The following is a 53,552-nucleotide window of genomic DNA, read 5'->3' as shown; positions in this document are numbered from 1 at the left end:
AATCAGAGATAACGTATCCAAAGTGTTCAGCACTGTACTTAGCATACAGTAGCAGAGTTTAAAACTCACCAAATGGTAGCTATGATTTTGAAAGCTAAACAAACATATGCAATATCACTTTTTTTTTTCCTTAGAGTTATTATTTTCTCCAAGGCTATTTACCAGACACTGAAGTCACAGTCCAATGAGCTAATTTAAGAAAGAAACTCAGAGCACAGAATGCTCAGTTCCACAGAATTCCAACACACAAGTCTAACTTATTACTGTATCACAGCTAGCTCTACCATGACCTGTAAATGGCATGAAGTAAAAAAAAAAAAAAAAAAAGCATGTGAAACAACCTTAATTATAAAAATAAAATGTATTTAAATTATATACACAGAGTACACAATATATTTACTATTACATACAAAATCTGCTTCTCAACTGGAAAGTTTTTTGTACAGTAGAAACAGTGTAAGTCCCCATTTTATTTTTTTGATCCTAAGCCTCTACTTGTTTCCCTCCCACAATTGGGCTGGGTCTTACAACCCATATGCACATTAATTACAGCATTTATTTTTCCCTAAAAAGCTGTTATTAAGCTAACAGTGTATCTAAAAAGTATTATTAACTTAAATTCAAAAACACTTAATAGTTGAGATGAGTAAAAGGTTTTAATGTCTTTTTTTACTTTATCAGCATTATGTCCTTTATTCCATATGTACTACATGCCCAGTCTTTCTTATATTCCTTGTGATCTTGAAATGGAAACCATGTCCTGTTAATGAACATGCTCCTCTCTGCTTTTTCATCAGAAATCCACAAATTAGATAAAGCATTTTGTTATTTTCCTTGGAGCAATATGTTTCAAATTAAGCCCAGCCTCCCAGGTTTCATAGTTTAGGTAGCTAAGATACATGCAGATGAAAAGTAAAAAAACTAAATCAATTATTTGTTTTTCTACCTACCACGTAACTATTTTAAATAATTTTCTTAGGTACTTAGTTATGGTCATGACATCATAAAGAGTCCTAATTTGTCTTTAATAAGCAACCCCTATTTACATGTATTTGAAAAACTGCCTCATGATACTGACAGAGCTATAGTATTAAATACAAAGATGAATAAATGGTGTGAGTGCAAAACAGTGTATTCAACTCCAATCTGACTCAAAGGCTTATACATCCATTTCAGCACTGGAAACAATTTCACTATAGAATACAAAAGGAAAATGAGAGAACAATATACAAATTTTTGTGGGATGATAATTTTGCGTAGATATCACAAGATCATTATCACCTATTAAAAATAAATACACTGTTTGTTTGTTAGGTAATTCTGAAATTGTTTCCATTTTGGAGTTGGCAGAAGATACTGGTCCTCACATAGCAGCTGCCAGTGCTCTGTTCTCATGTGCTTTATATAGTACAGTAAGTATACAAAAGCCTCTGAGCCATTCCAGTATTCCCACTGCTCTGGTAAATGAGAGACAAGTTGTAGGCAATATCTCTTCGCAAGTCTAACTGGTCAACTTCTATACCCTAGGGAGAAAAAGATACATTTATGTTTAATATTTCCAGCTATTGACCAGGACAATTTTAAGGCAAATTAATAGTTTTATAAGGGTAAGTTTTCAAAAGCTATGAAAGCTCATATACTAAATAAATTTATAAAACTATGCATATTCCTTGGATGTATCATCAAGTATTTTAACTGTCTAACTAGTAATTTAAAGTCTCACCCACAAGCTACAGCAGAATAAACTCCAGATGAATTTAGGATTTAAGAGTAAAAAACAATGAAACCATAAAAGAAAAAAAAATGGGGTAATATAATCTTGGTTAGGAAAGGCCCTTTTTATGATAGCAAATGACCAGATGGGAAAACAATACCTACATTATATATGGAAAGGTATATAAAACATAGGTTTAGGAGGGATACACCAAATTTTCTATAAAGATTACTTCAGGGGTATTATAGTTTTTCCCACATAAATAACAAATCAATGAATTCAATGGAATAGATGAGACCTATGTTTCCAATCTTTCTCAATACAAAAACTTTGGGTCAACTGAAAGAAAATCTGCAACAATTAAACATGATACCTATAAAGCTCAAGTATAAGCTGTAACAATAGTTATGAAATAACACTATATAAATATAAACAACTTTTAATAAACCTGTTACGTGTATTTGAAAAACTGCTTCAAGTAATATTGACAGGGCTATAGTATTAAATGCAAAGATGAGTAAGTGGTGTGAGTAAAAAATAGTGTTTTTATACATATAAAAATATAAATATATGTGAATATGCATATACACATATTTATACATATATAAATATATGTATGTATAAATATGTGTATGAAATACATATATATGTGTGGGTCAAGATGGCCAGGGGGAGACCTATGTTAATTTGATCTAAATAATTATAGCTTGCTTGGCTCTGAGTACACTGAAGTTTATACACTGAACTATATTATTGGTACAGTTAATTAGAAATCAAGTGGCAACAGGAGGCCTAAGGTAAAGACCATCCGAGAGCTCAGTAACACCAGGGAACACCTCGGGGTGGTTGCAGAGCTGGCAATACTGCTCTGGTCCCACGAATGCCTTTAACATGGAGACTGCATGAGGGCCTCATAAAGAGGGCTTATGCAAAGATCTCTGAGAAGGGAGGTGACCTCTGCTTACAAGATCTGGGAGAATCTTTGCAGATGGGAACTGGCAAGGAGGAAAAAGCCTTACAGGGGGCAGAGATCACGAAACACTTCAGGCTCTGCCTGGGTTCTCGGAATATGGAGTGATTTTAATTGTTCTATGTCCTCAATGCTCAGGAGATAAAAGCCCCTTGATGCACTGAGTGTGGTCTGACCCCTCATCCACTATACTTCTGATGTAGCCGCACCCTGATACCAACGGGTGATAAACTCAGAGTACTAGTTTTTAGCATGTCTTAGAAGGATCTCAAATGCTCTCCCTGCCCAGCTATCTTACCTACCCCTTCACCCTCCCCTTCCATGCCCTTGAGATCAATGAGATTATACACATAATAAAAGTGTTTGGAGCCCAGAGCTTGGGGCCAATGCGTTTCCCACGTTGTGTTGGTCCCCTGGACCCATGCTGTACATTCTACTCTTATGTCTCTGTCTTTATTTCCTTTTCTCAATCCTTCGTCACCTTCGGGACTGAGGGCACCCACAAATGGGTAAATACATACTATTTATATATGTATTTCATACGTATATGTTGGGGCTGGTTCCTGACATATATGTATAAAATACATATATAAATAGTATATATTTTATACATTTATATAAAACAGCATCACTATAAAAATATATATTCATTTGTTTAAACTGAGTAATGGTAATAGAAAACAAATGTGAGAGAATACAGGGATTAAGAGTTTAAAATTTTTTTCTAATACAGTGCCATGTTAAAATACATTTAAAGATTAACATATTTCTGGTCAAGTCATAAGGCTCAGATATCAAAGACCTACCTATTACTGAAAAGAATTATGTAAATATACTAAATAGGAGAAAATATATTTTAATACAAGCTATTTATAATACAAGCTATAATTTACTGTCTGGACTTAGCTAACTGCACTTATCTTCAGACAGATGAAATGAAGTGTCTCAGTTTTAAAAATGTACAATACCTCTACCACAAGTGGAGGGAGCTCCAGGGCCTTCTGATAATAGTGGATTGCAAGATGAATCAGCCCCAACTGATGAAGACCACGGCCCAAATTGTAGAATGATTCCTGGCAGGGCCCACGTAAACTGAGGTATCGATTAAGAAAGGAAAAGCCCTAAACAAAAAGAAGAAGATAAACAATTCAATATTTCACTGATTTGACAACTATGTATTAGACCACTGTATAACCAAGTGGTGAAAATACAAACATTTTTTAAAAAACATATCTGCTTAGTATCCTATTACTGTGTAGTAGTACAGTGTAGTTAGGTGTCAATATTATAGCTCTTCTCAAGATGTAAGAATTTTTTTTAGCTAGGGATAAATATTCACAGAAAACAGCCAAATGTTACAACTAGCTACCAGAAATTCATAAACGACAAGTACACAATACTTTTAAAAAATAATTTCAAGTTGGCTTGTGCCATTGTAGGCCAATAAACTTTCTGATGTGAGATTCATGCCTAAAAGCTTGAGCAAGATACAGAATAATGATAATTTACAAAGGTTTCCTCTCAGGAGCAAATGTACTTGAGTATACTTAACCTTTTAGGGTAAATTTTACCTTTTATATTACCTCTTAACCCAAAAAACTGGATTTTTTTCCTCCCGAAAGCTTCTGACTCAAAGACTTTATGGAGAAACTATTTCAGAGCACAGCTACAATGATGCTGGCTCCCTGTGGGTCACAGAGTCCAAAAAGCAACTTGTTTTTTCACTTCTTCCCTATTCACTGTCCCTTTTAATAGAGCTTCAGCTTTTATCATCCACTGAAATTACAAATTGCAAAGGTCCAAGAGTCCTAATTAAGTAATCAAATATATTACTAGATAATAAATCAACTATTTATGATATATAAAATTAATTATTCTCTAGATGATCTGCTATATAATAAGTGATCACAAATTTTCCTTTATAAATAGGTAAATAATAACAAAAAGTAATGAATTATTTTGAATGAATGCATTTTAGGGGTAGCAGTACTCATGTTCAGTATACAAATCATACTTTCTGCATAATAAAAGAACCTATTTGTGTGACTATTATAACCTCTATTCCACTGAAACACAGTACCAGCAGATTATTCGACTATTAATCACAGAGAAATATCAAGTCTTCATATTTTAAAATGACAAATGTAAAGATAAAATATGACAAAAAAGGAATAGTAATCTCAGATGAATTGTTGTAATGCAATGAACTTGTAGGTCTTCTAACACAATAATGGAATTACTTGCCTTTAAGAAATTTTTAACAAATTTAAGAAGATAATCTCCTTGACAGTTGAAATAATATTTAGTGATTTTAAAAACTAGACGGTGTGGGCAGCCACTTTATTTATAGGTACGATGAATTACCAAGTTAAAAAGTTGCAAAAATAATGACAAAAGCACATCTTTTTTTTTTTTTTTTTTTTGAGATGGAGTCTCGCTCTGTTGCCCAGGAGTGCAGTGGCGTAATCTTGGCTCACTGCAACCTCCACTTCCTGGGTTCAAGCAATTCTCCTGCCTCAGCCTCCTAAGCTTGGATTACAGGCCCATGCCACCATGCCTGGCTCATTTTTGTGTTTTTAGTGGAGATGGGGTTTCACCATTTTGGCCAGGCTGGTCTCATACTCCTGACCTCACGTGATCCACCCGCCTTGGCCACCCAAAGTGCTGGGATTACAGGCGAAAACCACCACGACTGCCCCAAAATTATGTTACCTTTCAAACATTTAAATCATCATTAAAGGGCCCAATGTACTCACTGTCTATCTAATATTAAATAAAGGTAGACATAAGGAAATGAATGATTTTACTTTTAATACAACATAAAGGTAAGAAAGATAATAAACCATAAAAAAAATTTTTTTTAGGTAGTATAATACAAAACTAACTATAGTCCCATAGCAGGAAGAAAGAAAAGAGAAATTAAAACAATTTCAGGAATGATGTTATTTACAATAAAATCTGCTTCTCAGAAACTTTATGGAAAATGTTTAACATACACAAGAGATTAGTCCAATGAACTTCCATATACTCATTACCTCTTGTTTCATCTCTACCTCCAACCATTTGAAGGCTGCTATTTAACTATAAAAGTAATCTGAAATTTAGCTTCCATATTATATGAATGTTTGTCCTACCAGGCCAAAAAAACTGCATATTTTACATATTTAATGAGTTAATCTATAAAATGTTCTCATCAATTTTTACCAGAATTTTATGAGGACAAGAAATTCTGCCTGCGTACTCACTCACTGCTGTGTCCCAGTTCCTAGCACATAATGAGTGCTCAATATGTTTAATTTATACGCAATCCTACATTACTTAGTATAGCAAACAGTATCCATTAAGGAAGAAAAAGAAGCTTTCAGGAAAAGGTAGAATATAAAAAAAAGGAAAAATTTACAAATTTTTGTTTTTCAGGATTTTTAAATTTTCAAATATACAACAGTATAGAGACCATCTCAGTGAACCGCATACCTAGTTTCAACTATTAATATTATTACCATTTTAATGTAGGCTTTATTTTAATCATTTTACTTTAAAAGAAACAAAAAGCCCCTTACTAGACCCTGCTACTCCATTCAAGTCAACGTTTCCTTTCCTTTCTCACCTACGATTTAATAAAAGACATATCTATACAACAGCATATTTTAGAAACATCAAACACATAAAAATGAAATCACGAAACAAAAGTGCTGAAGGCAGAGTAGTGAACAAGACAGACAATATATCTGACCTCTTGGACTTTATTTTCATTAGAGGAGACAAGCTATTAAAAAAGTAAACAAGGGGACTTCCAGCAAGATGGCCAAATAGGAACAGCCCCAGTCTACAACTCCCAGAGAGATCGACGCAAAAGGTGGGTGATATCTGCATTTCCAACTGTGGTACCTGGTTCATCTCATTGGGACTGGTTGGGCAGTGGGTGCAACCCACAGAGGGTAAGCTGAAGCAGGGTGGGATATTGCCTCACCTGAGAAGTGCAAGGGGTCAGGGAATTTCCTCTCATAGCCAAGGGAAGCCATTAGGAACTGTACCATGCACTCCGGCCCAGATACTATGCTTTTCCCACGGTTGTTGCAACCCACAGACCAGGAGATTCCCTCTGCTGCCTACACCACCAGGGCCCTGGGTTTTAAGCACAAAACTGGGAAGCCATTTGGGCAGACACCGAGCTAGCTACAGGAGTTTTTTCTTTCATACCCCAGTGGCACCTAGAATGCCAACAAGACAGAACACTTCACTCTCCTGGAAAGGGGGCTGAAGCCAGGGAGCCAAATTGTCTGGCTTGGCAGGTCCCACCCCCACAGAGCCCTGCAAGCTAAGATCCACTGGCTTGAAATTCTCACTGCCAGCAAAGCAGTCTGAGCTCCACCTGGGATGCTCGAGCTTCATGAGGGGAGGGGCGTCTGCCATTGCTAAAACTGGAGTAGGCAGTTTTCCCCTTATAGTGTAAACAAAGCTGCAGGGAAGTTCAAACTGGGTGGAGCCCAACACAGCTCAGCAAGGCCACTTCAGCCAGACTGCCTCTCCTCTCTGGGCACAGCATCTCTGAAAAAAAGGCAGCAGCCCCAGTCAGGGACTTATAGATAAAACCCCCATCTCCCTGGGACAGAGCACCTGTGGGAAGGGGCAGTTGCAGGCGCAGCTTCAGCAGACTTAAACATCCCTGCCTCATAGCGCTGCAAAGAGCAGCGGATCTCACGGCACAGCATTTGAGCTCTGCTAAGGGACAGACTGCCTCAAGTGGGTTCCTGACCCCCGTGTACCCTAACTAGGAGACACCTCCCAGTAGAAGCCAACAGACACCTCAAATAGGAGAGCTCTGGCTAGCATCTGGTGGGTGCCCCTCTAGAACGAAGCTTCCAGAGGAAGGAACAGGCAGCAACCTGCTGTTCTGCAGCCTCCACTGGTGTTACCCAGGCAAACAGGGTCTGCAGTGGACTTCCAGAAAACTCCAGCAGACCTGCAACAGAGGGGCCTGTTAGAAGGAAAACTAACAAACAGAAAGGAATAGTAGCAACATCAACAAAAACGACGTTCACTCGGAGACCTCATCCAAAGGTCACCAACTTCAAAGACCAAAGGTAGATAAATCCGCGAAGATGGGGAGAAACCAGCGCAAAAAGGCTGAAAATTCCAAAAACCAGAACACCTCTTCTCCTCCAAAGGATTACAACTCCTTGCCAGCAAGGGAACAAAATTGAACGGAGAATGAGTTTGACAATTGAAAGAAGTAGGCTTCAGAAGGTGGGTAATAACAAACTCCTCTGAGCTAAAGGAGCATGTTCTAACCCAATGCAAGTAAACTAAGAACGTTGAAAAAAGGTTAGACAAATTGCTAACTAGAATAACCAGTTTAGAGAAGAACATAAGTGACCTGATGGAGCTGAAAAATACAGCATGAGAACTTCGTGAAGCATACACAAGTATCAATAGCTGAATTGATCAAGCGGAAGAAAGGATATCAGAGACTGAAGGTCAACTCAGTGAAATAAAGTGAGAAGACAAGATTAGAGAAAAAAGAGTGAAAAGAAATGAACAAATCCTCCAAGAAATATGGGACTATGTGAAAGAACCAAATCTACGTTTGATTGGTGTACCTGAAAGTGACTGGGAGAATGGAACCAAGTTGGAAAACACTCTTCAGGATATTATCCAGGAAAACTTCCCCAACGTAGCAAAGCAGGCCAATATTTAAATTCAGGAAATACAGAGAACACCACAAAGATACTCCTCAAGAAGAGCAACCCCAAGACACATAATCGTCAGATTCACACTAACGTTAAAATGAAGGAAAAAATGTTAAGGGCAGCAAGACAAAAAGGTCAGGTTATTCACAAAGGGACACCCATCAGACTCACAGCGGACCTCCTGGCAGAAACCCTACAAGCCAGAAGAGAGTAGGGGCCAATATTTAACATTCTTAAAGAAAAGAATTTTCAACCCAGAATTTCATATCCAGCCAAACTAAGCTTCATAAGTGGAGGAGAAATAAAACCCTTTACAGACAAACAAATGCTGAGAGATTTTGTCACCACCAGGCCTGAATTACAAGACCTCCTGAAAGAAGCACTAAATATGGAAAGAAACAACCGGTATGAGCCACTGCAAAAACATACCAAATTGTAAAGACCATTGACGCTATGAAGAAACTGCATCAACTAATTGGCAAAATAACCAGCTAACCTCATAATGACAGGATCAAATTCACACATAACAATATTAACCTTAAATATAAATGGGCTACATGCCCCAATTAAAAGACACAGACTGGCCAAGTGGATAAAGAATCAAGACCCATCAGTGTGCTGTATTCAGGAGACCCATCTCACATGCAAAGACACACATAGGCTCAAAATAAAGGGATGGAGGAATATGTGCCAAGCAAATGGAAAGCAAAAAAAGCAGGGGTTGCAATCTTAGTCTCTGATAAAACAGACTTTAAACCAACAAAGATCAAAAGAGACAAAGAAGGGCACTATGTAACAGTAAAGGCATCAATGCAACGAGAAGAGCTAATAATCCTAAGTATATATACACCCAATACTGGAGCACCCAGATTCATAAAGCAAGTTCTTAGAGACCTACAAAGAGACGTTGACTCCCACACAATAACAGTGGGAGGCTTAACACCCCACGGTCAATATTAGATCAGCAAGACAGAAAATTAACAAAGATATCCAGGACTTGAATTCAGCCCTGGCCCAAGTGGACCTAATAGACATCTACAGAATTCTCCACATAATATCAGCAAAATACACATTTTTCTCAGCACCACATCACACTTATTCTAAAATTGACCACATAATTGGAAGTAAAACACTCCTCAGCAAATGCAAAAGAACAAAAATAAGTCTCTCAGACCACAGTGCAATCAAATTAGAACTCAGAATTAAGAAACTCACTTAAAACCGCACAACTACATGGAAACTGAACAACCTGCTCCTGAATGACTACTGGGTAAATAATGAAATTAAGGCACAAATAAAGATGTTCTTTGAAACCAATAAGAACAAAGACACAACATACCAGAATCTCTGGGACACATTTAAAGCAGTATGTGGAGGGAAATTTATAGCACTAAAAGCCCACAAGAGAAAGCAGAAAAGATCTAAAATCAACCCCTAAACATCACAATTATAAAAGAACTAGAGAAGCAAGAGCAAATAAATTCAAAAGCTAGCAGAAGACAAGAAATAACTAAGATCAGAGCAGAACTAAAAGGGACAGAGACACGAAAAACCTTTCTAAAAAATCAACAAATCCAGGAGCTGGTTATTTGAAAAGATCAACAAAATAGACCACTAGCCAGACAAAGAAGAAAAGAGAGAAGAATAAAATAGATGCAATAAAAAATGATAAAGGGGATATCACCACCAATCTCACAGAAATACAAACTGCCATCAGAAAATACTATGAACACCTCTATGCAAATAAACTAGAAACTCTAGAAGAAATCGATAAATTCCTGGACACATACACCCTCCCAAGACTAAACAAGGCAGAAAAGGAGTCAAATCTCTGAACAGACCAATAACAAGGTCTGAAATTGAGGCAGTAATTAATAGCCTACTAACCAAAAAAAGTCCAGGACTAGACAGATTCACAGCCGAGTTCTATCAAAGGTACAGAGAAGCTGATACCATTCCTTCTGAAACGACTCCAGACAACAGAAAAAGAAGGAATCCTCCCTAACTCACTTTCTGAGAACAGCATCATCCTGATACCAAAACCTGACACAACAAAAAAAAATTTCAGGCCAATATCCCTGATGAGCATCGATGTGAAAATCCTCAGTAAAATACTGGCAAACCGAATCCAGCCACACATCAAAAAGCTTATCCACCATGATCAAGTTGGTTTCATCCCTGGGATGCAAGGCTGGTTCAACATATGCAAATCAATAAACGTAATTCATCACATACATGATTATCTCAATAGATGCAGAAAAAGCCTTCAACAAAATTCAGCAGCCCTTCAGGATAGAAACTGTCAATAAACTAGGTATTGATGGAATGTATTTCAAAATAATAAAAGAGCTATTTATGACAAACTCACAGCCAATATCATACTGAATAGGCAAAAAGTGGAAGCATTCCCTTTAAAAACCAGGACAAGAAAGGATGCCTTCTCTCACCACTTCTATTCAACATAGTATTGGAAATTCTGGCCAGTGCAATCAGGCAAGTGAAAGAAATAAAAGGTATTCAGTTAGGAAAAGAGGAAGTAAAATTGTCTGTTTGCAGATGACATGATTGTATATTTAGAAAACCTCATCGTCTCAGTTCAAAATCTCCTTAAGATGATAAGCAACTTCAGCAAAGTCTCAGGATACAAAATCAATGTGCAAATATCACAAGCATTCCTATACACCAATAACAGACTTAAAGAGAGCCAAATCATGAGTGAACTCTCATTCACAATTGCTACAAAGAGAATAATTTACCTAGGAATACAATTAACAAGGGATGTGAAGGACCACTTCAAGGAGAACTACAAACTACTGCTCAAGGAAATAAGAGAGGACACAAACAAATGGAAAAACATTCCATGCACATGGATAGGAAGAATCGATATCCATTTGGGTGTATTTGGCTATACACCCAAAGTAATTTACAGATTCAGTGTTATCCCTATCAAGCTACCATTGACTTTCTTCACAGAATTGGAAAAAACTACTTTAAATTTCATATGGAGCCAAAAGCCCTCATAGCCAAGACAATCCTAAGCAAAAAGAACAAAGCTGGCGGCATCACACTACCTGACTTCAAACTATACTACAAGCCTACAGTAACAAAAACAGCATGGTACCGGTACCAAAACAGATATATAGACCAATGGTACAGAACAGAATAGGCCTCAGAAATACCACCACACATCTGTAACCATCTGATCTTTGACATTCCTGCCAAAAATAAGCAATGGGGAAAGGATTCCCTATTCAATAAATGGTGTTGGGAAAACTGGCTAGCCATATGCAGAAAGCTGAAACTGGATCCCTTCTTTACATCTTAGACAAAAATTAAGATGGCTTAAAGACTTAAAAGTAAAACCTAAAACCATAAAAATCCTAGTAGAAAACCTAGGCAATACCATTCAGGGTACAGGCATGGGCAAAGACTTCATGATTAAAACACCAAAAGCAATGGCAACAAAAGCCAAAATTGAAAAATGGGATCTAACTGAAATAAAGAGCTTCTGCACAGCAAAAGAAGCCATCATCAGAGTGAACAGGCAGCCTACAGAATGGGAGAAAATTTTTGCAATCTATCCATCTGACAAAAAGCCATTCTCCAGAATCTACAAAGAACTGAAACAAATTTACAAGAAAAAAAACCCCATCAAAAAGTGGGCAAATGATATGAACAGGCACTTCTCAAGACATTTATGCAGCCAACAAACATATGAAAAAAAGCTCATCATCACTGGTTATTAGAGAAATGCAAATCAAAACCATAATGAGATGCCATCTCATGCCAATCAGAATGGCAATCATAAAGTCAGGAAACAACAGATGCTGGGGAGGATTTGGAGAAATAGGAATGCTTTTACACTGTTGGTGGGATTGTAAATTAGTCCAACCATTGTGGAAGACTGTGGCGATTCCTCAAGGATCTAGAAATAGAAATACCATTTAACCCAGCAATCCCATTACTAATACCCAAAGGATCATAGATCATTCTATTACAAAGACACATGCACGCATATTTTTATTGTGGCACTGTTCATAAAGCAAGACTTGGAACCAAACAAAATGCCCATCAGTGACAGACTGGATAAAGAAAATGTGGCACATACACACCATGGAATACTATGCAGTCATACAAAAGGATGAGTTCAGCTGGACACAGTGGCTCATGCCTATAATCCCAGCACTTTAGGAGGCCGAGGCAGGTGGATCACAAGGTCAAAAGATCAAGACCATCCTGGCCAACATGGTGAAACCCAGTCTCTACTAAAAATATAAAAATTAGCCAGGCGTGGTGGCACGCACCGCTACCTGGGAGGCTGAGGTGGAAGAATCGCTTGGACCTGGGAGGCAGAGGTTGCACTGAGTTGAAATTGCACCACTGCGCTCCAGCCTGGTGACAGAGTAAGACTCTGTCTCAAAAAAAAAAAAAAAAAAAAAAAGATGAGTTCGTGTCCTTTGCAGGGACATGGATGAAGCTGGAAACCTTCATTTTCAGCAAACTGACACAAGAACAGAAATCCAAATACTGCATGTTCTCACTCATAAGTGGGAGTTGAACAATGAGAACACATGGACACAGGGAGGGGAACATCACACACTGGGGCCTGTTGGGAGGTTGGGAGCTAGGGGAGGGATAGCATTAAGAGAAATACCCAATGTAGATGACAGGTTGATGGGTGCATGAAACCATGATGGCACATGTATACCTATGTAACAAACCTCCATATTCTGCAAGTGTACCCCGGAATTTAAAGTATAATTTTAAAAAAAGTAAACAAGAACATGAAGTAATTTTTCAAATTATTATAAAAACCACAAAGAAAATTTGAAAAGAATAATTTGTTGGTGATGCTGTAAGGAAACAGTCACAGTCATATTACTGGTTGTATTATTATATATTTTTTAAAACTAAATTAAATGAATCTTCAGTATCTAAGATGGCTAGAGACCTTGGGGCACCAGACTATAAGGACGCTTTCCAGTGCATTCCTCCAGATTCTACCTGTGTCTTTGTCCCTGAGGATCTGGCTGTGTACCTTTCCTATATTGCTGTAATAAGTCTTAACCACATGTATAACTATATGCTGAGTGCTGAACATAAAGTGTTGAGGACTCCCGTCATGTGTACTGAGCATTGTGTATTACTTTTGAAGCAGGATTTTTAAAGAAGTATTAAGTATATTAATTTTTAAGAAACAGTCAAATAATGAGAAATTCAAATAATTACCTGTACAATAAGAGCATGTCTCCGTAACACATACTTCTGAGATGCCATATGAATAAAGGTTAGGCCTATACAGAGGCTATAGAGAGGTTCATCAGGGTGAGTGCGAAAGGCTTGCACATATTGTCCTGGAAAACGAGCAGTGGTGTCAGACCGTGTGACAAGAACAGAGTTCTTATTTCTTCACCACTTTTAAGGCTAAATAAACATACTGATTTTAACATATACAAGGTGTACATTCTATCTTAAATATCAACCAGACACCTATTAATTTGAATTTTAAAACAATGTATAAAATATAAGTTCCCCATGAATGTATCCTGACCATGAAGATTAATATGAATAACTAAATTAACTTTTTCTAGGCACAGTTACACGTTTCCATGTAAAGTAATACTTCCAAAATAAACAATTTATCATAATAAATAATCGTCTATTTTATGACCTTAAATCTATTTGGAAAGGAATGGAGGGTATGTGTTTTGGTGAACATTTTTATATATTCAGTTGATCTGTTTTATAAATTCAAATGTGGTAGATCATGGAGGTGAGAAGAGGAAAGTTTTGTTTTGTTTTTTAGACTATGGTGTTGTTTTCCCAAATGTAGCAACTATTTTGTATCCAGTAACAGAATAAGAATTTGGGGTTTTATGAATTACATGTATTCCATATATAGAATCATCTCATGTCAAAAGCCTAATCATATGCAGTAGGGGAATTTAAGCAAGTTTTTCTCATAAAGGAATAAGATATAATATATCACATATAGATTAAAACTGTATTCCTTCTGGCTTCTATTCTGGAAGGAACGGCACCACAGAATCTCTTAGGCAGCAAAGATGGTAGACTGCCATTTGTCTATCATTTTAACCTTTTGTAAAAGTTTCTAATATAGGAAAATAAATATTTATATTTTCTTAATCTGAAACAATTCCACAAAGCACACACAACATCTGATGTTTGAGGTTACTGGATGAACAATTATAAAAAACACCAGCCATATACAAATAATCATGAAAGTATTAAATAGCCAAAAACCATAGTTTACTCATAAGAACTAAATCTAGCAACACCAACTTTTAGGCAGTAGGACATACATGCCTAATTTTAAGTTTAAAGATTTGGTTAGGTATTTTTCCACTTGTTTGCTTCTTAATTTTTTTTTAAAGGAGAGTCTGCATGTAATACTTATTTACTTCTGATTCCTTATTACAGAAATTCTTTATTATAAATGATTAATGAAGTTTCCTTAAGTTTAATTAGAAGTAGTAAGCATCGCATAAATAAATCTTAATATAGCCTTATCTCCTAAAGGAATGAATTTTCAGCAAATCTTGAATATGTTTTGCATTATAGCAAATTAAAATCAGGTGGCAAAAGCATCCATAATTAATGAAAGTCATTTTAAAAATAAATAGGCCTAAACAGGGAGAACTGACCTTTAAAATGAATTATAAGACCTATATAAGCCTTTTACAACCAAAGCTTAATAAGAATAAATATTAGTATTAGTAATTACCATTTTTGCTATTATATCCACTTACTATATGTGCCAGGCACTGTTTTAAGTTCTCTATATTGACTCAGTTAATTTTCACAATACTCTACAAAGTAGGTCCAATTATTATCTCCATTTTAGAGATAAACAAACTGAGGCAGGAGGAGGTAGAATAATTTGTCACAGTGAGGCTGCTAATTAACCCAGACAGTTCCACTGCAGAGGCTAGGCTCTTCACCACACTAGTTATGCTTGACAAAGTCACATGCCAGGACACTTACCAAGCGCATGCTTAAAACTACCAGATACAAATGCATTGTGTCCGTTTAAGACACATAGGGCATGATTTTCTGGGTTTTTCAGCATCAAACGGAGACAGAAGCGATGATGTCGTACATCTTGGGAGTGCATGGTAACTTGATTGAAAATGTTCCAGAGCTGGGGTTTATTGACATTTTCCATTACCATTATCCTAAAATTGCAGGAAGAGGGTGAAGGGTAAAATAATGTAAAAATCTTCCTGATTTCTAAAAATAAAACCCTTCAGTGCTGTCCTACCAGCACTGAAATGTACCATCCTCCAACAAGGAAAAGCAGACAGTTTCAATCTATTTAAAGCAAAACTCTCCTACGCAATGAAAGATTTTTCCCAGGAAACGCTGCTTAAGTTAGTATATCTACATCTTATTTCTACTTTCAACAGAACTTTTAAACTAAAACAGAAGCAAGTGGCTTAGGTTTCACTTTTTCTCTCCCTGCCCACTATAGCTGCAGTACTGAATAATAACTCATAGTATTTGCCAGGCATTGTTAAAAGGCGTTATTTATATATAACTCCTTTAACTTTCATTTAACCCTAAGAGATCATAGTATTATGATGTCCTTTTATAAGTGGAGACTGTAGCACTTGAGATTACCTAAGTAGCCTAAGGTCACGCAGCCAATAAGTGTCAGGGCTGGGATTTGAACCCAGAAAGTCTGGCCCTAGAGTGAATGCTCTCATATACTGCCTCTGAGAATCACCAACGAACTGAATTAAACACTTTATTGTTTAATAGTAGAGCCAAAAATAAAGTAGCTTCTAAATCAAAGTAAATATACTTACTCTATTAAAGAATCTAATTGAAATAAATAACTGGGAACTCACCTGATATAGTTGTATGCCTTTCTGAAATTTTTGTCCAGAATTGCAGCAGACAGACCAAAGTATTCTAGTTCTTTGCGTTTCTGCCTGTCATCGTAAAATGAGTAATATTCCAATGAAGAATCTACAAGCAACTCGGCCTCTTGAAATCGGGATAGGTCACATAAGGAGTATATGGCCTTCAACAGAAGGTTCCACCAGTCATCCTTTGTCAAGACGCTTGTAAGCACAGCAAATATTGCTAAAATGAGACCAATGAAAACCAGTTAGGACACTGTATTTCCAGAAACAGCAGTATTAGAAAAATTCACATCATCAATTTTAAGAGAAGCTTAATAACCATGAGCCTAAATTGTTGCCAGTGCTCTCCTGACAAAGATGAGAAGGGGTAGTTGGTTGCTTACACTCCTTCAATACTACCCCTTTCTACTCTTCCAGTTTAACAATCTGCAATGCCAGGCATCTGAATCAGACTTGTTCTCTACAAGTTCCAGCTAATCCCATCTGCATTTCTCCATGCTGGCTAGGATATATCTCCTCCAGGGCAGAATATGTTTACTTTCTATGACTGCAGTCCCATAAAGAAGCGGTCACCAACCTTTTTGGCACCAAGGACCAGTTTCATGCAAGGCAATTTTTCCATGGACCAGGGGTGAAAAGGATGGTTTCAGGATAATTCAAGCACATTGTATTTATTGTGCACTTTATTTCAATTATTATTATGTTGTAACATATAATGAAATAATTGTACAACTCACCAAAATGTAGAATCAGTGGGAGCCCTGAGCTTATTTTCCTACTACTAGACAGTCCCATCTGGGGGTGATGAGAGAGAGTGACAGACCATCAGACATTAGATTCTCATAAAAAGCGTGCAACCTAGATCCCTTGCATGGGCAGTTTACAATAGGGTTTGCGCTCCTATGAGAATCTAATGCTGCCACTGACCTGACAGGACAGGGAGCTCAGGTGGTGATGTTTGCTTGCCTACCCACTGCTCACCTCCTTCTGTGCGGCCCAGTCCCTTGTAGGCCACAGACTGGTATCAGGGTTGGGGACCCCAGTGATAGAGGGTTACAGACACACAGGCATTCAAATGTTTGCTCAGCAAATGATTTCAAATTCATACTTTGAGAATCAAGTTGTTTTTGATCTTTTTCTGATCTCAATTTTCTCTGCCTTAAAATGTCCCTTTAACAACCTCTTTCTCTTCCTTAGTTCTCTGTAAAAAGCCTCCCTTTTATAGCCCTTAAGAAGTATCAAAAGTCATAAAAAATTTTACTGTCTTTGATTCAATAATTTTCCTTCTGAGAATCTATCCTAAACAATCAAAATATGAACAAATCTGTATGTATGAAAATGCTACTACATTATTGGTTATAAAAGAAAATTATCAAAAGTGATCATAGGCCAAAAAATAAGAAAATGATTAAATAAATTATGGAATGTAATAACCTTAAATATAATAATTATGAAGAGAACAAAGCAAGATGATAAAATATCTATGAGAAAACATAAAGTGAAAATATTAGGGTACAAAGTTTCATGTAACATAAATAGGCTTAGTTTATCCTATCCTGGTACACCAGTGTAATGTGATCCTTATCATGATAAAATTTAAAACAACAAAATTTAAGAGCCTAAGAAAAACTAACCATGAACCCCCAATGAGGAATCACTGAATGAAAACAGGCAGATCACATAGAAAGAAAAATATAAGGAAACATGGTTCAAAACACAAGCTGCATAGGTAGAAGCTGTTATCTTTTAAAGTTGTATTACTTGAGACTGGGTCACAGCAACTTATTTTCAGAGTTTCTATGACTATTGCTACAGTTGTTAAAAGTTATGTAATAGAGAATGGAATATATTTAAGTGAAGTCTCTGGACAAATAATCTATACTGTCATCTAATCTTCACAAATTTCTTAAAATATATTTTCTTTTTAAAAAGTAAAATGAAAAGTTTTGTTTTACTTCTTTCACAGATCCAAGCAGATGCTTTCCTTTTTAAGTATTTGCATTTAGCCTTTCCTTTTTAACACCAAATGTGTTTATTACCCTTGAGAGATTTAGATTAGGAAATTTCATTTTATTTGAAAAGGATATTACTGTCCAATGTTACTTCATGAGTCTTTTTCAATTAAGCCACATTTTATATAATATAATGCAAATGAAGTAATTACCTTTTGCATCACAATTTGCTGACTCTTGGTCATTGCTGTCTGATATTTTGTCTCTCGATACTTTAATAAGATAGAGATGCCTCTCTCCAGATTTGGAACTGGATATCAAACAGACTTGGGCTCGATTCATTGCTACCTGAATTCAAGATGAAAATTTCAGATTTTTTAAATGATAATTTTTTTGTTTAGAGATAAAGTCTTGCTATGTTGGCTTAGGCTAGATTTGAACTCCTAGGCTTAAGCAATCCTCTCACCTCAGCCTCCCAAGTAGCTGGGACCACAGGCATATGCCACCATACCCAGCTGTAAACAATAATTTTCTAAAGAAAACCTATTGGTCACAGGTGTCACAAGTGTGACTGAAAGCTCCCTTAGTAAGAAAAAAAGAAACCAAATTACTACATTAAAAAACTAAATTAGAATGAACTTTTTTTTTTCTTACCGAAGGAATTTTGGGTCACATTCCTCACCTCAGAAAGAAAAAAAGCAATTCACATTAACATTATAACATGTATACATACACACCCCAGAGATACACCCACAGAGCTACCTCCCTGCAAATAAGCCAGAATCAGAAAGAATATTAGATCTGGAAAATACTTTTGCAAAGTGAGTAATTTTGGCTCATAGTACTGTCTACTGGGCACATATCTGATAGCACTATGGTGCTCAGTTTTCTAAATATGTACTAGGGAAGATTTTCACTTAAGCTATTGTCAAGAACTTTTAGTCACATGCCAGTAAACTCTAGCTTTTTTGTTTTTATCCGATTTCACTTTTAAAGTCTGAGTTTAATGTAGTAAAACAATTATAAAGTAGTATAATCTATGTTTAAATAAAACAGTAAACATTTAAAAAGTCATCAAGACTAACATAAAGAAAGATCATTACCCACCTTTAAAAGCATGGCTAACATAGTAAGTAAGGTATCCACATAACCATACATTTTTCCTTGTGAAAACAATAGAGTAGAACGATGAAGCAATAACTTCAGTTCCTAAACAAATAAGCACAAGATAATGAGCCTAACAAGATTCCTTTTCCATAAATTGTTTTATTTGCATAGAAACATTTTTCAAAATGAAACTTTAAGAACATTTGCATTTTTCAGAATAATTAAGCGCCAGTATTTTAAAAACTACAATTTATAATAAGTGGCTGCAACCTAACACTTTAAATTATTTTTCAAAAACACTGAATTTAATACACTAAAATAAAATTTTGGATGTAAGCTATAGAGACTCCTTAACTGAGGAGAAAGTTCTAAAATATAATGTACCAAGAAAAACTTCCCTCTATGTGACATGACCCACCTGTTGTGCAGCATTTGCATCCTGTGCTAAAGTATCTGGATCATACATTGGTTCCAGAGCTTCCAGAGCTTTCTCAGGCCGGCCCAGCTGCTGCTGAAGGGTAGAAAGTGAAATCCTTGCATCCAAATGGAGTGGGGCCAGATCAACCACCTTGCCGTAGCTTTCGGCAGCTCGTTCCATATAGCCTAAGGCTTTTAAACATTCTAAGACGATTTTAAAAAAAAGTGTTAAGTGTGAACTACAGATTTGTAAACTGGTCAAAGTGACCTTTCCATTTGAAAAGAAATATAGCAATATAAAAATTATAACAAGAAATTACTATGTATTTCTAGTACTCTGAAACATCTATCCCTAATCTCTATCTATTAATCAGTCAATCTCTCTAATAAATTTAAATTGCTATAAGTAATAATCAGGTATACATATAATTTTGGGTTCTGCTTTATTCACTGAGCATTAAACACTGACTTCATTGGCATTTTGAATGGTTACATAAAAATCAAATTTTTACTCTAATAAATAATACTGCAGTAAACATCTTCACATATATAAACCAGAGCACACAATTGGCAGACTGGTAACCCACAGGTATGTTTTATTAGGCCACAATGCTTTTAAAAACTATTAACATCCTATATTTCTTAAAATTAGGATTTTAATAAAATCCAGGGTACCAGAGTCTTTTGAAAATTCTGTATTTGGCACCAGTGGGTGCCCCATTCCCACATGGCACATCAGTCCAAGCAGAGAAACTGTCCTTTACAAAGGGCTCATCAGTTCCCACCTCTCCCTAGCATTCTCTCTCCCACTTCACTCATTTGTGTTACATGCCAGGCTCCCAAGTTTTGTGATCCTCAATATAAACTACTTCCTTTCATCTCACTCAATTACTTCCTGGTACGTTCTCACAAGTGAGGTTACTGGGCCCTATTTCTCAAACTTTATCCCCAATCAATCAATACATTCAACCATTTAAACCTGAAAATAAGTCTCTGTAAGCATTTCTTCTTTCCATCCTTTTCACTGCATTGTATCTCCTAAATATTTTTGCCTCCAGTTGCTATCTCAAATCTCTCCTGACCATCAGGTTTAGGTTAAATTTTGATAATAATGGAAGAGCATTAATATGAATGGACCATCACAATGACATCACAATTTCTTACATTTACTTATTTTTCACTTTTAAAAACATTTTGTTATTTTGTTATTATGCTACAAGCACTGAATTCCTCTAATTATCTTTATATTTATACTGATCCCAAATTTCTTTATGATTTTTAGATGACTCTCAGATTTTACCTTCCATTCATCTCAAGCCACATGGGCTCAAAATGGAAATAGCATTTAACAGAATCATGATTAAATAGGATTTTTAAAGTGTACACCATTAGTAACAAAGGAGCAGTTTCAGTATCACAGCCCTAATCAGAAAGGCAATAAAAACTCAAGTAACCTGCTCATGTCTTTAAAATTCAAATCTTACAAATAATGCAACTTTTTATGATGGTATTACATTTGTATTCTTATTCATTCATCTAAACAGAAAATTGTTATCTTAATCATTAAGTGCTCTCTTTCCTAGTTCATATCTGTGATGTGAGTGCACTATTACCCCAAAATGCCAATCAATGCTTCTCTAGTTATAGCGAACTTTCTGTCATCATGTAATACTTAAGAGCCATTAGAGCTTTCTGCCATCACGCAGAATTTGAAACTAAGACTATTTGATTTTTAATGTGTCTTTCATGTTGACTCAATAATACTTTTTGCTTTCATGTATTTCTTCAAAAGATGTAATCATGTTTCTTAAGCTATCTTTTCTAATCTAAATCATTCACTTCAGATTACTGTGGACTTAAGCACAGTGTAATAAATGGCTGATAAAACCCAATTTTGAGCGTGTGTGGCTCAAAGAGCATTGAAAAATACATTAATTTTTCCCAAAATAACATATTAAATATAAGTCTGTAAAACCTCTTCAAAAGTAGATTTTGCCCCCAAGTCTGACAATCCTGTGCTAGAAACCAGAGCCTATGGTTAAGACAAGTTCAAGACAGGCATTTAAGGGACATGTGAGTCCTACTTCACTCTGTTATCATTAAGTAAATCATTCCTCCAAAGCATTAGTGATGGAGAAATCACTTAGTAGCCTAGCAAGAAAATTTAAAATACTGACTTTCAAAAACTGCCCTGAAACCAGAAATACTTGCACTTAAAAGTGTTACCTGCATGACGAAGCCAAACTACTGCAAGGTTGTATCTTTCAGAGCAAACAAGAGCACTGAGGAGGGGAAGTGCAGAGTTATATTCACCAACATCCAGAAAAGCTTCAGCAACATCTAGGTATAGGTCTCCCATATCTTCAGGATTCTGTTCTACTAGTGTTGTCAAGAGAGGCTAGACCACAAATAAAAGCCTGAAGTTAAACATTTATTACAAACCTGCACATCTATCTGTAGCTTTTCTCCCCCGTCTTGCTCTGTCACCCAAGCTGGAGTGCAGTGGCGCAATCTTGCTTACTGCAACTTCAACCCACTGGGTTCAAATGATTCTCGTGCCTCAGCTTCCCAAGCAGCTAGGATTACAGATGCGCACCACCAGGACGGGCTAATTTTTGTATGTTTAGTTGAGACGGGCCAGGCTAGTCTTAAACTGGCCTCAAGTGATCTACCCGCCTCAGCCCCCTAGGTTCAAGTGATTTTCATGCCTCACCTTCCCGAGTAGCTGGGATTATAGATGCACACCACCAAGCAGGGGTAATTTTTGTATGTTTAGTTGAGATGGGGCCAGTCTCAAACTCCTGGCCTCAAGTGATATACCTGCCTCAACCTCCCAAAGTCTACATTTTTCTTTTTAACCTACATATCAGTTATATGAGGCAAGCTGAAAAGAAGCAAGGCTTAACAAAACCAGGTTTAGTCATTTTTCTGTCCACTTCTGCATCTTTATTTTTAAAAACTCATACCCATTAAACACATTTTGTGGATCTGTTTAGAGGCAGGCATTGCAAGAACTAAGACACAGCTGATCTGTTTTGCTCTTCCTCTAACCAACACCCCGTGCCTCAGGGCTTCTGTGTTTTTGGAAAGCTGTTTCCTTAGATATCCCCATGGTTTACTTCCTCACTTCCTTCAGGTCATTATTCAAATGTCACTTTTTTTTTTTTTGAGACAGGGTCTGCAGTCTCTACCTCCTGGGTTCAAGCAATCCTCCCACCTCAACCTCCCAAGTAGCTGGCACTACAGGTGTGCACCACCACACCCAGCTAAATTTTTTGTATTTTCTGTAGACATAGGGTTTCACCATGTTGCCCAGGCTGGACCTGAATGCCTGAGTTCAAGAGATCTGCCTGCCTAAACCTCCCAAATGCTGGGATTATAAGTGTATGCTGTGGCACGCAGCCAAATGTCACCTGATCCCCTACTGAAAACTGCAACTTTCCCCTGCTCCCAATATTCCTTATTTTCTTCCTTGTTTGATTTTTTTCCCAGAACACTTAATCACCAGACAATGTCCTGTATGTTATGTATTTATTTTATTCATTATCTAATCCCATTAAAACAAAAAAGGCATCCTGACTCATGAGGGTACAGATTTGTACATTTTACTCAATGTCTTATTCTAAGGTCCACAAAGTATACTTGGTCCAAAGTCAGCAAATAAGAATAACTGTCAGAATTATTACTAATGATCTAACTGTCTAAGGACAATCTCAAATTCTGATCTTTAGATTGTTATTTTAAAAGAAAAATAAATTACTATAAGCCCAATTCCAAAACAATTTTAGTTTTTATAAGATATTCCTACAAAATTATTTAATGCTTATTGTTACCTCCCTAATTATTAAGAAATGTGAAATTCTAGGGTCAAGTTATATAATTTCTTGACATCTAAAGAAAACAGATGGTGCATGTGATCTGAAGTATCTCAAGTGCAGATCTTGTTACATACATTAAGTGGTTCAAGGATGTTGAGATGTACAAGGCAGACCATCAGCTTCACTGTGATATCTATTGGCACGCCATCAGGTATAGTGCAGGTAACATTCTCAGGAGCTGGGGAATAGACAGACAAGAAGCAGTTCCTATATGCAAACTTAAGATGTGTATCTTCTATGTAAGATCTCATTTATTTCATTCAAAGCAAATGATTCCACAGTCAATTCTTAGTGTGGCCAATTCCATTAATAAGTTCTTCTATCTCTTTCAGTCTGTCCTTTGGCAGCAAGTATGCTTCCTATTCTATTTCTAATACCTTACATACTTAACCAAAACATACTCTCGCATCTTCTACTAAACTACAGAGAACTAAAATGACAAAAACAATGAGGATGTATGAACCTTCTCTTTTTTTTTCTTGAATTGAAAGGTCTCTTTTTTTTTTGAAATGGAGTCTTGCTCTGTCACCCAGGCTGGAGTGCAGTGTTGTGATCTCAGCTCACTGTAACCTCCACCTCCCAGGTTCAAGCAGTTCTCTGCCTCAGCCTCCCAAGTAGCTAAGATCACAGGCACCCACCACCATGCCCAGCTAATTTTTGTATTTTTAGTAGAAACAGGGTTTCACCGTCTTGGCCAAGCTGGTCTTGAACTGCTGACCTCGTGATCCACTCACCTCAGCCTCCCAAAGTGCTGGGATTACAGGCATGAGCCACTGCGCCCAACCGAAAAGTCACTTTTTAGTGTTCACTAGAAACAGGCTAAGAAAAGGATAAAATAATACTGTGTTGTTTTCTAAAACCTCATTACAGCAAAATAATTTTTAAAGCCCTGGGAAATTAAAGGAATTTTTATCCACATTTAAAATATTTTGCAAAGTCTAATAAGTTTACATATTATATGCAAATAATACACTATTTTATATAAGGGATTTAAGTATCCAAGGATTTTGGTATAAGGGGTTTCCTGGAGCCAATCTCTCATGAACACTGAGGGGAAACTATATTGCCTAAAATTACCAAGTTATAGAAGGATTTGGACAAGTTTAAGAGACTTTTTATCACTGAGCTCTGAGACAATAACTGATATGAGAAATCCAGCTGAGATATTCAGTCTGCTCAACAAGAGAGCAGAATTTACCTAACATGTAAATTTACTCACACTAAGCCCTAAGCTCCATGAGGGCAAGAACCATGTCTAACTCAAGGCTATATCCACAGCATATTTCTTCTGTAGACAGTAGCTAAGGTCTGAGTGAGGACTAAACACAATGCAGTAATTTTAATGAGCCTTTGACTTTATTAAAATGGGATTCTATCTTTATCATGTAGGGGTTCTATATTCCAACTCCATCACTTTGATTTTCTTTCTGAAATGCCGTTTGCTAACAGTCTGAATGTTGGTGTCTCACCAAAATTCCTGTATCGAAACCTAACCCCCATGGTGAAGTTATTAAGAGGTGGGTTTTTGGGAGGTGATTAGGTGGATGGGATTTGTGCCCTTGTAAAAGAGGTCTCTTGTTTGTTACTTTTGCCACATGAGGACACAGCAAGAAGGCACCATCTATGAGAAAAGGGCCCTCACCAGACACCAAATCTGCTGGTGCCTTGGACTTCCTAATCTCTCAAACTGTGAGCAATAAATTTCTGTTGTTTATAAATTACCCAGTCTCAGGTATTTTGTTATAGAAGTCCAAACAGACTAAGTCCAATAAAATATATCTATGTGTTTTACCTTTCAGCAAGAAAGGTAAGTTACAGTATATGAAATACTTTAAATCTCAGCATAGGTCTTAAAGATACAGTATGTACAGATGTGTAAGTCAGAAACCTTGCTTTCATATCAAATCACAAAGTAAAACACAACCTTTGTTGAATACAAGATTATGCCTAAAATCAAGTGATTCAGGAAAGCTGAAATTTTGTTGCAGGCAGATGCAAACAAACAAACAAACAAAAAATAGTCACAATCTCAGTATGAGACAAGGCAAAATTCAGACCAACTACATTTAAAAAGGTAAGAAGGTCACTTTCCTAATGCTACAGGGCAGTGCTACTCAGACTATAGTCTGGGACCTGTGCAGGTCCACAAACTGTTACCAGTTCAATCAGGTAAGTATGGAGATTGAGAGTATTTAGATACTTTAATGGCAATTTGATAATGCCAAGGAAGGTAATATATATATTTATAGCCCCTACAGCTTACATATTATTAACTAACATTTAACAACACTATCTTTTAAAAAGCTTGTCTTTGTGTCACTGATACTATATTCTCCTGAATTCTCATCAGGTCTTTCACATTTAGAAGAATTTAAAAATGTGACCGTCAATAGGCAATACATAATCTACCAATAAATGGTCTCATTTTTAAAAATGCATACTAGAAACTACCCTTGCTCACTTTGGATTTGTTTTAATCTCCCAGTCTTTTGGACATATCTTTTTCTTTAAAGTTATTTCATCAATTCTAAGCTGCCAGATTTCAGATCTAAGATGCACCATTATTTTGCATACTAAAAAATAAAAAGCCACTACTTAAACTCTAACCTGTTGTTGATTTATGTTAATATGTTCTAGGGAGAGAGGGAGGGAGGAAGGGAGGATAAAATCTATTAAACAACAAAATGATTATATATACAATTAAAACTTGAACAGAACTTGGTATTTTTCAAAACAAAGGACGGCAATAATTTTAACACAATTAAGAAGAAAAATCTTAATCAGAAATTCACACCGCCCTGATCACTCAACAGTGCTCATTCAAGCAGTGCTCCCACACCCTGTGACTCAGTCTGGATCACACTCCCCATGCTGTCTGCTTAAACTGGGCCTCTATAAACATCTTCTGATCCTTCTATACTGCCCTTTTCTATTTTCCCATAACATCAACTGTGCTACAGAAATTATCACACAAGTCTTAAACTGGATACACTTCATTTGAACGCCTCTTCCACCTCCACTTCCTTGAGAGTAGCAAATGTTATACTCATCTGTGTATTCTCCACACACCCAGCAGTCCCTTACAAGAAACTTATTGAACTGAGTTTCCCTTCCTCAACAACTTTCCACTTCAACATTTATCTGTCCCATATCTCACCTTGGGCTTACTCTCTATGAATTAGCACATGCTGGCTTGTATAAGTGAATTACTACTCATCATTAGGATGGATCATATTTTAAATAACAGTTTTTGTTTCCGAATAATTATGCCTTAGCCCAAAGGATTACATAATGACAGAATTTTTAGGCATCATGACAGGCCATGGAGGGAGTTCTGAAGCACGCAGGACTCAGTACCAACTCACTTGCCCCTTCCACAGAGTCGATCAAAATCCTCAGAGGGTAGAGGCTGAAGGTACCATACAGGAATTCTCTTACAAGAGCATGGTTATATACTCTGCTCATAAAGATCAATTTTGCTACAATTTTATATAGGGTCTTGAATGTTAGTATTTTTACAGAATAGGTTAATGAGTATGGTACAAAGAGACTCTGCAAGCCACACTTAGGTATGACTTTCTAACCAGATCACTAATTATACATCTGAGTTTTCAAACAATGTAGGGTAATCACGTTAGTTTCTACTTTTTATGTGAATGCTTAAGCTTAAGGTAGAATTTTTTAAATGAGAGCATTTTAGGTCCTATTTGAAAAGTAAATTGCTTTAGTGCTCAAGGTTTTTGATAAACTTCAGTAATTTTTTTCCCTATAAAAATGAAAAAGATTGTCAATGAAAAATGCCATATTCAAATAGACATACTAAAAAATAAAAGGGACTCAAAACAAATTTTTTTAAAGATTACTTATAAGTCAATACTCACAAGATATGAAATCTCTGAGAAAAAAATGCTTCTTGGGAAAACTTATGAGAACATTAACTATCAACTCACCACGGTATGAAATAAATTTTCACTGTAAAACACCACCTTATGACCAAGAGAGGATTATATACACTTTCCTAAGCAGAGGAAACTACAACCTTTATTCTCTTCTGAGGTGCCTTCTTCTGAAGTGCCTTCTTCTGAAGTTTTTTTTTCCAGCACAATTCCAGAAAAATCTGTAATTACCTAAAGCAATGGGAAAGAAGAAAGAAAATAATAAGTTATGTATGAAAAACCTTTTCATAATGCAAAGATTTGTACAGTCAATTCAAATAATCCCTAATATAAAGATAGGCTATAAAAAGAAAAAGTAAGTCTTTTAAAAATGAGAAACCCTTGATCTTGGGCTTCCGAGATAATAAAAAAAGAAAAAAAAAAAAGAGAGAAACCCTGTGACCCATTAACATTTTAATATCCTATTAACTAATGCAAACTAAATATATATAACTCTTCTTTAACAAACCAACCTACTTTGCCCCCAACCAGTTTAAGAACTAAATCACAGCAATTCATCTGACTGTTGAGTCCTGCTACCCTGAAGTACACACATACTTGGCACCTGTGATAATGGCAGTATTTTTTTATTATGTAACTGCACTTCTTATTTCATACTGAATTGCTACAGAATCTAGAAATTACTTGTTTCATATAGACTTTAAATACATACATAATATATAACTAAAATGAAGAACTTCCAATTTTTAAGAATTTCTAGAACACAGAAACACATTCAAAACCTAACAGAGAAACACATAAGCATTCCTACCTCCAAAGCTTTGTCATACTGTTTGTTTGAAATATATAGTTCAGCTGCTATGTTAACATCTTCCATGGAGACTAGGCCCTGGTGTTTTGCGAAAGCTTCATCAATTATGTTAATAGCAGAAGTAACATCATTGGCTTCATAGTAACTCCTAAAAAAAAAGTAAGTGGCAAAATGGATGAATGTTTACTTAATTCCAATTATAAAACTCATTTCTTGCTTAGGCTATATAACAATGAACGGTGATTTTCATTTTCTTAGAATTTGAGAGGAATATATATTTTCTTAAAATCATAATCAGAACTGATCCAGAAAAAATGTGCAACGTCACTAAAACAGTGTCATAATTTCAAGCATCTCACTCTCCAAAAACTACCTCCTATCATTCCAGCTCATTACCTCTGTAATCCAATACCAAACTCTTCTACCTCAACAGATCTACAAAGCATAGATCCTACCACTTTTTCACCATCACCTGTACTTACTTTCTTCCTTCTCCATGTGGCCCAACATTATAATTACTCCTTTGCACATATCCTCAGTTCTCTTACCCTGCTGCTCTTCCTTGATTAAAATCACTCAATAAAATCCCAAGCCTGGTTAAAATCCAACTATATCCACTCTTCACTACCACCTGCCCAGCTGATCATGCCAACTGGTCTCACTGTAAATTAATGACCAGTACCCTCAAGCAGGTCTGTGGTACTGATGAGCAGTATTACTAGTTACCTATTTCAGCACTTCTCAAACTTAAATGTGCATATGGATCAACTGACTACCTTGTAAAAACAAGTATTCAGATCTAGTAGAGCTGGGGCAGGCCTGAGATCCTGCATTTCTGACAAGCTTCCAGGTGATGCAAATACTCCCAGTCTGTGGGGCAGTAATGTCCTAGACAACTATTTGACATCTTCTATCTTCAAACCTCCAGCAGTCTCCCAGTCCTCACTCTCAGTTGATGACCTTGCTTGATATTTTTACCAAGAAAAGAGAATCAAATCAGAACATCCCACATATATCCAGCACATCTATCTATCTTCTTACCAGTATACTTTGGCCATATCATCTGCCTTCCCCTTTATCAAAGATAAATGATTGTATACATGAAAATAACCCCGAGTTCGATCCCATTCCCTATAATCTACTTAGGGATATTGCTCAGGTAACTGTCCCTTCCCTCACAAATCTTCAATGTGTTCCTCAATTTTTGATTACTCCCATCTAAATAAACTGTAATTTTTCTGAACTTAAAAAATTCTCCCATCCCAACAACCCATTCCTCTGCTCCCTTTGCAAATTCCCCCAAAGTTGTCCATCCCCCATACCATCTCCAGTGCCTCTCCTCCCATTCTCTTTTTAACCTAATCCAATCAACTTTTCCTCTCCCCACTCAGCCAATATTTCCAATCAACTTGTTGCTAAATCTGTCAATTCTCAGGCTGATTTTACATGCTTTATCTGTAGTATCTCACACAGATGATCATCCCTCCTCCTTGAAGTGCTTTCTTCAATTAAATTCTAGAACATCATGTTGTTCTCTGTTTCCTCCTACTTCACTGGCCATTTCCTTTTAGTCTCCCTGCTGTTTCTTCTTCCTGACTTCTAAACATTGAAGTGTCTCCCTCTATACCCTTTCCACCTCCCCAACCCACCCTTCATATTCAATACATCAGAAAATCTTGAGAGCTCAGCCTTCAAAACACATACATAATCTGATTACTTCATACCAGCTTCTGATGCTTCCATCCTGGTCCACGTTACCATTTTCCTTTCTGTGTATCACTACAGTAATTTCCTAACTGGTCTCCATGCTTCTGCCCTTCCACTGTTCAATCCATTCTCAAAAGAGCAGCCAGAATTGATACATTTAAAATTTAAGTCAGACCATGTCACTTTTCCACTCAAAACCCTCCAGTGACTTCGAAACTCATTCAGAATAAAAGCCAAAGCCCTTACAATAGCCCAAAAGGGCTAAATGATCTATTCCTCTGATACCTCTTTGCACTGCTCCCTTAATTCTTCAGCGTCCCTAAACTTTGCACATGCCATTTCCTTTACTTGTGATACTCTTCCCTGAATCTGTTCTCATACCTCCTTCAGTTCACCTTTAGTCAGTATGACCATACCACAGAGAATTAAGTCCATCTCTAATCATTCTATCTTAAAAATAACACCGCCCATACCTCAAATCCCTATTCCTTTTTCCTGCTTTATTTTTCTTCATATCACTTTATCAACATCTGATGTACTACATATTTAGCTATTTATTTACTGCCTATCACCCTCACTAAGCTTTACAAGAGCAGGGGATTTTAAAAAGTTGTTAAATAGTGGATATCCTGGTTTCCTGTATAGTATCTAGTGCCAAAGATATATTCAATAATATTTCTGGAGGGAAAGTAGGGACTGAAGGGAAAGCCTAAACAGAAGTTGCAGTGATAGAATTCCGTGTAGGAAAGACCTTAGTGGCAGTGGCAGACTGACAATCATTAATCATATATAATACTCAAAAAAGTATTATATATAATAGAAGTGGAAAACCAATTTACTATATAGGCCACTAACATTTCACAAAGTCAAAGCCTACTGGACTAACCACTGTGACAGCTACAGATTTAACTAACAGCAAATAACCTGGGAAGACCCTCAGTGCTCATGATATTCCATCAGGGATCAACTTAGGGTTGCCTTCCCTCAACAAATTTCCTAGAAATGCTTTCTAGTAGTCCTATATAATCCATCCCTGGGAGGGTAAGGGACAGTTTCACAGCTAAGCATCATTGTGATAAAGGCCATGGGATTAATAGGGTTAACTCTAATGTACCCTGATGGAGATGGTTACTCCTAGACCAAAATATAATATGATATCTCTAGAATAAAAAGCATATCACAAGGCACTGCTCAGCAAAAATATTTCCTACTTTGTTTTGCCGTGCAGCATACCTGAGAAGTAAATGCAGTAGGGTATATTTAGAATAAAATATATACCACCATCAATAACGTGCCAACTGTAAAAGAAAATTTTTAGTCTTAAAATATTATGTACTGGCTCAAGATAAAATAATAAAAGACCCCAGATCATTAACATTTCATTGGCACATATGCAATAAAAAATTATTGTTTTAATTATTACAAATATACACAATTTCAACTAAGTTTGGAAACCTGAGAACCTACTCATTTTTTTAGGACATGTCCCATTTTTAAACCTCTGAGCACTTGAAATGTAATCTTATATACACAATTTTCTAAGCAATGACACAACTGACTTAGAAAAGAGAAGTAATGAAAATTCGGTACAATCTAAACATACAGGGCTAGGCATGCTGGCTCACATCTGTAATCCTAGCACTTTGGGAGGCCAAAGCAGAAGAAATGCTTGAGGTCAGAAGTTCAAGACCAGCTTGAGCAACACAGCAAGACCCTGTCTCTACAAAAAAATTTAAAAATTAGCCAGGTGTGGTGGCGTGCACCTGTAGTCCCAGCTACTCAAGAGGCTGGGTAAGAGGATCACTTGAGCTCAGAAGTTCAAGGCTGCAGTGAACTATAAACACACCATTATACTCCAGCCTGGGTGACAGAGCAAGACCCTGTCTCAAAAAACAAAACAATAAAATACATAAGGCAAAACACTTCTTGAACTTCAATGAAAAGTAAAGTACTTTCTATTTGAAATATATGTTTTGATTTGCAAAATCAAACAATCTAGGGGTAACTAGATATATTTCGCTCCAAACTTACTTTGCCATATCTCTAGCCAGCTGCATAAAACGTTCGCCATCAGACGGAGACAACAGGTTTAAAATACGCCTGTAACCATCCATGGCCATTTTATGATCACCCATCTGTTCATAAAGGCTTGATCGCTCCCACAGATAACGGACATTAGTAGGTTCATATTTAAGAGCTGAAAAGAAAGAAGTACAAATTATTTATCACAAAAAGGAGTGCATGGTATCTAGGTGTGATCTATCATCTTCTCAGAAAATTTAATAAGCAAACTAATTCATCCATGGAACAAAGGGAGTTATTCTGAATAAATCTATCTTCACAGGAACTTTTGACTAGGTTTGACGTAAGACCAAATAGAATCTGAATCTCAATAGTAATCTTCTTAATGTGGTCAATCTAGTCGGATGTTAATCCTCAAGGAACAGCTTAAAACCAACACTGATCTTGGTGGGAAACTGAAGGTACTATTCATCTACCAAATTTTGTGTTGTATTATCTCACAACATTAAAAAAGTCCCTGATAAACATGAGAACAGCAGAACCCCAAATACTTACCTCTAGAATAAGAGACAATAGAAACAAATTTATTTCAGCCAATATCACACCCCATAGTAGCAAATGCAATTATCAAAAAACCTATTATGTCACATCTTGTCAAAGTGAAAGAAAATTTTTTTAATTACCTTTCGTGTAGCAAAAAATAGCCTGTTTAATATTGTCTTGTTCCAGAGACATTTCTGCCAGTCTAACCCATTCTTCTGTGTCACTGGGATTTAAATGTGCAGCAATCAACTCAAACTGCAATGATTTTTCCATGTCACCTTGGTCCTCATATATCATGGCAAGAGTAGAAAATGGCTCATAAGCTAGAGGAGCTATAACGAATTAAAAAAATAAATTCCATTGGCTGAGAGAAGAGGCTTGAGTTGATGTCAATCCTCTGGTTCAAACTGTGTCTTTTTTTTAAATACCTAAATTCTTCAAATCACTCTAGCAAAATTATACAAACTGTTTAAGGCAAGTTAAAATAAATGCTAGTTATATCTGCTTTATTTTCACACATTTTTAGCATTTTTAAAGCATTGCTTTCTCTAAGCAAGGTATAATTTCATGAAAAATCCTAATCTCTACCACATCTTCTTCATGAAAAGCCCTCTTTGCTCAGGATAAACATGGCTCAGTATTAGCAAGTTCATCCCAATAAACTCCAGTCACATCAGTGGAGCTGAATCTTCATGCTTTAGCTCCCACACCAAGGAGTATGGTATGAATGAATAGATGATACCTAAGCAGCAGCTAAACGGATATCAAAGTGACTGGCTAGTCTACATTTCTGAAATACTGTTTCTGAAACAAAATTGAAAGATTATGAGGTATTAAAGTCAAAGATTTTTGTCAAAAATAATTATAAACTAAAATAAAGGAACAGATAATATTGGAAAGTAGGAACCAAATGAAACATACTAAAGGAAAAAGTCTGTTTAATCTTAAGTAGTAACCTCAAATTCCCTATGAAAATCCAGAAAATTATAATAAGACTTCTAAAAGGACCCTAGTCTAACCAAAAAGAAATGCCAAATTACTGAAAATATAAAAGTTCACTGTATTACAGCTACCCAAACCACTCTGCAGGGCATAATTTGGCAAAATATCAAGGAAACAAAATAATAAATATAAGTAATTAGTTAAAAAAAAAAAAAAAAAAAAACACTATAGGTATCATTCAGTATGCCCAAGATACACCATTTAATTGACAGATAAGATGACAAGTTTAAACTGTCTTTTACCAAAAAATAGATTAACATAATCTAGTACTGCAAGATCTAGAAAACGAAAGGAAAAAAGAAAGTGCAAGTGGCTTTAACATAATATATTTGCCATATTTAAAAAACACTGACATCTCAAAAGTCTAAACCCCTCAACTGAAACATTAAAAACGAACAAAAACAAAAAAGGTAACTGTGAAAATTCAACAAATATTAATCTCATTGAATCATACTCTGAGATTTTCATTTTCTTGTGAAAAATGGCAAGTACCATTACAATTACCCTTAAGCTTCTGAACATATTTTACAAATAGTACTGTGAAGTGTTCCTCCATTTGTTTTAAGTCAGACCCTTAAACTGCTATTATCAAAAAAGTTCCCACAGAAAACACCTTGTCTTATGATTTCCATGCACATCAATATCGCCTCTTCACGTTCTCCTCGAGCAAAACGAATGTTGGCTTCACCCATGAGACCTCTCAGAGCTCTGGGAAGTTTACTCCGAGGCCTCTTTTCCTGTATGGAAGAAAAATGACAGATTAAAATATAGTGAAGTCTTAGATTTCAATTCCAACCATATTAATATAAAATATAATAAAACTGAAATTTTCCTTTAAACATTTTCAGTTTTTTGAAACTCAGAACTAAATGGCTGCAATTTTAATTGACTCTTTAACATTAAAGTTTATACCGCAGAAAAAAGTCTAAAACTGGCCATATATGGACACTCAGTCTTGTAATCCCAGCACTTTGGGAGGCTGAGGCAGGTGGATCACTTGAGGCCAGGAGTTCAAGACCAACCTGGCCAACACGGTGAAAACCCCGTCTCTACTGAAAATACAAAAAATTAGCCAGGAATGGTGGTGCATGCCCACAATCCCGGCTACTCGGGAGGCTGAGGCATGAGATTCATTTGAACCTGGGACGCAGAGGTTACAGTGAGCCAAGATCATGCCACTGCACTCCAGCCTGGGTGACAGATCAAGACTGTCTCATCAAAAAAAAAAAAGTCTAAAACACAATTGCAGGGGAAAAAAGTGGTTAGGAGTTACTAAATTACTAATTAGAATAAGAAATGTAGAGCTGGTTGCTGCAAAATGGATTTATATGCCAGGATTATGATGTAATCTACTGAAGATCCCCCTTCTTTCAAATTTATCTACTCAGAATGAACTTGTTTAAAAAAGTATCAAGTTATAGTATGGACATGGACGTTTTTCTTTTGAGACAGTGTCTCACTGTGTTGCCCAGGCTGCAGTGCAGTGGCGTGATCTCAGCTCACTGCAGCCTCTACTTCCTGGGCTCAAGCATCCTCCCACTTCAGCCTTCAGAGTAGCTAGGACCACAGGAGTGCACTACCAAACCTGGGTAATTTTTTAAAACATTTTGTAGAGACAGAACCTCACTATGTTCCCCAGGTTGGTCTCAAACTCCTGGGCTCAAGCAATTCTGCCTCAGCCTCCCAAACTACTGCAATTACAGGCATGAAACATTGTGCTTCGCCAGTATGGACCTTTTAACAGCAAAACCAAAGTCCATTTTGACATGTGCAATAATTAAGGTTTTGTCTGTGTGTGTGTGTGTATGTGTGTTAGATCCTACCTTTCTGGCATTTTTTTTTTTTTTAAATAAATGGCCCAATTGGTTTAAATGAGCCATTTTGCTTTGACTTTATTTTTATTTATTTATTTATTGCACTTATTTTTTTGAGACAGAGTCTCATTCTGACACCTAGGTTGAAGCGCTGCAGCCTTGACTTCTCCAGGCTCAGGTGATCCTCCTTTCTCAGCCTCCCGAGCAGCTGGGACTACAGGCACACCACCACACCAGCTATAATTAAGATTTTACATAAAAATTATCTAACAGGAAACATAATAAACAAATAACAATAGTTGTGTCATAGTATTTCCTTTCATACCGTTTGAATAGTTTCCCAGATTTCTTTTTCAGTTACTATGTCACAATTACAGATTTCTTTTTCAATTACTATGTCACTTTCTTCATTGTTTATAAATACCAAAGTAACAATTTACTTTCATCATTTTCTTGGTTTCACGATTGAGAACCATCTCCAATACAAATACATCGCCAGCAGTAGGTTGCTCAGAAGTTTCTTCCTCCTCCTCCTCCTCTTCTTCCTCTTCCTCCTCATCATCTTCATTCTCTCCAAGCATGGAAGCAAAGACCTTGTGAACTGACTTACTTACTCCATCTGAAGTTTCTCCTGAGAAAAAAGACATTGATGTTGGGGGGGAAAAAACGCTGTAGAATTCTCAGTGAAAAAACAAGTATTTCCTGAGTATAAATTTTTACCCCAGTAACACCAAATTTCAAAGTAAAAAACAGGAAATGAACATCCTCAAAAAACAAAGAAGAAAGTTATCACAAAGTCATGTATTTTATTCCGTTGGAATAGCTGACTCATCCTTTAGGCTGCATCCAGATTTATAGGCAAAATTAACTGAAATATCAGAAGCACATACAATAATAGGAAAAAAAACAGAAGAATTATTAAGACATAGACCTAAGAACTAAACAAGCCTGGTAGTACGGAACCCTGGTGGTACAGCATAGTGGTTAAAAGGTGAGGGCTCTAGGGCCAAGCTGTCTGGTTCCAGACTTAATCTATCACTAGCTGTATAACCTCAGGAAATTACTGAAGCTCTTCTATAGCTGTTTCTTTTTGCAAAAAGTGTTAATAATTTATAAGGCTACTTTGAGGACAAAATGAGTATGAGTGTGTGTATACACTTAGAATGCCTAGCATATAGTAAAAACCCATTGAATGCTATTATTAGTATTAAAATAGCTTTATTATTTCAGGACTAAAATAACATGACAGTAGTTCATTTGTATCTTAGGATACCACCATAGTATAATATAATGATTTTTGAATGTCAATAATGATGACTTTGAATGATCAAGAAAAAGTTAAGTTCAGAAACCAATTTTCTGTTAAAAGAGACATTGCTATTGTTTGAATCTGTTCCCTCCAAGTCACAAATTGAAATTTATTCCCCAATGTGCCAATATTAAGAGGTGGGGCCTTTAAGACAGACTGGGTCTTAAATCCAATAATAGATTAATCCATTGATGGTTTAATGGGTTATCATGAGTGGGACTAGTGGCTTTACAAGAAGAGGAAGAGAAACCTGAGCTAGTATGCTCAGCCCCCTCATCATGTGATACCCTATATCGTCTTGGGACTCTGGAGAATCTCCACCAACAAAAAGGTCCTCAACAGATGTGGTTCCTCTACCTGGGACTTCTCAGTCTCCCTAATTGTAAGAAATAAATAATTTTTCCCTATAAATTACCCAGTTTCAAGTATTCTGTTACAAGCAACAGAGAACAAAGATAGACATCTAACATATTTCTAGAAAAGTTCCAACAAAATAGTCAAAATTTTAAGTATATATATAGATATATACATGCATATCTCTATATATATTTGTGTTCAAAAACTTTATTTTTTTTGTGTGAGACAGAGTCTCATCTATCGCCCAGGCCAGAGTGCAGTGGTGCAATCTCAGCTCACTGTAGCCTCTGCCTCCCAGGTTCAAGTGATTCTCATGCCTCAGCCTCCCGAGTAGCTGAGATTATAGGCATAAGCCACCGCACCTGGCTAATTTTTGTATTATTTAGTAGAGATGGGGGTCTCACCATGTTGACCAGGTTGGTCTCGAACTTCTGACCTCAGGTGATCCACCCACCTCAACTGCTGGGATTACAGGTGTGAGCTACCACACCTGGCTTTGGTTTTTTTTGTTTTTTTTTTTTTTGTTTTTTTTTGAGACAGAGTCTCACTCTGTCACCCAGGCTGGAGTGCAGTGGTGTGATCTTGGCTCACTACAACCTCTGCCTTCTAGGTTCAAGCGATCCACCTTAGCCTACTGAATAGCTGGGACTATAGGCGTGTGCCAACACACCCAGCTATTTTTGTAGTTTTAGTAGAGACTGGGTTTCGCCATGTTGGCCAGGCTGGTCTTGAACTCCTGACCTCAAATGATCCACCTGCCTCAGCCTCCCAAAGTGCTGGGATTGTAAGCGTGAACCATTGCACCCAGCCTGTGTTAAAAAAAACTCTTAAGCAAGGCGGGCGAATCACAGGGTCAGGACTTCGAGACCAGCCTGGTCAAGATGGTGAAACCCTGTCTCTACTAAAAAATACAAAAATTAGCCAGGCGCAGTGGCAAGCGCCTGTAATCCCAACTACATGGAAGGCTAAGGCAAGAGAATCACTTGAACCTGGGAGGCAGAGGTTGCAGTGAGCCGAGATCTCGCCACTGCACTCTAGCCTGGGTGACAGAACAAGATTCCATCTACAAAAAACAAAACAAAACAAAACTCGTAAGCACACTCATTTAAGTGAAATACTTCAGATGCCAAAGATGCTGTATAAACGAGTCATAAGGATCATATTCAAGAATTTGGGAGAAAAAAAAAAGAATTCTGAACATCCAAAACAAAGATGAAAAGAAATGTGTAAAATTTATCACAGGAAAAAAGAAGAAAAATTGTATGATCCATCCTGATAAAAAGAAGCATTTGATAAAATCCAATACCCTTTCCTAATAAAAATTCTTAGTCAACTAAATACGAAAGGGAGTATCTTTCATTTCAAGAAGAGTATCTATAAAAATTTTCCCCAAACACAGTTAATGGTGAATTATTGAAAGTTATTAAGAATGAGACAAAGTTGCCCACTACCACCACTTCCGTTCAATGTTTTACAGGTGGTCCTAGCCAATGTAATGAGAAATAAAAGTCATAAAGATGTCAAGGAAAAAATAAAATTATCATGTCACAGATGACATGATTATATACATAGAAGACCCAAAACAAATCTATATACAAATGATAAGAATACATTTATTTAGCAATGTTGCTGAACACAAGATCAATATATAAAAATTACAGTTTCATGTATGAGCAACAATGAATTGAAAATGAAATTAAAAGAAGACCCTATCTTCACCATGTGTAAGAAACGTGTCAAGAGCAAGTATTTAGTGGTGTATTTAGTACTGTCCAGAGTAAAAGGACAACCCTAGTGGCCATATATTTCAATTAGCAGACTTTGCCAAAGCTTCTTCAAAACTGACCCCTTCTGCTCTGAATACATGCTCATACTTACCAAGAGTCTTGGTAGAGTTGTGGGACAATTCCTTCCTACGAAATTAGGAGCTTTATATCTTACAAGGACAGATGAGATTATTTGAGCAGAAGCCAGCCAGTCCTTGTGTGCCTGACTGCTCATGATGAGCCTGAATTGGACTCAGTTTGCCCCTTTTTGAGGGCCTGATGGCTAGCTTTTGGAAGCAGTTTTAGGTAAGAGGACAGACAGGCACCCACTTGTGCCTGCTGCTATAGTAGCTGCTCAAACACCTGATGACAGAAGAGCAGCTCCTCCCTCAGCAGATAAGGAAAGACCCACAAATTGTTAGAACAACTTCAGCTGCCTTTTGTTTCCTTCAACATTTAAGTTCAGGGTACACGTGCAGGATGTGGAGGTTTGTTACATAGGGAAACGTGTACCATGGTGGTTTGCTGCACAGATCATCCCATCACCTAGATATTAAGCCCAGCAACTATTAGCCGTTCTTCCTATGCTCTACCTTCCCTACTCCAACAGGCTCCTGTGTGTGTTGCTGTGTGTGTCACCCCCTTTTGTCCCTGTATTCTCATCATTCAGCTCCCACTGATAAGTGAGAACATGCGGTGTTTGGTCTTCTGTTCCTGTGTTAGTTTGCTGAGGACAACATCTTCCAACTCCATCCATGTCCCTGTAAAGGACATGATCTCGTTCCTTTTTATCAGCTGCCTTTTCCACCCCACTTTCCTGACAGAATAAGAAACTGCAACCCCCAGTTTTCCCTCCTCTTTGCCCCTTTTTCCCCACTTGGCCCATGGAGGTAGGAACAAAACTTGTTTATTTTCTGCCATACTATAACTGTGTGTTCTCTGGGTAAATGCTTATTTGTTTAGAGGGAAAAGGGAGTTCGACACGAACCTGACCAACATAGTGAAACCCCATCTCTATTAAAAAAAAACACAAAAAAATTAGCCAGGTCTGGTGGTGGGCACCTGTAATCCCAACTAATCCAGAGGCTGAGGCAGGAGAATCGCTTGAGCCTGGGAGGTGGAAGTTGCAGTAAGGTGAGATTGCGCCATTGCACTTCAGCCTGGGCAATAAGAGTGAAACTCCATCTCAAAAAAAAAAAAAGAACCAAACTCTACTTCTAACCCCTAGAACTAGACAGTTGTTATCAATCCCTATACATGAAGCTACATTCTAATTGGCAGTTCAGCATCCCAAGTAACTTGATCTGGTAGTAAATGGATACCCTGAGACATTATCAGCATTCTGATCCCCCAAAAAGGGTATCGATCACTGAAAATTAATAAATTTGCTTATTGGCTAATTAACAAGGCTACAATGAATTTAATTAGTCTGGGTGCACTAACCAAATTTAATATCTGGACATGCAAAGCTGAGGACTGGATGCTAGAAAGAGGTAGCCTACCCAGACACCTGTGCTGTGTGTGAAGTTCCACGTGGACAACCAACTTACATTTCCATCTTATCTCCCTATAACTAAAGCAGTGGTTTGGAAGCCACTTTATACTGAAGTGTAATTCATTACAATTTGAGGGAGTATAGTCTGGAAGTGATTAGTTACTGAGAGGCCCAATTAAAAAAATAATGAATCTTAAAAAGCTCCAAAATATATATTGATGTCAATTTAAAACACTTTTCCAACACTAGAGCTCACAAAAAAAAAAAAATAATAACCATCAGGGTATTCAATAACTTGACAAATATTTATTGGGCACCTACTATATACCAAGCATCATGCTCCTGATAAACCAAGTAATCAACAGAATATCACTGCAGTGAAAATACAATGTTTTATTAAATTACTTTGCTTACATACTCTAAATATTCAATGTAGGCAGCACATAATTTTAACATACCTTCATTGACATCTTTATCTTGGGATTTGGTAGAGTTAATTCCTGATGATGATGGAACGTCAGAGTCATCGGGATTTTCTTCAGCTGATAGCTTTCCTTTTTCCTGAAGACTCTGTGATTGAAAATTACTTAATGATTCCAAAAAGTAATGAAGACTTAGCTCTCCCCAGCCACAGAGTATCTGGTTCTAGTCCTAGCTTTGCCACTCAGGCATTTTGTGACCATGGGTTGGCAGTTTATAGAATAGGGCATTTGCCTCATTTTCTATTTCTACAAAACTTGAGCTGTAACACATACACAGTAGGTGGAATCTAAGTTTGAACACTATCAAAGCATTTCAAAGTACTTAGATCTTATCCTTCAATCTGTCATTTGTAAAAAAATAAATATCTTAATAATTTCACTAATGAACACATTGTATCCTAACATTTTAAATAAAAAGATGTCTTGGTGGCTCACACCTTTGTAATCCAACCACTTTGGGAGGCTGAGACAGGCGGATCCCTTGAGCTCAGGAGCTGGAGACCAGCCTGGTAAACATGGAGAAACTCTGTCTCTACAAAAAATACACAAATTAGCAGAGTGTGATGGCTAACCCTGTGGTCACAGCTACTCAGAGGCTGAGGTAGGAGGACTGCTTGAGTCCAGGAGGCGGAAGTTGCAGTAAGCCGAGATCTCATCACTGCCCTCTAGCCTGGGTGACAGAGCGAGAGGCTGTCTGAAAATTTTAAAAAAATGAAATAAAGATGAGTACCTACTAGTCGCATGAATTATGAAAGACGCTACCAGCAAACTTCAAAAGGGTTAATTAATTTTCTCTTGGACTTGAAGCAAGAATGTTCAAATATTTCTTTCTGCCTTTTTTTTTTTTTTTTTTTTGAGACAGTCTCGCTCTGTCCAGGCTGGACTGCAGTGGCACGATCTCGGTTCACTGTAACTTCCGCCTCTTGGGTTCAAGAGATTCTCTTGCCTCAGATTCCCGAGTAGCTGGGACTACAGGCGCGCACCACCATGCCCAGCTAATTTTTGTATTTTTAGTAGAGACGGGGTTTCACCATGTTGGACAGGATGGTCTCAAACTCTTGACCTCGTGATCCGCCCGCCTCGGCCTCCCGAAGTGCTGGGATTACAGGCGTGCGCCACCGCGCACGGCGAAGTTCAGATATTTGTAAGTACAGGGAAAAAGATATGCGTGAGGATTATCTTCTTATCGAACAATACTTTTTTGTGGACTATTACTTCATTCCAGTGGGAGACTCCTCAAAAACAGGAGCTCAATCGTTCCAGTTCAGAGAGACACTGAGGCCTAAAGAAGAGAGGTGAGCTGCTCATCCACCGTCACAAAACGACTTGTCTCTACTAAAAATACAAAAAGTTAGCTGGGCATGGTGGCGCGTGCCTGTAATCCCAGCTACTCAGGAAGCTGAGGCAGGAGAATTGCCTGAACCCAGGAGGCGGAGGTTGCGGTGAGCCGAGATCGCGCCATTGCACTCCAGTCTGGGTAACAAGAGCGAAACTCCGTCTCCAAAAAAAAAAAAAAAAAAAAAAAAAAAAAAAAAGCTAAGACTAGAACCTGACACTGTGACTACAAACTCTTCTCCCCACCTCCCATTTAACTTACCAGCATTAAGCTACTCCGAAATAAAAACGTAGTATTAGGGGGGAAAAGAAGAGGTTACCATCAAGACAAAAGCTTTCCGGTGGGGGAAAACGTTTTAAGAAGCTTAGCACAGGGATGAGGGGTGACAACCGGAGTTTCTCTAAGATAAAGAAGAAGCTGCTGCAAGTTCCCAGCCCGCCCCATCACAGCGAAAGCGGTCGTCTGGCTCCCCCACACCTAAGTGCAGTAGGGCAACGAGAGTGAAGGGCACCGTGGCCTAGCATCGCCTCACTTTCTTCTCGCGGGTTTTTCTCTCTTCTCTCCGCCGTTCGAACTCCTCGAAGGAGATTTTCCCTTCCAGGTAGTCGATGAGTTCCGGACTGAACCCCGACATGTTTGTAGGCTCTGTCAGTGCAGCCCCAAGAACCCTGACAGAGAACCGGAAAAGCAGCGCCTTCCAGACGCTACCTCGCACCGGGGCAAGCAAGAGCAGGAAACCGGCGTCCTTCCTTGAAACCCGCCCGGTCTCCGCGGTAGCCGCAGCACTCGAGTTCCGCCTACGTGGCAGGCCGGGATCTACTTATGGGAGGCGCGACCCAAGCTGCAGTGCTTTAGCACAGCCCACTCGTTCGGCCGTCTCTCTCAGCTCTCGTTCCAGATTATTAGATAGCCACTTTAAAAAGTGCTTTGAATATACTTTCTTTAATCTGGATAATTTCCCTCAATTCTTCATTAAGATGTTCGTTTCATTCTCCCATTTTCTTTTCTGAATGTTCTTTAATTTGGTCGCTGCTGTGTGATATGTTTTTCTTAATTTAACCATTTTTTCTGCCACGTGCATGTTTCACTTTCCAGTTCTCCCCTGCCACAGAAAGCTAAAATTCTCCCTCAATATATACTTTAAATCCCACTCCCGAAGGCCGGGCGCGGTGCGGCTCACACGTGTAATCCCAGTACTTTGGGAGGCCGAGGTGGGCGGATCACTAGGTTAGGAGTTCGAGACCAGCCTGAACAACATGGAGAAACCCTGTTTCTACTTAAAAAAAAAAAAAAAAAAAAATACAAAAATTAGCCGGGCGTGGTGGCAGGCATGCCTGTAATCCCAGCTAGTCGGGAGGCTGAGGCAGGAGAATCACTTAAACCCAGGACACTGAAGGTTGCAGTGAGCAGAGATTGTGCCACTGCACTCCAGCCTAGGCGACAGAGAGACTCTGTCTCAAAAAACAAACAAAAACCACTCCCACCAGTCCCCACTTCCTCCCCACGCCAGAATCCTCAAACTCTCCCTCTCCTCAAACTCCTTCTCAGTCTGTAAATACATTCACCTGGGCTTCCTGTTCCACCTGTCCCAAGTTTTCTTCCTTTCCTAACAGCAAACTTTCTGAAAGAAGCAAATACTTGACATGGTTACTATGCATTATCGCCCATTTGCTATATAACAAGAACATCAGCCATCTACTGTTTTATATATATTACATACATATCTCAAAATAATCCTTCTTTCAAAGCGGATGTTATTCCTAATGCTACGATCTCTAATAAGTAGTAGAGCCAGGATTTGAACCCTGGTCTCTGATTCCAAGTCCCATGCTTGGAATTATAATATGCTGCCTCCTCTGAATGGCAGTCTTTCAACTTCTACACACTCCTGTGATTTATATTTTCCCTTGTATTTATTATCTCTCTATTTGTCCAATTCTAGAGACACTAGCTGTAAACATCTTGAGAACAGCACTAGCTGCTGCATCATTGTAAACTCTACTGTATGGCCTAATAATTAGTGCTGAAAACACATTTGTGAATTAAATAGGATGGAATTGAAAGTGCCTTTGGAACTGTGGGCAAGGGAGCTGAAGTAGGGGAATGTAGCTCAATATGAAGCTAAGGTTAATCACAAGTTACAGGGAGAGTATCACCTAGCCATCTTTATGAAAATCTAGGTGATGATAAACAGCATAAGGATGGGAGAATGAGGGGCCAGGACCTGCAAGAGCGGGACTGCCAAGTGAGAAGAAAATATCTCACAGCTAGAAGTCATCCCCTTTCTCTTGAGGAAGGATCTTCAGAGTCCTACCTGGGTATAAAACATGGAAGGTGAGCAGGGTGGAGTGTGTTAAGGTAATCTACTTAAACCACTTATAGGGAAATTCTCCCCTAAGTTTTCCTAGACAGTTGAGGAACTGTGTCTAAGAGGAATTTAGGAGTCTCCAGTTCTAACTCTCCTAGAGGAAAAGAAGATAAATCAAATGAGGAGGGATGGTTACTGTAAGGAGAATACTCTCCTAACACCCAAATGGCTTAGACTATGTTGTCTTATTGTTGGCTATCTGGAATATGGAAATAACAATTCTGGAGATATAGATTCATGTTATGAAGAACAGGAAGCAGTGAATGAGGGGTAGGAGGGTCGGTTTTTTTTGGTTTGTTTTTTTGTGGGTTTTTTTTTTTTTTTGGCTATGAAATACTTTAAGGATATAAAAGTTATTTTAGAGATCAGACTGTTGCAAAATATCTTGAAATTTCAATCTTTCTGTTTCTCTTTCCCTCACTTACTTGGAAGAGATTTGTCCCCAATGAGTCAGAGGTATCCACATTACCTTGAGATGAAGTGGAATAGTTATGGCAATAATAAAAATACATTCGGCCTTCTTTTGAGATCAAAATGGAAAGTCTGAAGGAAGCAGAACATTGAATTTTTACCATGACCATATAATTATAATCATACATTCTTCTTGCCAGGGAAAAGAGCCATGTGGGATGGGGTGTGACCCTATGTGTGAGACTATTTTTCCATGGCTCTTTCATTGTTCTCCAAAACTTTGTGATAGCTTTATTCTAGGCTAGCTTTCCAAGGCTGTTTTCAAATCAAACAGACTTGAAAGGTAGAGTTATTGTCTCCTTCTGGGGCAGGGAGCAAATCTGTTTTCTGAACAGTATAAGAAATGTTTCCTTCTGGGCAAAGTTTGGGCATGTTCGATAGCAGTCCCATTAGAAGAGTGGGGATTTCCTAAGTTTGGAGTTCCTCAGCTTTGGCACAAACCCACTTGTGCCCAGCATACCCCTGGACCCACATTCACATGGCCCCCTTGATACTTGGAGGAGTAAGGAAAATTGATGTGAGTGTAAAATTCATGTCGCTACCTGCCATGCTATCAGTAACAAAGTCAGTTGTCTCAGACATAGGTGTCTCATGTATCTGCCAAGTTTGATAGAAATGTAGAAGGCTAGCGTGTAGCTTGCAAGTAGGATAAAAGCTCACACTCTTGGCAGTTCTTGGTCACCCTAGATCTGGGGCAGGGGACAATAGGCCAAGTACTGGGGAATGGGGTACTCATTGAAGAAGAGCAGAGGCTCCTCTCAGTGTTGAGTGATTGCCAAGGACCTACATAGAGAAGTACCAGAGACTCCTCCAGAGTCTAAAACACCCGCAGAACATTTATTTGCATTGGAGCAAACACTAAATTTCATCTATGTTCTAGCAGTAGTTCTCAGCCAAGAGCGAAAGCAATTTTAGAAATGTGTGTAGGGAGGGTATTGTTTGTTTGAGACAGAGTCTTACTGTGTTGCCCAGGCTGGAGTGCAGTGACATCATGATCTCGGCTCACCGCAACCTCCACATTCCGGGTTCAAGTGATTCTCCTGCTTCAGCCTCCTGAGTAGCTGAGACTACAGGCGTGAGCCACCATGCCCGACTAATTTTTGTATTTTTAGTAGAGACAGAGTTTCACCATATTAGCCAGGCTAGTCTCGAAATCCTGACCTTGGGTGATCTGCCCACCTCTCCCTCCCAAAGTACTGGGATTACAGGTGTGAGCCACCACGCCCAGCCCCCAGGAGATTTTGATTATCAAAATGATAGGGCAGATCTGAGGGAACTACTAACATAGAGTATCTGGGGACCAGGTGTGCTAATTGATCACGCACAGTGATAATTTGGCTTCCCCCTACTGCCAATAGTATTACCATTAAGAAACTCTAGTCAGTGTGAGGTATGGGCTTCCATCCATAACAGTTTTCCAGCTGAAGGATGAATGTCGCTGCTCCGAAACTTTGCAAGCTCATAGCTAAATGTCCCGTATGAATGCCCTTCCTTTTCAAAGCCCTGAAACTGATAAGCATTCCCTTTATGGAGGTCTTAACACCCAGAGCAGGGATAGTAGTGAGAAAGGGAAAACCAGCCACTAGTACTTGGAACTTGACAGTGGTGAAAAACTCCCTACCACTCTACCATTTATATGAATAAACTATACTATTATGAGGAATAGCTCAATCAAGAATTACTTACATTTTTTAAATGACAAGAAAAAAGTTTTGACATTAACTAAAAGGAGCTTCCATTACTGTGTGAAGACTGGCTGAATAGCACATGTTTATTTCAATTCAACAAATATCTATTGAACACTTGCTCCATGCTAGGCATTGTACTAGGTGCTGGGGAAATAAAGGTGAATTAGATACAGTCTCTGCTCACAAACCTCACCACTCTTCAGGAGAAACAGACACATATACAACTAATTACAATAGAACATCTTAAACCAGACACAAAATCTCTTCTTGCACAAATATTTTCTCATATACAATAGCAATAATCCACCAAAAAAGTCATAGTAAACTATTTTAAAATGCACAGACTAATGTCAGGACAATGTTGCATTTTTAGCACATCATTATAGATGCGGCTATCTATAAAGATACAGGAAAATTAGCTGTTCCAAATGAGAATATGGGAATCAGAATAACTCAGCATGAGCTACAGTAAGGAGGGCAGGGGCTGGTTGGAAAGAGAGAAGATCACCTGTTTCTCCTTTTCCTTACTGAGGAGGTTGTGTATGGGAGCAAGGGCTGGGGCATTGCTAAAATATTTGATGTGGCACAATGTCCACCTCTGAATATTTTGGCAAAAGCATCTTCGGAGGCGTTGACAACTTCCAGAATCCCATGTTTGTTGTTGTTTGCTTCCATTTTAACTTAATTGTGGCTGTTTATCACTTGCCCTCATTTCTTATGAAACTAAAACTGTGAGGTCTTTTAGTAGTATATGCTGATTGTGGGGATGCATCTTCTTTTTAGGGAAGGAAGACAAATTTTAAAACCAACCCCCATCATATATAATGAATTTTACTATAGAAAAAGTGAATGTATCACTTTCAAAAAATATATTGGTTGATAAAATATAATAAATGTAAAAGACAAGTTTTAAAAACAAGCTTAAAGAAACATCTAATTTAGAAGATTATAATCTCTTTTCAGTTTGTGATGTGTTTGTAACTCCTACAAATACATGCAGTGTTCTACATCAATATTTATGGTTATACAGGAAAAACACTCCATAAATATGCATAGAAATCATAGTTCCAGCTATTTATATGTAAATCTGGAAATGTGGAATAAAATCATTACAAACGGAAATATAAAAATGAAGGGAAAAAAATCACAAAAGTTTAGCTATGATAGTGGTTGAATTTTTGTAATGAGAAGCTTCATCTGTAGTTTTAAAATAGCCGGACACCTGAAAGAACAAGACAATGTTATAATTAAATAGAAAATGAAGACTACAAGATCATCCCAAAGACCCCAAAATCAACATGTTTTAATGAAAGCTCTTTTTGTCTTCATTTTCTCACCAGAGATAAAAGGAACATAGAACTCATAATTATGAAATATACTCCAAATCAGAAGCTTTGTTTTGTTTCATAAAGTTAAATAATTCCTGTTCTTTTCTGATACCACCAATCGGGTGCTTTATCAGTTTCCTGCCCTTAAATATTACCTCATTCTATGCTCACATGAAAGTATTTATTTGATATTTTCTATGATACTTTCTGTAAGGTAGAAACTAGTATCTGTAATTTACAGATGAAGAAACTGAGACTTACAAGCAATTTATCTGCCTTTTACTAAAGGAGGTAGCATACTATTAATAACTATTCTCTGATACCCTAAGACCAAAGTGTAAAAAATAGTCAAGAGAAAACTTTATTAACATCTTACTGTTTTCTTCTATTTTATTTTCTCATTTTAGAACACTATCTAAGGGCATATTCCACATGGTAAGTTATATGTTCTTTTTAGAAGAGCAATTATTATTATTATTATTATTATTATTATTTTGAGACAGAGTTTCGCTCTTGTTGCCCAGGCTGGAGTGCAATGGTGCATTCTCGGCTCACTGCAATCTCCGCCTCCTGGGTTCAAGCGATTCTCCTGTCTCAGTCTCCCAAGTAGCTGGGATTACAGGCATGTGCCATCATGCCCAGCTAATTTTTTGTATTTTTAGTAGAGATGGGGTTTCACCATGTTGGCCAGGATGGTCTCGATCTCTTGACCTCGTGATCCACCCGCCTCGGCCTCCCAAAGTGCTGGGATTACAGGCATGAGCCAGCACGCCTGGCCGCAATCATTATTTTTTAATCATCACATTTGAAAGAACTAATAATGCAAACCCTTTCACAAACATAATAAAGCACAAGAGAGGTGTGCTTCCTCAGAATTTCAAAATTACACTTGTGGAAGAATGGGAAAAGATTTTAATTATGAATCCATTCCCTTTATTATTCAGCTAAACAAAAAGCTAACAGACTGAAATCATAAAATATTTGCTTGGAATGCACCATACTTGTTCTTTGTAAATGGTAAGTATTGGTTTGATAGGAATACTAAAATAATAAGAGCAATGAAATTCAAATCCTTTTTCTATGAGAAAAATGCCATCCTTACTACTAGTCAACCTTTTCTTCCTATAGGTGAGGAGTTCAAGCTCAAATATATGCATACTACTTTATCCCCCAAAGAACCATTCTTTTAACTTTTAATTCCCATTTAACACAACAACTCAATTTGACATATTTCTTTATGTAGATTTTCCACACAGCTATATCACCTTGTCTGGAAAAAGATATAGGTAAGAATATGGCCATGTTGTGAATTTAATAATCCTATTAAGAGGGATCATTCTATCATTTTAATATGTCTCTCCCTGGATAACTATGCTTAAAAAATCAAAACTGTCATTTCTTTTTAAAACAGGACTGTGAAATACCTGCCTGAAACAAATCCAAATACTTAACAGTGATGAGTATAAGCAGAATTGAGCACTTATTTCTGTGAAGAAATAAAATCATTTTTCAAATAAATACTTTCAAAATACCTACTTTATGGCTGAATTGTATGTTTGGACAGATCCTGTGAATAAAGGGCAAACTTTTACCTGGGCTCAGAAGAAACTTTCAGCCTTTGAGATAACTGAGAAAGGAGTTTTTCTGCTCTTCATAATCTGCAAATGCAGAAGCAAGAAGTTCTGATCGGAAAGGGAGAGGCCTAGGGTTCTCATTCATGGGGAAAGGATTTGGAAACATTGCAAGATCAAGACCTCTGCCCTTAAAATATGCCTGAAGGCTTCTGAAAAACTAAAGAGAGAAAGAAAATGTTCATTGGCAGATATAAATGAAACACCTAAAATAAAAGTGAAATTTTTTCCTCTATTTTTCTCCTGAATTGAATTTAAGGCTAACCTAGGAGGCAAGAGGTTGGAAATCAAAATCCAGAAATACAAGTACAAGCTTCAGCTACTTCTCCTCCCCTCCTCTATGCCTTCTGACATTTCAACCCTAACCAAGCTAATTTACCATTCTTAGTGAAAAATGAAGGAAGAATATGGAACAGCACCACAATTCAAAGATTCATTGTGAACTATCTCTGAGTACTAAGGTCAGAGATGAAACTGAATTCCATAATGAGCAACTCAGTATCTCCTCTTCCTTAAGATGAGATCTCTGTTGCTACTTTCTGCAAGTTTCTTTTCAAAGTTTTTCAGATTTCAATTAGGAAATGAACACAGATGTGCAAAGTGCTACTTGCTTTGATGCAGGACAGGTAAAGCCCAAAACTGGGACTTAGCCCAGGAGGGTTCTTGGCTTTGCCCAGAAAAGAATTTAAGGGCAGGCTGGTTGTGGTAACAATCTTTTATAGAAAGGTACTGTTCCTGCCAGAACAAGGCTAACTCATAAGTAGTGCACCCAGAGTTGACAACATATGGGCTCTTAGCAACTGTGTTTATATGCACTTTCAAATATATGCAAATTAAGGGATGGTTAATACAAATAGAAGAGGGTTTAGAACTTTCTAGGAAAGAGGTGGTAACTTCTGGATCATTGCCACGGAAAGGAGTGGTAACTTCCAGGTCGTTGCCATGACATTTGTAAACTGTCATGGCACTGGTGGCAAATCATATCCAGAGCAATGAGAGCAGATAGGGATCACTTTTGTCACTATCTGCTGGTTTCATCCAGTTTTTTCACTTTATCCTCTCTGGACCAGATCCTGTTTTGGTCAGCAGCTGTGACCAGAAAACAAATCCTGCTGGTCTCTTATCTCAGTTTATTTTAATCCTATGTTGTTATATTTCACATCATTCACTTTAGAAAAAAAAATTTTGAAATAGTCATGTCAACATGTTTACTGTATTTGGCATATTGTTTTCAAGAGAATGTTTAGTGATCTTTTGAATTCTATTTTCTAGATAACTGTATGTTAAAAATATGCCTAGTAAATTGATAACCCATGCAGGGTCAACTTTCAATTTTTGCAATTGAGCTTGGCAATTACTATTTATATGGTAACTTGTTTTATCATCAGTTCAATCTAAGCTGCGCAAAAGCAATTCCCTGTTACACTCTTGATTTTGTATATGTATTAGAAGTCAAGGCTACAAAGTCAATGTGTATATAAGATCAGTTACAAATGAAATACACTATGTGTGTATAAGATTGTTTCCAAATATAAATTTGTTTCTCTTTACAGAAACAAATGTAAATTGGCCAGAGAAATAATAGGTTGCCAACCACTAGGGTAGTAAAATTCTGGTCCAATCCTGTTGGAGAATCTTCTCAACACTTGGTAGCCCCCTTTCCACTATGCTCTGGAAAACAGAATGCTGTGTGCATAAATCCAAAGAGGCATTAGTTCTAACCTGAAACCCAGGCCCCAGGTATGTTCTTACCAAATCTCTGTTTCTGGAGTTATTGAGTGGCTTCCATTTGTCTTCATTTCTTAGTGTGGCTCCATGCACATGCCCAAGTAGCACCAGGGCAACACATAGTAGCAGGAGAGGTGCTGTGGTCATGGTGGAGTGAAGCTGAGTGAAAGAGGGGACCGGAGAGCTGTCCATGGTCACTGAGAGATGGTCAGGGAAAAGAGAAGGAAAGATGAAACATCTATAAAGGCAGACAAGGAAGGAGAAATAGCATACTGGTTTATCTAAGTTTTACAGCCATCTTTTTTCCATATTGACTTCTAAATGAGGATCCCCAAATCCAACTGATTAGCTTAAAGTAGCCCACAATGATGAGAATGTTGTATATTGATAGGCAAAACAATTATGAACATAACATAGAAAGTCTGAGTATGTCTTTTTCATCTTTGAAAAAAAAAGTACTTTGTTGTCTCCAAAGAAAGTGCAATTCTTAAAATAATAACAAAAACCAAAACCTTAATTACTTTTAAGCCTTAAGATAGCAGTCTTAAAAAAAAGAAAAAAATTACTTACATACTGTGAGCTGAGAAACACACCTTACACACACATCTGAGACAGAAAGACACATACCACACCAGTGTGAGTAGAGATTGTCTTCCACTCCAATGTGTGAAATGGAAACCGAGACACATCATAGAAAAGGCTAATAAAGCTTACCAGGAGTTCGGTTTTGGCTGGCCCTCCTAGGTTATCCTGCCTATAATCAGCAAGGCAATTCATGGGTACTTATAACCAATGGATTGGCTGCAGGTGGAAGTCACTGACGTGAGCAGGGGGAGTTCAAAAATAATGATTCCTTTTTCATCCAAAGCACAAAGACCCTTGAGAGTCAGATCTTCAAGCTTCTTCAGGGACAAGCCTATTTGCCTTAGAAATGCGGCAGCCACTCCTTGAACCACTGAACATTTTATGTGGATTTTATAAAACATGCAATGCACTTACATATAGCAAAGCGATTTTCTCCTTTTTTTTTTTTAAGGGAAGGGATATACATAGTAGCTGGAAATATTATGATGACTATTCCACCTGTTAGAATGTTCTTTTGGAGATATCATTTTTTTGAGTTAACAGCATTTTTTGAACAGAAAGTTTTATTGTGAGAGACACAATTACTCTTTTTGACCTATACCTTGTACTTTTCCTGAGAATCTCAAGAAGCTTTAGAAGTTTTAAATAGTGGCATTGTTTGTCATAATATCCCTTAAAATAGAGCAAGAAGATAGCACGTTTCATGGAAAAAAAAGAAAAATTACTATACCTACAACATTCTCTTGCTGAATAAATGCCATCTGTAGAAAATGGTAGGCCGAGAAATTGGACTTGAGTTGTGACATTGCTTTGGTTCCAATTATTTAGAACGAAATTTAGAAGAAGATATTTGTTGAGAAGGCTGGTGATCTGGACTGGAAATTAGCAAACCTGGCTACAGTCTCAGCCTTGCCATCTTCACCCTTGGCAAGTTACTATGACCTGTGACCTTCATTCGTTCATTTCCTCTGTTTATTCAGTCAGCAGACTTTTAGGAAGTGCCTACTATGTGCCAGGCACTGCACTAGGCTTTGAGGATTAAATGGTAAAAATAACAAATACAGTCCCTGCCCTCATTAAATAGAGTAGTGGGCAAGAGAAACATTAATCAAATCATTACACAACCAAATGTATACATATAAGTGAACAATCATTTCTATGAAATAGCGAGTGCTATGAAAGTACAGAAAAGGGGAATTTGGGCCAGCTGCGGTGGCTCATGCCCGTAATCCCAGCACTTTGGGAGGCCAAGGGAAGCGGATTGCCTGAGATCAGGAATTTGAGACCAGCCTGGCCAACATGGTGAAACCCCATCTCTACTAAAAATACAAAAATTAGCCAGGCGGGGTAGCAGGCACCTATAATCCCAGCTACTTGGGAGGCTGAGGCAGGCGAATTGCTTGAACCCAGGAGGCAGAGGTTGAAGTGAGCTGAGATCGTGCCACTGCACTCTAGCTTGGGGGACAAGAGCAGATTTCATTTCAAAGAAAAGAAAAGGGGAATTTGATTCAGTCTGAGGGGCCAGGTAAGGCTTCTGTGGGGAAATGACCTTACATCTGGTCAATTGAATAGGAGTTATTTAGGCAACCTGAGGAG

At 37.5% G+C, this 53,552-nt stretch overlaps 2 protein-coding genes across 3 annotated transcripts; both read right to left on the bottom strand.

The window, feature by feature from the left end:
- Window positions 1-342: 342 nt before the first annotated feature.
- On the bottom strand, window positions 343-42,890 carry GTF3C3 (general transcription factor IIIC subunit 3). Of its 2 annotated transcripts, none has more exons than XM_012454055.2 (18): window positions 42,690-42,890; window positions 40,798-40,909; window positions 35,853-36,043; window positions 34,212-34,335; window positions 32,737-32,928; window positions 32,063-32,228; window positions 28,325-28,472; window positions 27,657-27,744; window positions 23,692-23,795; window positions 21,966-22,137; window positions 19,741-19,943; window positions 19,323-19,424; window positions 18,428-18,563; window positions 16,246-16,483; window positions 15,380-15,570; window positions 13,604-13,728; window positions 3,653-3,805; window positions 343-1,523 (listed from the first exon to the last, which is right to left on the bottom strand). In XM_012454055.2, the coding sequence occupies exons 1-18, from the start codon at window positions 42,789-42,791 to the stop codon at window positions 1,401-1,403; spliced, it is 2,670 nt and encodes an 889-aa protein (XP_012309478.1). In that variant the 5' UTR covers window positions 42,792-42,890; the 3' UTR covers window positions 343-1,400. The 2 variants fall into 2 exon arrangements, with proteins under 2 accessions (XP_012309478.1, XP_064229286.1); XM_064373216.1 differs by lacking the exon at window positions 42,690-42,890 and adding an exon at window positions 41,259-41,528.
- A 3,868-nt stretch (window positions 42,891-46,758) lies between these two features.
- On the bottom strand, window positions 46,759-51,537 carry CUNH2orf66 (chromosome unknown C2orf66 homolog). Its single transcript, XM_064372834.1, has 3 exons — window positions 51,396-51,537; window positions 49,605-49,803; window positions 46,759-47,906 (listed from the first exon to the last, which is right to left on the bottom strand). The coding sequence occupies exons 1-2, from the start codon at window positions 51,516-51,518 to the stop codon at window positions 49,624-49,626; spliced, it is 303 nt and encodes a 100-aa protein (XP_064228904.1). The 5' UTR covers window positions 51,519-51,537; the 3' UTR covers window positions 46,759-47,906; window positions 49,605-49,623.
- Between the last annotated feature and the right edge of the window lie 2,015 nt (window positions 51,538-53,552).

The sequence above is a fragment of the Aotus nancymaae genome, unplaced genomic scaffold, assembly GCF_030222135.1.
Source record: "Aotus nancymaae isolate 86718 unplaced genomic scaffold, 86718_ANA_hifiasm-v0.15.2.pri h1tg000008l, whole genome shotgun sequence".
In the NCBI taxonomy this organism is placed as follows: Eukaryota; Metazoa; Chordata; class Mammalia; order Primates; family Aotidae; genus Aotus; species Aotus nancymaae.
The sequence above is the reverse complement of the archived record's forward strand: the minus strand, read 5'-3'. Positions and strand labels throughout refer to the sequence as shown.

Excerpts from the sequence above, each read along its gene's own strand:
- GTF3C3 (XM_064373216.1), bottom strand. The coding sequence starts at position 41,477 with ATGAGATCTCGGCTTACTGCAACTTCCGCCTCCTGGACTCAAGCAGTC. Across the intron at positions 34,336-35,852 it reads AAACCAAGAAAATGATGAAA|GAAAAGAGGCCTCGGAGTAA; the intron begins GTAAATTGTTAC and ends TCTTCCATACAG. Across the intron at positions 28,473-32,062 it reads CTGGCTAGAGATATGGCAAA|GAGTTACTATGAAGCCAATG; the intron begins GTAAGTTTGGAG and ends CTTTTTTTTTAG.
- CUNH2orf66 (XM_064372834.1), bottom strand. The coding sequence starts at position 51,518 with ATGACCACAGCACCTCTCCTGCTACTATGTGTTGCCCTGGTGCTACTT. Across the intron at positions 49,804-51,395 it reads ACTCCAGAAACAGAGATTTG|TTTTTCAGAAGCCTTCAGGC; the intron begins GTAAGAACATAC and ends TTCTCTCTTTAG.